Source organism: Zingiber officinale, chromosome 5B (genome assembly GCF_018446385.1).
Source record: "Zingiber officinale cultivar Zhangliang chromosome 5B, Zo_v1.1, whole genome shotgun sequence".
Classification (NCBI taxonomy): Eukaryota; Viridiplantae; Streptophyta; class Magnoliopsida; order Zingiberales; family Zingiberaceae; genus Zingiber; species Zingiber officinale.
The window spans coordinates 96,773,079-96,845,011 of record NC_055995.1 but is presented as its reverse complement, the minus strand read 5'-3'; the positions used below and the strand labels follow the sequence as shown (position 1 = coordinate 96,845,011).

At 40.1% G+C, this 71,933-nt stretch overlaps 3 protein-coding genes and 2 long non-coding RNA genes across 5 annotated transcripts; all 5 read left to right on the top strand.

Moving 5' to 3' along the window:
* Positions 1–13,288: 13,288 nt before the first annotated feature.
* LOC121987660 (sinapine esterase-like) lies at positions 13,289–14,812 on the top strand. Its single transcript, XM_042541395.1, has 4 exons — positions 13,289–13,526; positions 13,597–13,964; positions 14,025–14,316; positions 14,395–14,812. Exons 1-4 carry the CDS (start codon positions 13,289–13,291, stop codon positions 14,673–14,675), a joined length of 1,179 nt encoding a protein of 392 aa, XP_042397329.1. The 3' UTR covers positions 14,676–14,812.
* Positions 14,813–37,154: 22,342 nt separating this feature from the next.
* Positions 37,155–37,817, top strand: LOC121985103 (heat shock protein 83-like). The gene is made up of 3 exons (XM_042538382.1): positions 37,155–37,268; positions 37,352–37,493; positions 37,683–37,817. The coding sequence occupies exons 1-3, from the start codon at positions 37,155–37,157 to the stop codon at positions 37,763–37,765; spliced, it is 339 nt and encodes a 112-aa protein (XP_042394316.1). The 3' UTR covers positions 37,766–37,817.
* Positions 37,818–37,907: 90 nt separating this feature from the next.
* Positions 37,908–38,203, top strand: LOC121985105. Its single transcript, XR_006113064.1, has 2 exons — positions 37,908–37,965; positions 38,071–38,203. It is a non-coding gene; the product is annotated as an uncharacterized LOC121985105 (long non-coding RNA).
* Positions 38,204–48,844: 10,641 nt separating this feature from the next.
* On the top strand, positions 48,845–51,494 carry LOC121985104. The gene is made up of 2 exons (XR_006113063.1): positions 48,845–49,204; positions 51,235–51,494. It is a non-coding gene; the product is annotated as an uncharacterized LOC121985104 (long non-coding RNA).
* Positions 51,495–52,657: 1,163 nt separating this feature from the next.
* On the top strand, positions 52,658–53,624 carry LOC121986854 (serine/threonine-protein kinase Aurora-1-like). The gene is made up of 4 exons (XM_042540789.1): positions 52,658–52,723; positions 52,798–52,911; positions 53,127–53,273; positions 53,366–53,624. Exons 1-4 carry the CDS (start codon positions 52,658–52,660, stop codon positions 53,534–53,536), a joined length of 498 nt encoding a protein of 165 aa, XP_042396723.1. The 3' UTR covers positions 53,537–53,624.
* The last annotated feature ends 18,309 nt before the right edge of the window (positions 53,625–71,933 follow it).

Genomic DNA, 71,933 nt, shown 5'->3' with positions numbered 1-71,933 from the left:
TGTAGTTAAGTGCTTAGTTTTAAAGATTTTTTAGATAAACAGCATAGTTAAGCACTTAGTGAATATAGAAATGCTTTGAAGATACTTATCTTTTTCCAAAAAAAAAAATTAGTTAAGTACTTAGCTTAATAAGGATTTTCATAAAAACTTAGCTTTTAAAAAGATTTCAATAAAAATTTTAGCTTTAAAAATATTTTGATAAGCACTTAGTTTTAAAAATATTTTGATAAAAACTTAGCTTTCAAAAATATTTTGATAAAAATACTTAGCTAAGTAAATGAAAAATACTTAAAAATACTTTATCAAATACTTAGTTTTTTTTTTAAAAAAATATAGTAAATTTTAAAAACTTAAAGTCCAAGCATGAGAGTTTAAAGTAAGAAAAAGCTTTAAAATAAATATCTTTTTTTTTAAATGTCTAACCTTTAGTTACTAGTTGTTTACCATAAGGCAATAGCTTTCACTTCGTTAGTCAAGTTAAGTAAATGTTCCAGTTAGTTTGACTAAAATGGATGACTTAACTTGATCAATTTTAACTTGGTATTTATTGCTCAGACATAAGCATTCTGAAGTCCAGACAGTACCCTATGCATTTCACACCATTCTAAGTATTTTTCATACACAAGTAAGGTAATCCTAGTATGCTTGTGAGATACTCTGGCTGAAACCTATGGGTACATGCTCTCTAAAGGGGAAAATCTTATACTAGTTCCAATCTTTAAAAATTCTAGTAAAATTGGGAGTTTTGAAAATAATTTTCCTAGAATTTTTCAAACAAAACATAATTTTGAAAAGATAATAACAACATTTTGAAGTTAACAATTTCTACTCTACTGTGCACATTCCTAGTTCTCTTCTAAGTGTACTGAACTTAAGTTTAGGTAAGAGTTTTATGAAGATGTCAGCTATGTTTGACTTAGACTCAACATAGTCAAGTACAATGTCACTCTTAGCAATGTGATCCCTTACAAAGTGGTGTTTAACTTATATGTGTTTAGTCCTTGAATGGTGAATTGGATTTTTAGTTAAATTTATTGAACTTATGTTATCAATTGAGATTTTTATATTTTTGTATTCAAGTTGATAATATTTTAGGGTATGCATCATCCATAACAGTTGAGATGCATATTCTCCCATGGCTATATATTCTGCTTCAGTAGTGGATAGAGCAACATAATGTTTCTTTCTATTAGACCAGCTTACTAGGCACTGACCTAGAAATTGACAACTTCCACTTATACTTTTTCTATCTAATTTACATCCAGCATAGTCTGAGACAGAGAACCCAATTAAGCTGAATGTGCTAGTCCTAGGGTACTAGAATCCTACACTTAGGGTTCCCTTAATGTACCTTAGGATTCTTTTAATATTTGTTAAATGTGATTCTTTTGCACAAGATTGGTATCTAGCACACATACCTACTGCAAATAAAATATTAGGTTAACTTGTAGTTAGGTACGTAGACTTCCTATTACACTTCTATAGTATTTAAAGTCTACTGATTTTCCTTCTAAGTCAGAGTCAATTTTAGCATTAGCTACCATTGAGGTATTTATATTTTTAGAATTCTCCATTCTAAATTTTCCAATTAATTTCTTAGTATATTTTATTTGAGAAATATGAAGTTTTTCTTTTATTTGTTTTATTTGTAAACCTAAAAAGAAGTTGAGTTTACCTATTAGACTCATTTCAAATTCATTTTTCATTAATTTAATAAATTCTTTTAAGAATTTAGTATTGGTTTAGCCAAATATTATGTCGTCTATATAGATTTGGTCTATAAAAATGTCATTTTCTAAGGTTTTAACAAATAGGGTTTGGTCTATTTGGCCTTGGTTAAATCCCTTAGTTATTAGGTATGTTGAAAGTCGTTCATACCAAGCCCTAGGTGCTTGTTTTAGTTCATATAAAGCTTTCTTTAATCTAAGGACATGGTTTGGGTGGTCTAGGTCTTCAAATCTTGGGAGTTGATTTACATGAACTTCTTCTTTGATGAACCCATTTAAGAATGCAGATTTTACATCCATTTGGTATAACTTAAATCCCTTATGTGCTACATTGGCTAGCAACATCCTTATTGATTCAAGTCTGGCTACGAGTGCATAGGTTTCATCATAATCTAACCCTTCTACTTGGCTAAACCCCTTTGCTACCAGTCTAGCCTTATTTCTTACTATTTCACCCTTGTCATCTAATTTATTTTTGAATACCCACTTAGTGTCAATTATTGATTTATTTGTGTTGGGACTGTTGGCCAGCTAGAAGGGGGGTTGAATAGCCCTGCATAATTAAAACAAAACCGAACCTTTCTTTAACATAAAAGAACACTTGCAAAAATTAAAATTATAAATAAACCAAAAAGATGAGGTTCACAGATTTACTTGGTTACAACCGGGGAGGTTGTTAATCCAAGGAAGTTAACACACACACTAAAGATCTCTTTCAGGCGGAGAAGCCTCTTTACAGTAATGAAGCACAGAAAATGAGAAGCTAAATGAAAACCAAAGTGTGTACAAGTGTTGTTTGCAAGGATGCTTGTTGATATGAAGCTTCTAGACCAAAGTTGTATATATAGCCTTGGTCGGGGTGCCTGGAAGGGTTCCATGCGCCTGGAGGGGGATAAAATTTTATGCCCTTCATAATGGATCGCGGCCAAATATGATTTGGATAAATCACATTTTGGGCACCCGGAATGGGTCTGGGCGCCCAGACCCTTAAAATCAACACTGTTGACTTTTTTGGTCCAGGCCATCTGCTCCGGTGCTGCTCGCCTCGGTTCGGGTCTTCTATTCTAGCTCCAATTACTTGGGTGATTTCTGCCAACCAAAATAAGGCTCACCCAAACCCAATTTCAGCTTCCTTATCGAGCAGACTTCTGCTCCGACTTCTCATCCCTCGAACGTCGCATACGTTCTTCTCATCCACCTGTGTACTCTTCTGCGACACCTCGTCCCTCAGATGTACCGAGCCGTCGGCTCTCTCCCGTGTCGTCCTTCTTGCTAGTCGCGTCTTCCGCTCGACTTCCTGTGCTCATAAGCTCCTGCACACTTAGACACAGGGATCAAAAACCAACATGACCTAACTTAACTTGTTTGATCACATCAAAACAACCTTAGGGTTCCAACAATCTCCCCTTTTTTGATATGAGCAATCCAAGTTAAGTTAGGATAAACAAATAAAGTTAAAGCAAAAATACTTTTTGCAATAAAGCACAAAAAGTAGAAAATTTAATATTTAGCTACCTCCCTCTAGATTTAATCTTTTTCTTCTCCCCCCTTTGATCACATAAAAAATGGGATACCAAAAAAATCTAAGGGTAATTCTAATTTAAAAAAAAAATGGTATCAAGTTTTGAAAATTTTAAAAATTTCTCAGTAGTTTTAGAAACTTTAAGTGTTGCAGAAAAGTTTCTAAATAAGAAAATTTTAAGAAGAGAAAAAAAAATTTCCTAAGTGAAAAATATTTTCAAGTAAAAAAAAATTCTTAGTAAACTCTAATTTTGGAATTTTTTTAGAACAATTTTGATAGCTCTAAAAATACAAATGCAATTTTTAGAAACATTTTCTAAGTTAAAAAAAATAAAAAATTTTCTCAATTAAATAAATTTTCAAGAATTTTTATAGAAATTTTGGTAACGTAAATCTGATATTAAAAAAAAACTTTAAAAAATTTCTAAAGAAAAATTTACTAAGTTCCTTTTTTTTAAGTTAAGCATATTTGCATAGAAGAATTTTCCAAAAAAAAAATGAATAACTATTCAAACCATTATCTAATTTCAATTTTAATGCTTTATCAGTTAGTCAATTAAATATTTTATTTCAATATTTAGCTTCCAAGCTGTGGCAAGGCATTAGGCCTTCTTGGTTATTGGATCATCAACCACTTCTAGACAAAGTCGCATAAAGAAATTAAACGTTTAATTTTCTCGCTGAAAGCTCTAAGTCTAAATAAATTTCAAGTTAGACAAGACTTGGGAACCCAATATAGGTTCCAACCAACTGGATTGATTAGGTATTTCTTAGAGACATATTTCTTTAAAATATTTTAAATTTGTCCTTTGTGATATCTAAAATACCAATTTAGGTTATTGAACTTTCTAAAACTTGTATTATATGAGCATGTATGATTTTTTAAGTTACTTATTTCTTGTTGCAAAATATCATTTTTTAATTTTATTTTGTCAAACTCTTCTAATGGGAAAGATTTTGCTAAAATTAATTTTAAAGTTTTAATTTATTTTTCAATTTTGCAGCAATCTTTGATTAATAATTTTACAAACTTAAACAACTTGTCAGGTGGGAGAGATCATACCTGACTTACCTTGTCAACTTCGTTATCCGTAGCTCCCCTTGAACTGCTACTTTCTTCCGATGTAGCTCCCTCTTCATCGATGCTCCCAATGCTCATTTTAGACGAGCTTGCTTTGTGTTCTTCTTCTTGATGACTTGCCATTAATGCAAGTCTGGAGAAAGCCTCGACTTCTAATTCGGACGACGTATCGTCCCACGTCGCCTTTAGTGTCTTGTACTTATTCATTTGGACAGACTTCTTTCCTTTGTTTTTATCCTTTTTCCTTAGCTTGGGGCAGTTGTCTTTGACGTGCCCTTCTTTGTTGCAGTGATATCATCTGATCGTCCTTTTCTTTCTACCCTGCGAATGGTTAGTTTTTCTTGATTTATATAACTTTTTAAAACGTCTTACCATCATCACCATTTCCTCATCGTCGAGAGAAGATTCTGACTCATGTTCGTCTCTTGTTACCTAGAGGGCAATGTTGTGCTTCGGCTCTTTCGTACCTGCACATCTCGATTCATGCACTTCAAATGTCGAAAATAATTCTTCTAGGTAATAGATTCTAAGTCCTTAGAGATATAGAAGGCCTCTACTAGTGATGCCGATTTCGTATTCCTAGGGAATATATTAAGAGCGTACCTTAGCGAATCTCGGTTGCTTACCATTTCTCCGAGATTCGAAAGTCCGGTGATGAGCTCCTTAATCCTCGAGTGAAGGTGTGCAATCGTTTCATCTTCTTCAAATCACAGGTTGGTGAGCTAGTTACGAAGTAAGTCCCATCTCGCGAGCTTGGCTTTGGACCTCTCTTCGTGTAACTCAAGGAACTTCTCCCAAAGCTCCTTTGCTGAGTTGTAGGTGCCGATCCGGTTGACTTCTTGTGGTGGAAGGACGCTCAGCAGATGAAACTCTACTTTGCCATTTGCCATGTAGTCGGCCTGCTCCTTTTTCGTCCACTGGTATTCTTCCTTACCTTCGGGTACTACAAAACCAAACTTCATTATTAAAAGTAACTCAAAGTCGATTTTGAAGAATACCTACATTTTCTTTTTTCCATCTAGCGAACTTCCCCTCGAATTTTGGTGGGTAGATGCTTGGTCCGACCATCGTCTTTGCTTCGATTGACGGTTAGTCCTCCTGAAGCGTCCTAGCTCTAATACCACTTGTTGGGACCGTTGGCCGACTAGAAGAGGGGTTGAATAGCCCTGCACAATTAAAACAAAACCGAACCTTTCTCAAACTTAAAAGAACACTTGCAAAAATTAAAATTAGAAATAAACAAAAAAGACGAGGCTCACAGATTTACTTGGTTACAACTGGGGAGGTTGTTAATCCAAGGAAGTTAACGTGCACACTAAAGATCTCCTTTAGGCGGAGAAGCCTCTTTATAGCAATGAAGCACAGAAAATGAGAAGCTAAATGAAAACTAAAGTGTGTACAAGTGTTGTTTCTAAGGATGCTTGTTGATATGAAGCTTCTGGACTAAAGCTGTATATATAGCCTTGGTCGGGGCGCCTGGAAGGGTTCTAGGCGCCTGGAGGAGGATAAAATTTTATCCCCTTTGCAATGGATCATGGTCAAACACAATCTGGATAGAATCATGTTCCGGGCGCCTGGAATCGCTCAGAGCGCCCGGAATCGCTCCGGGTGCCTGGAATCGCTCCGGGCGCCCGGAATCGCTCCGAGTGCCCGGAATCGTTCCAAGCGCCTGGATTGGTCCGAGCGCCCGGAATGGGTCCGGGCTCCTGGACCCTTAAAGTCAACATGGTTGACTTTTTCGATCTGGGCCCTCTGCTCCAGTGTTGCTCGCCTTGGTCTGGGTCTTCTGCTCCAGCTCTGATCGCTTGAGTGATTTCGGCCAACCGAAATAAGGCTCACTCGAACCTAATTTCGGCCTTCTCCTCGAGCAGACTTCCACTCTGGCTTCTCGTCCCTCGAACGTCGCGTACGTTCTTCTCATCCACCGGTGTACTCTTCCATGGCACCTCGTTCCTCAGACGCACCGAGCTCGTCGGCACTCTCCTGTGTCGTCCTTCTCGCTAGTCGCGTCTTCCGCTCGACTTCCTGTGCTCCTAAGCTCCTGCACACTTAGACACAGGGATCAAAAACCAACAAGACCTAACTTAACTTGTTTGATCACATCAAAATAACCTTGGGGTTCCAATAATTTGTGGGTTTAGGTGCAAGTTCCCAGACTTGGTTTCTTTCAAATTGAGCTAATTCTTCTTGCATTGTAATTATCCAGTATGGGTTAGGTAGGGCTTCTTCTATAGTTTGGATTCAATTTTGGAAATAAGGGCTATTTGACTTAGGTTTCTATAAGAAGATCTAGTTCGAACCCCTAGGGTTGGGTCACCCAAAATTTGGTCAGATGGGTGATTAAGGTTTATTCTAGATGATCTTATATTCTTATATTAGGGTTGACAATTGGTTCTTGTGATTCACTTGATTCGAGCCTAATTTCATTATTTTCATCATCTTCAATATTTCTAGTAATTTGGATATTATTTTCATTGATTTCATTAGTGAGTTATTTTCATCAAAAATTACATTGGATGTTTCTTCTACTTTTAGGGTATTATTGTTATAAACTTTATAGGCCCTACTAGTTGTTGAATACCTTAAGAAGATACCCATTGAGGAGTTTGATGTAAATTTTTCTAAGTAATCCTTAGTATTTAATATGTATATACTTTACAGCCAAATACTTTTAGTTAGTTTAGATTGAGTATTTTATTGTAATATATTTCATAAGGAGTTTTATTGTGAAATTTATTAATTAAAATTTTATTTTGAATATAGCATGCTGTGTTTATTGTTTCAGCTCAAAATTAGTTGTTTAGGTTGTATTCATTTAACATGGTTCTAGCAGCTTCTCATAATGTTATATTTTTTTCACATGTTTGTATCCATTAATTTCATAAAATTTAGTAAATTTATGATTTTCAAAACTATTGATTGACCCGCTCGGATGAATTATCTACTTTGGATGCCTTTCTTTTCCTTGTATTTGGAGCGAGCGCCTCGTCCAAGGAAGTTTCTCGATCTCTGTCCGCTCAGTCCCTCTCCTTTGCTGGAATCCATAACGACACTTGGTGTAAGGGGAGCGACGCATGAGGTGCTTCCCTATAGGTGCCGATCGACCTCTTGTTTGGGCCCCGAATGGAAAGTTGTTCCATTCGGTCTCCTCGCTCAACCTAGCGGCTTGCCACAGAAGCTGCAGGCTCATGCACTTGCTGATAGGCCATCGTCTGCTGTTGTTGTTGCTCCAATATCTTCGTCACTCGAGCCTGTATTAGTGCGTCGAGATCCTGTTGCATCAACGTCACTATTGTGGGTCGTCCAGTGTCTTCAATCTTCTTGTTCGGATGCAGGCTATGTTCCCACAGATGGCGCAAAAATGATCTTGTCTAAAGGCATGAAGCTAGAAAGTCGGGGAGGTGACAGTTCCGTTGACTGGATGAAGACCTCACTCCTCTCTGTAAAATAAAACCAAAACCAAGAAAGAGGTCCCTAGTGTTGGCCCTCTGAGGCTCAAGTTAGAAATAGAGGAAGGAAAATGGAAAATGATAGAGATCAAGACCTATTTTTCTTGCCCCTTTCCTCCTACTTGACATGCCCTTTTATACCTTTCTTAGTGACCTTTCATTTTCCCCTATTTAATGATATTAATTATCTTTAGAAGGCATCTTTATCTTGACTTCTGTGCATTTAATGACAGATGGAGTGTTCTCCTTTGCTTTTTCTTCTTCAAGACCCTCAGTCTTCTCTTTTATTATTTTACATGACTGATGTCGGTGCCATATCCGACTGGACGGGTGGTCCGCTCGAACTGATTTCCTGCCGATTGGGTAGCATCATTCTGGTCGGCTGATGTAGTCACTCCTACTCGGATTAGTCTTGCTTGAACCCTGGTATTACTCACTTTGACTTTGACCGTGACTATTGACCTATGCCACGTAAGCTCTTATCTCCACATCACTGTAAATTAGAAAAAGAAGTTAAAAAATTGAAATCAACTCTGACTAAATCTTGTCGATTAGAAGAATTTGATAAAATAAAAAATGAAAATGAAAGCTTGAAAAATGAAATAGAAAATTTAAAAAATCGTGCATACTCAAATATTCAATATATTAGAAAATATAGTGGATTGAATTAATACCTTAAATACCATAAGGGCCAGATTAGGAAAATTTCACAGAAATACATACCTAAGAAACTTTTAATTAACCCAATAGGAAGGAACCTATATTGGGTTCCAAAATCATATTTGGATTGAATGGTTTTAAATTATGGCTTTCAGAGTAAATCAAATATTAAATTTCTTTAAGAGGCTTTGTCTAGAAAGTGGTTGTTGTTCTAATATCTAAGAAGGCCTAGTGTCTCGCCATAGTCTAGAACCTAATTATTGAAATAAGTATTTAATTGACTAACCGTTAAGCATTTAGACGTTATAAAAATACCTTAATTTTCTATTAAAAATTAATTAAATATTTTTTTAATTAATTCTTATCTTTTTAAAATAGTTAGAAAATTTTTTCCACTGGTTTTATTATTTTTACTCTTATACTTTTAAATGAATCTCATTTTTAATGTAATCAAAAGAGGGAGTAGGGAAGAATAAGTCTAGATGGTACTTACAAATTTTTCTTCTTGTAAAACGGTTAAAAATTTTTTACTTGAAAAATTCTTTAGTAATTTTTTTTTTGTAAAATTTTTCTAGCAAATTGTGCTTAGAAAAATTTTCTTACTTACAAATTTTTTTACTTGCAAAAATTAGATTTTTTTTTTACCCTAACTTAACTTGGGTTTGATCACATCAAAAAGGAGGAGATTTTTGTTACCCCATGATAGTTTTGATGTGATCAACCAAATCAGGTTAGGTCCTATTGGTGTTTAACCCTGTGTCTAAGTGTGTAGGAGCTTAGGAGCACAGAAAGTTGAGCGGAAGACGCGGCTAACGAGAAGGACGACATAGGAGAGAACCGACGGGCTCGATGCGTCCGAGGGATGAGGTGCTGTGGAAGAGTACACTGGGAGACAAGAAGGACGCGCGCGGTGGTCCGAGGGATGAGAAGCCAGAGAAGAAGTCTACTCGAGGAGAAGGCCGAAAAAAGGGTTCGGGTGAGCCTTATTCCGGTTGGCCGAAATCGCCCAGGCGATCAGAGCGGCAAAAGAGTATAACGTGACTGTAAACGCTGCTGGAGGTGCCTTTAAAGGAAATTGAAGGCGCCTCCGTGCCTTCTATGGAAGGCGCCTTCCATGGCTGGAATGCGCCTTCTATGAACAGTATGAAGGTGCCTTCCAGCTCTATGGAAGGTGCCTTCAACCAGGCAGATTTTTTCGTTGGCAGTGGATAAACTTTTATCCACTGGCGCCTTGCTGGAAGCGCCTTCCAACCCTATGGAAGGTGTCTTCCAGCTCAGGATAAAATTTTCCAGGGGTTATAAAATGACTCCTGGATCTAGGAAATATAACACAATACTTGTAATTGAATCTTCTTGAGTTATGTTCTATAATTGAGTGTGCAAATTGCTGTAAAGAGGCTTCTCTGATTGAATGAGAGTTTTAGTATGCTTTTAACTTCCTTGGATTAACAACCTCCCTGGTTTAACCAAGTAAATCGATTATGCCTCTTTTTCTTTATTTAATTTCTTAATTCTGTTTATGCAAGTGTTAGATTTAATTATGTTATAAAAGTTCGAGGAAGGTTTGTCTTTTATTGCAGGGTTATTCTCCCCCATCTAGCTGGCCGCTACCAGGACCAATAACTTGTCATTGAAAGGGTTTGAACGAAGATAGTTGCACTTGAAAACTTCAAGAGCGCTTGTCATTCCGAAGATTAGCCTTCAAGAGCGCTTCTTGATCTGATACCAATTGTTGGGGCCTTTGACGCCCGACTAGAGGGGGTGAATAGCTGATCACCCACTTCGATCGTTTCCTACACTTGTTAGCACAGCGGAAATATAAATAAGCAAATAGAAAGCTAACCTAAAGACAATAAAAACAAAAGGAACAAACTAACACGTTCGTTTACATGGTTCGGAGATTAGGGCTCCTAGTCCATGGCTATCCGTAAGGTGGACGATCCTAATCCGTCGGTGGATGATTCCTTGGAAAGCTCCGACTAGCTCAAACTCCTTGTCGGTAGAGAAATCTCACCACAAACACTTGAAGACACAATCTTGATCACTAAGAGAGCTTTGGAGACTCTAATAGGCTTTAACCAAGTCTATTATCGTCACCAAAGCTAGTCACCCCAAGCTCCATTATATAGAGCTTGAGGAAATCAATAAGCTGATTTTATCGTTACCAGTCGACTGGTGCTGGCCAACGACACTCCACATAATTTGTGATTTTGCCAACGGATCTTTACCAGTCGTTTACTACAGTGTACTAGTCAACTACTACAGTATACCAGTTGATTGCTATAGTGTACCAATCGACTGTTACAGTATACTAGTTGACTGACTACAATACTAGTGGACTGGCTATAGTACGAGTCAGCTGGCTACAATGTTAGTCAGCTGGCTACAATACCAATAGACTGATTTTCATAGTCGTTGGGCACAGAAACATTTTGTGTCCTGCCCTAGTCGACTGGTCCAGTTGCCAGTCGACTGGTAAAACCCTAAACTTAGGATTTTACCATGAGTATAATCTCTCATGCATTTATCCTCACCTGCACAACCTCGACCTTGCCTTCTAGCCTCCTCCATCAACCTTGCATCCCTCGGATCCTTTCCCATCCTTCACATTTTGCCTTCAAGAGCTTCTTTCGGCCTTGTCCTTTGTTGTCGAATATTACACTGCCAAGAGCTCCTTGCTCCAGAACTTCAATCTTACGAAACCACACTTGGACTTACATTGCTAAGACTACATACTTAAACTTATACCGCCAAGATTTCCCCTTGGACTTTGCCTTTGCCAAGATGCCACTTGGACTTTCCTTATTGTACCTGCATCCTGCATACTCACAAACACATATCAAATATAACAATAAACTAACTTAAACCTTTGCCTAAATATTAAAACTTAGGGTCACATCGATTACTCCAACAGAAAGGTTCAAAGTCAAAAATGACCATATACTTGAGGAGAGACTCATATCACGAGAATAATATTGATCCTTCATTTGAGAGAAGTATTGTTGAGAATGCAATTAAACTCACACATTGGATATATATGAAAAAGATCATGAGTTTATAAAATGAAAAATATCTATTTGTATAAGATATTTTGGGTATAGCTTAAAAATAAATTTGTGAAAATTTAAATTTAAAGTGGATAATATTATAATATTTAGAAGATATATAAATTTGTTTTTAGTCAAGATTAATGTTCTGTTTATTTTGGAGAGCGGAAAATAAAATTACAGAAAAGTTTCTACAGTGAAAAAGTTTTCATCGTTTATTCATTGAAATTTTAAGATGAAAGAGAAACGCAATCCATCCACGGATGGTTTTGGACCTAAAATCGATCACCTCAAAATCGGACGGAAAGCAGTGGATGGGAAAAAAAATGACGCATGTACCCCTTTTTATTCACAAAATTACACTATATACCAAAAAATAATGACGTATGTACCATTTTTAACTTACAAAATTATATCATGTAAAAAAAAAAGACGTATGTACCCTTTTTTATTTATAAAATTATGTCGCATATATCCATCTTCTTCAATGAAAATAAATAATAATACAAAGAAAGGGATTTCTTTATCCTTTTTCTTCTCTTCCATCCAAAATAATTTTTCATCATAGAGTTCTTTACTTTTTTTTTTTTTTTTTACTGTGCTTGAGAGAGTAAACATAGCATAAGAGAATGCAGGTGTAATTTCTTAATAGTCTATTTACCTCAGAGCGTGGATTAGGAAAAGGGCGGATGGTATAAAATTCGAGATCATTTCTCATATTTACCTATAAAAAAAATATTGACGGACGGATTTCGAATCCGTCAGTTGATTTTTTTTTAGCCCTTTTTTTCGTCCCAAAATCTGACGGAAGCAGAGGCGAGCCAATTTCCCTCGCCTTCTCCTTGTACACTCGCCAAATGGAAGCTGTTGCCTCCTCCGCAATTGTAGCGGCGCCGTCTCCAACATCCCCTCTAGCTTGCTCCACAGTCGTTATCCCCTTCTTCCACTCCTTTCCTTCTGACAACAGGCTTCTTCTTTCCTCTTTCACCGCCATGATCTCTCTCGCCGACTCATCCTCACAAATCTAGCATTCTCTTGGTCGGTCCATGAGTATGTCTGCTTCAACCTCTTCGGAACGATTCAATGCCGGACGCTCCATTGTCGTGCTCGGCCGGTGTCTCCGAGAATTTGACCGACTCTGTACCTCCGGCCATTATAGTAATTTTATTTAAAAATGTTTTAATTAAAGATATTTTAATCAAACTACAATAATATTATGTAACACTAAGTTGAACTAATTTTTGCCCAATTAGAATAATATGAAAATAATTTCGACTATAATTACTAAGGAATTTTGAGAATATTGGAGTAGCTTTTTGACAAAACTACCATAAAGATATTTTTAAAATGTGAGATATTTTTTAATATTATTGTTAAATAGAACTATCTATTAATGATAATAAAAATAAAAGAAGTTTTTTAATTTTTTTATAATCATTAGTCTGCCTGTAACTAAGCAATCTTGCCTCTGAATTTGCTTACAAAAGTTGAACTCCTCTCAGAGAAGTCATCTCTTTTTTTGTATCCATGTTAAAACCAAACCAAATAATCAAGAGGGCTAACATCATTGTGATACGTCACCCAATCAACTACTATGGTGGCCAGGAAAAATGTAGTGGCCAATTAAAACACATGTCATCCGTGTTGTTATTTTAATTTTTTAGAAACACGGCAACTAATCGGAATATAACACATGTCTTTATTTATTTATTTATTATTATTATTATCGTCGTCATACTTTTGGCGCGGTGAAGGATATTTATTGCAGTGCAGCGGCTACTTCATCCATCCCTTCAAATAAACATGGCAGCATCCGCCGCTGCCGCCGCTTTCTTCTTCTTCGCTCTTGGGCTTCATGCTGAGCTCGCCGACGGATGTTACACCTCCATCTTTAGCTTCGGCGCCTCCGTAGTCGACACCGGCAACTCTCTCATCCTCACCGGCAACTCTAGCCTCGCCAGCCGCCTTCCCTACGGCCAGACCTTCTTCCACCGCCCTACCGGCCGCTTTTCCGACGGAAGGCTAATCATCGACTTCATCGGTAAACTCTAGCGTTAGACTTGTAATTGATGCATTGACGAATTGTTGATGATGATTCATTTAAAGTCCAGCTCAAGCAATGGGTTTGCCGTTAGTGAAGCCGTATCTCGGCGGCGGTGGAGCAGAGGACTTCAGGCACGGAGCCAACTTTGCGGTCGCCGGAGCCACTGCGCTCGACGTCGACTATTTCCAATCTAGAGGGATAAATAATCTATTCTCCAACAACTCCCTGAGCGTGCAGCTTCGCTGGTTCGAGCAGCTCCTGCCTTCGCTTTGCTCCTCTGCTTCGGACTGCGACGCTTTTCTGAGCAACGCCCTGTTCTCGGTGGGGCAGATCGGAGCCAACGACTACAACAACCCCTTCTTCCAAAACCGAAGCGCCGGCGAGATCGCAACCTTCGTTCCCGACGTCGTCAGCGCCATCGGCTCCGCCATAGACGTGAGCTCAGTCAACTCTGCTTCTTAATTTCTTCAAACAGATCATAGTAAAGATTTTCAGCCTTCTGTCGTCCAGAAATTGATCGGGCTGGGCGTGAGAACGATGGTGGTGCCGGGAAGCTTTCCGATGGGTTGTTTCGCCGCGTACCTGAACAAGTTCCAGGAAGAAAAGCAAGAGAGCTACGATCCCCGAACAGGGTGTTTAAATTGGCTCAACGACTTCGCCATCCTCCATAACCGCCTATTGCTGGCGGAGTTGCAGCGGCTCCGGCGCCAGCATCCGGAGGTGGCCATCATGTACGCCGACGTCTACCACGCCTCAATGGCCATCTACGCTTCTCCCCGCGACTACGGTGAGCTCACGCAATTACTACTGATAAAATGGAGAATCAATTTGGGATTAACTGGATGCCGCAACGAATCGGATGCAGGATTCAAGGAAACTGTTCTGGCGGCGTGCTGTGGGTTCGATGGCGGCGACTACAAATTCAGTGAAACGGTGCAGTGTGGCGGCGAAGGCAGCAGCGTTTGCAGCGACCCGTCGAGGCAGATATGTTGGGACGGGATACACACGACGGAGGCGGCAAACCGGATCATCGCCGGCGGTCTTCTCGGATCCTACACCGTCCCCCCTATTTCAGACGCTTGTCCCGACTTAAACTGGGACGTCGTCGGATTCCATGACGGCGACGGCCACACGGCACCTGCTTAAACGGTTGGGAACTTATCGGAAATCGAGTGATTGCAGATGATCGACGCCGGGAAGTGATGGAAGATAGACTGTTTTAATGTTTTAGGAGGAAGCTTGATATTTATTTAATAAAAAAAACTCGTTTATATTTTGTTCAATATTAAATATACATTGATCCTGTCCGGACGTTTAATTCATCGGTGAATTACTTCTATTGTCAGTTTAATTACTAATTGACAAGTGACAAGGGAATGAAGAAGTGGTGAAGAATCTAGCTGAAAATAAATACATACGAAAAAGATAGTCAGAATAACCGTTAGAAGGTTTTCCGGCGCAGGCTGACGTTTATGTTAAAGAATGACAAAGATAAGTATTGGATTTTAATGTTCGTAGGTATGTGTATTTTTCCTGGATACTTGAAAAACTATCTTTCGAACATAAACGACAAAGATAAGTATTGGATTTTAATGTTCGTAGGTATGTGTATTTTTCCTGAATACTTGAAAAACTATCTTTCGTAGAGAGATTATCTTTTGCCGAGAGAGTAGATCTTTTCCTTATGTCTTTCTCTTCTACTATCATTATTTAATTGTTGACCCTGAGATAAATTGACGGGGACGGTAAGGGTGAACATATTCACCTTTTACCACCAATTATTTAATTTCTTAAATAATCTTAAATTTATTGATATTAATACATTGTCTTTTAAAATAACTGAGATTAATTGATTTTTTTTTTTCTGTTCCGATCCTTTTGTTGTCATTTTTTAATTTCTTAAATAATATAAGATTTATTCACCCCGCTACATTTTTCTTATAATAATTCAAGATTTGCACAATAATTATTCTTTCTATGAATTGGTCATTTATCTTACATTGTTTAAGAGCTAAGAGCTAAGAGCTAAGGAGACTGAAGACTTTTAAAAGTCGAGAACCCAAGAGGCTGAAGAGCCGGGAGGCCTGAGGAAGCTGTGGAGCTGAGAGGCCTCAGAATTTCCTATTTGAAACTACTTTGGCAGTTTTACCAATTCTCTCTATAAGTACCCCATGCTAGTTTTGATGTGGTCAACCAAATTAAGTTAGGTCCTGTATATTTAATCTTTGTGTCTAAATGTGTAGGAGTTTAGGAATACAAGAAGTCGAGCGGAAGACGTAGCTAGCGAGAAGGATGGCACGGAAAAAAAAGTCAACGGACTTGATGTATTCGAGGTACGAGATGCTGTGGAAGAGTACACCAGTGGTCGATGGACAAGAAGGACAAGATCGGTGTTGGGTTCGGATGAGCTCAACTCTGGATAACCGGAGCATTACCCACAGAAGAAGAGATCAGCTTATGGGAGCCGATCTGCCTTATGGAAGGCACATTCGATGAATAGTACAAAGAAGCCTTCTAGCCCATGGAAGATGCCTTCCCTACCCGTTACCGGAGGATAAAATTGTATCCTCAGGAGATACAATTTATCCAATGGAAGACACCTTGGACCACCTTGAAAGCGCTTTCAAGCTGTGGACAATATTTTCTAGGGACTATAAAAAGACTCCTTGACCTAGAAAATATTCAACAACTCTTGTATTAATTTCCTAACACATTTCTGAGCATTCAATGAGTGCAACACGTTTCTCCGCCTACACGAAGGAGATCTTTTTAGTACTTTATTTTGCCTTGGATTAACAACTACCTAAGTTATAATCTAGTAACTTTCTGTCTCTTGTATTTTGTTAATTGTTCAATTTCTCTTTTATAAGTGTGCTATTAATCTAAGTTGAAAGATCGAGTCACCCCCCTTTTACCGGTCCCGCTGCTTCAACAAATGGTATTAGAGCCCAACCACTTCAGAAAGACTAACCGTCGACTGAAGTACAAAGACAATGGTTGGACCTAGCATCTACCTGCCTATGTTTGAGGGGGAGTTCGTGATATGCAAGAAATGCATGGAGCTATTCTTTAAAATTGATTTTGAGTTATTGTTAATAATCAAATATGATTTTGTAACCCCTAGAGACCAACAAGGAGCTGAAAAGGAGGAATACCAGTAGACCAAGAAAGAACAAGCTGACTTCATTGCGAATGAAAGAACCGAGTTTCACCTGGTGAGCGTACTTCCACTCCAAGAAGTCAGTCGAATCTGAACCTACGAATTAGCAAGAGATCTTTCGGAAAAGTTCTTGGAGCTATATGAAGGAATATTTGAAATAAAGCTTGCAAGATGGAACCTGCTCCGGAACCAAATTAGCAACCTCTGGATGGAAGAAGGAGAATCAGTTGTTCATCTACACGGAAGAATCAAGGGGCTAATTACCAAATTAACAAACCTCAGAGCAATAGTATCTAATTGAGACACATAAATGTATGCTTTAAATGCGTTCCCGAGAACATCGGAATGAATATCAATAGTAGATTCATACTATATCTTCAAAGACCTCGAAGTAAGTACACTAGAAAAAAAAAATTCTTCTTTCGAATTACATGAGTCTCGGTGCGCAGGACAAAGAAAGGGACCAAGTTAAAACCTAGCACTACAAGTCTAGAAGAGTGAACCAGATTCAAACTCATTGATTGGCGAAGATGAAGCAGCCTTCATGGTAAGATTCACTAAGTTTTTTAAATCTAATAAATTTAAAAAATCACGAGGCAAGAAATTTGTTCCAGAAAAATGGAAAGTAAGGTGCTACAATTGTAAAGAAGAAGCGTACATCAAGGATGACTACTCGAAACTAAAGAAGAAGGAGAAGAACAAAGGGCCAAGCAAACTGAAGCACAAAAATCTAAAGGCAATATGAGATGAGTCATTATCGAAGTCCAAACTAGAGGAGTATACCAGACTAGCACTCATGTTGAGCCACCAAGAGGAGAGCATCGATGAAGGGGAGACTACATATGAAGAAAGCAACAATAAAGGAGAAGCATCCAACTTCGAACATGATATGGTAAGTGAGGCATGCCTACTACCTTCGGATCAACTTTATTCAGGATTAACATTAATGACTAAGTCTTTATGTAAACTAAAATTTAGGAATAATAAATTAAAGAAGGAAAATATGGATTTAAAATGAAAATTAGCTAATGCATGTCCACTAGAATTATTTGATAAACTCAAAAATGAAAATAATAAATTAAAAGAACAAATAAAATCCTTGAAAAATGGCTATGCATGTTTAACTCCCGAAATCTATACCAAATTTAAATTTTAGAAAGTACAAATAGCTAAACTAGTATATCAAGAACTATAGGGGTCAAATTAGAAAACCCCCTAAAAATTATGTTCCACCAAAATTTCAAATTAATCTAGTAGAAAATAATTTATATTGGATTCCCAAATTATGCCTAGTATAATTTAAAGTTAAGTTTATGCATGCTTTGAATTTTAATGTGTTTTATCTTATACATTGTGTAAACAAATTATTTAAATGTTGTTCGTATTTCAAGTTAGAATTTTTTTTCTATGTTATCTGATGACTTAATCTATAAATAGAAAATCTTTAAATTTTTTTATCACTAATTATTTTCTATAAAAAAATTTAACAAAAAATAGTATTTTAAAAATTAAAAATATTTTGTAGACATATTTTTCAAAACCGTTATTTTTCTGTGCTAAAACATAATATTTTCTATCATAATAAAAAATTTTGATATTTTTTTGAACCTTATCTAAATTATTATAAATTATTTTCTAAAAAATTAAATTTTAATATTAAAAATTCAAGAAAATAGGAATTCAAGAGATTTGATTTTTCTAATATTTAACAATATGTTTTTTTATATTCGAAACATTTTAAAATTTATCTTCTAAAATTCAGTTATTCTGATAAAATAAATTAATTTTATTATTAAAATCATTCTTTTTTCTGTGAAAAGTTTTCTACTAATATAAATTATTCTGTTTATATTGGACAAAAAGTTACAAAATTTTTCAAAACAGAAAAATAATTTTTTTTGCCAAATAGAAGATAAATTACTAAAAATAGAATATTTTTAAAAATTATTTCTGAAAAATATTAGATTACTAATAATTCTTGTAATATACCCCTAGAAAAATATTTCAACTTCTTCTAATAGCTTATTTTTTTAAATTTTTTTTATGTGATTAAAGGGGGAGAACTAGATACAAGTTAAGGATATTTTTTTCTTTGTATGAATTTTACAATTTTATTAACTAGCTTATTCATTGCATTGCAATATTTTATTCTAATTGCAACTTCTTTACTTCTTTATATAATCATGTTATTACTTTTTGTTTAACTTTAATTTTAACTTAGGTTGATGCACATCAAAAAGGAAGAGATTGTAAGTACCCCATGGTAGTTTTGATATGGTCAACCAAGTTAAATTAGATTTTGAATATTTAATCTTTGTGTCTAAGTGTATAGGAGTTTAGAAACACAAGAAGTCGAGCCGAAAACGTAACTAGTAAGAAGAATGACACGGAAAAAGGAGTCGGCGGGCTTGGTGTATTCAAGGGACGAGATGCTACGGAAGAGTACACCAGTGGATGAGAAGGATGTGCCCAGCGTCTGAGGGATGAGAAGCCGGGGAGGAAGTCTGCTCGAGGAGAAGATCGGAGTTGGGTTCGGGTGAGCTCAACTCTGGGTAGCCGGAGCATCACCCACACAAGAAGAGATCAGCTTATGGAAGCAGATCTGCCTTCTGCCTTATGAAAGGTGCCTTTGTAGAAGGCGTCTTCCCTAGCCGTTATCCGAGGATAAAATTTTATCCTCGGGAGATAGAATTTATCCGATGGAAGGCGCCTTGGACCACCTTGAAGGTGCCTTCAAGCTACAGATAACATTTTTTAGGAGCTATAAAAAGAACCCTGTACCTAGAAAATATTCAATAACTCTTGTATTCATTTCCTAACACATTTCTGAGCATTCAATAAGTGTAATAGGCTTCTCCACCTACATGAAGGAGATCTTGTTAGTACTTTATTTTATCTTGGATTAACAACCACCTAGGTTGTAACCAAGTAACTTTCCGTCTCTTTTATTTTATTAATTGTTCAATTTCCTTTTTATGAGTATGCTATGAATCTGAGTTGAAAGATAGAGAAGGATTTAGCTTTGTTTTGTACATGCAATTAACCCCTTTCTTGCTGGCCTCGCTGCTCTAACACTCTCTTATCCACATAGCGCCTACTGATCACTCCTGGATCAACACATATGCCAGTAATTATTGATAAATTATAGTAGGAAAAGACTATATCCATCTCAAAAAGCTTTCTCTAGGGAGTCCCTATAGCATTTGTTCTTCGGATGTCGTGTAACAACCCAAAATTCCTCATTATGAGTCCTAATAGTGCTTAAAAATATTTAGAAATGCTTTAGAAATATTTTAGAGATGTTTAGAAATTTTTATGCAATTTTTGGAGTTCGTTTGGTATTTTTACCAAACGAAACAAGTTGCAAAAAATAAAGAAATTAAGCCAAGGTTCGAACCGGAAACCTCCGGTTAAGCAAAACCTTTAGTTGTCTTGGCTGACCAGGACCCAGCAGGGCCATGCTTATTAAAGAAGGAGTGGAAATATTTTAAGTAGTAGTAGTAAATAAAAAATAATTAGGAATAAAAAGGTTTCGGTTGAGATTCGAACCCGCAACCTCCGACCCGACCTGAATCTTAAGCGGAGCGCGATAGCCAAGTGCCCAAGCGGGCGGTGCTGTTTAGAAAAGATAGCGGAAATATTTTAAGTAGTAGTAGTTAAATAGAAAATATTAAGTATAAAAGAGTTGCGGCCGAGATTCGAACCCGCAACCTCCGACTCGGTCCACGCCTTAAGCAAAGCGCAATAACCAAGCGCCCAAGCGGGCGGTGCTGAGCAAATATCGAGCGGAAATAGTTTAAAGGATAGTTAGTTAACAAAAATACTAAGTTATAAAGAGGGATAAGTTGATGTTCTGTTTTTCCCGTGACCTAAACCATCCTCTCCTCTCCTCTCGCTCGTGACGGCGGTGCTCGGGCGGGAAACAAAGCCGGAGCTAGGGCATCGTTTCCGGCGGCCGGCCAAGGACCAAATCCGAGGGCTTCCTCCACCACTACAAGAAAAACCCTCATAGACATCGGTGGAACAACAACAGTTTTAAGCAAAAACCGATGTCTTTGAGTATTTTACACCGATTTTTCCAAAAACCGATGTCTATGAGCGCAGATTTTCGCTCATATACGTCGGTTTTTTAGCCGATGTCTATGAGCGCCTTTTTTTTTGTTAATAGACACCAGTTTTAACAACGGTTTTTAAAACCGGGTGTTAATGAACCAAAAAAAATAATTTAATTTTTCCACTAGCCAAAATTTACAACACTTCACAAAGTTCCCTCCAAACCTAAACCAATATCGCGCCCCTTCTCTCAGCCTAAACCTAAACCTAAACCTCCGACCATCTCTCTCAGCCTCATCTCCCTCTTCCCCTTCCTGGATCTCTTCCCCTTCCTGGATCGACGCCCCTTCCTCTCTCGATTAGGATCAAAACCACCTGCTTCGGTCCTAAGCAAAATCGTAGCATAAATCGTTCCATTCTGCCTCCTCGTCCGATCCTCTCTTCCTCCTCTCCCGTTCGCGAAACCAGTTTCTTTCGATCGAGGTGATGGCGGACGTGCAGATGGGGGAGATGAATGTTGGGATCTCTTCGTACGGCTAGAGAGGGGGGTGTGAATAGCCGACCCCAAATCTTTGCTCGTTTCTTTCTACAAATTAGGTTAGCAGCGGAAATAACAAAAGGAAACGAAAACAAAACAAACCAAACCTCAACTCGTCGATGTAACGAGGTTCGGAGATGAAACTCCTACTCCTCGGCGTGTCCGTAAGGTGGACGAAGCCTATCAATCCGTCGGTGGATGAGTCCCCGGAAAACCGGCTAATACAATATACTCCTTGTGGGTGGAGAAACCTCGCCACAAACGTTTGCAACAGCAAACAAAGAGTACAAGTACAAAGAATAAGCAAGAAATACAATAAGAATACACAAGCACTCTACCAATCTTGCTTTCTCGTCGACTGGAGTCCGGATGAAGCAGCAGCTTCAAAAACTCTAACCAGTCGGGGAAGCTCACGCGAAGCTTTCGGAAGGAACTCAGCAGAGCTCTTATCGCAGCCCACAAATCTTCAAGAGAAGAGAAGAAGGAAGAAGTATCCAGAAGCTCTCGACCCCTTTATACCTGCGAAGAAGAAACAATGAAGAAACTAGCCGTTGCGTCACTAGAAGCTAGTCTGATCGGTCCAGGAGGAGTCTGATCGGTCCATGGACCGATCGGACCAACCTCTGATCGATCGATCAGAACCTCTGATCGGTCTACGGACCGATCAGCCTCGGCGTATGAACCCTCGTTCGCACCTGATCGGTCCCCAGACCGATCAGATACTGATCGATCACTGATCGGTCACCAGACCGATCAGATGAGCCATGTATCATTGGATCGGTCTGCAGCCCGATCCAAACTTTTCAGCCCTAAACCTAAGGCTTCCACACCAACATCCGGTCAACCTTGACCTGTTGGTACATCATGCCTAGTATCCGGTCACTCCCTTGACCTGCTAGCACTCCCCGCTAAGTGTCCGGTCAATCCCTTTGACCCACTTAGACTTTTCAACACCAGAAGTCCGATCATCCCTGATCCATCTGGATTTTCCCTTGCCTGGTTTCACTCACCAGGACTTTCCAACTGCCTAACATCCCAGTTAGGACTTTCCCACTGCCTAACATCCCAGTTAGGACTTTCCCACTGCCTGGTTTCACTCACCAGGACTTTCCACACTGCCTAACATCCCAGTTAGGACTTTCTCACTGCCTAACATCCCAGTTAGGACTTTTCAACTGCCTGGTTTCACTCACCAGGACTTTTCCCGTGCCAAGTCTCCATACTTGGACTTTTCGCGTGCCAAGCTCCCTGCTTGGATTTTTCCAATGCCAAGTCTCCATACTTGGACTTTTCCAATGCCAAGCTCCCTGCTTGGACTTTTCGCGTGCCAAGCTCCCTGCTTGGACTTTTCCCGAATCAGGTCAACCAGGTCAACCTTGACCTAAGGTTGCACCTACAATCTCCCGAACACCTATTCTTGTCAAACATCAAGAATACAACTCTCTTTTCGTCAAACATCGTCAAACATCAAAACACAACTCGAGTCAGGTCAACTCGAGTCAGGTCAACCAAGTCAACCTTGACCTAAGGTTGCACCAACAATCTCCCCCTTTTTGATGTTTGACAAAACCATAATCAAGTTAGGTTAACCCGATAACCTAACTTAGGTTTTCAATCATCTTCCAATGTCCAATGTTCTTTCCTTGAACATTCTCTGGACATTCTCCCCTTAGGTTAACCCGATAACCTAACTTGGGTTCTCCAATAATTCTCCCCCTTTTTGACATACATCAAAAAGAATTTCAATGTTCTTCCTCGAACATTCCTTGACATTCTTTCCCTAGCTTAGGTTAACCCGATAACCTAACTTGGGTTCTCCAATAATTCTCCAATGAACACTCTCCCCTTTTTGACACACATCAAAAAGAAAAAGGAGAGTATCAAGGTCAAGAGTTTCTTCCTAATGAAAATCTCATACCTTTCATTGAAACTCTTAATTTCCCCCTTGATACTAAACTCAACAATCAACTTAGTGATAATCCCATATCACTAATCCTCAAAAGTCTTAAGGAGTACAAACTCCCCCTAAAAGTCAACTCCTCTTGACAATTAGGTAAAACTCCCCCTAAAGGTCAACTCCCCCTTGACCATTGCACCAACAATGTCTTTGAGAGTTCTAAACCTTTAGAAATCCACAAAACCCAACTTCCAGCTGAAATTTCAGACCAACAGCTAAAATCGAAACTGGCACCCGATCAGATCATCCCTGGATCGGTCCCGGACCGATCCACGCCACTGAATCAGCACGCCCGATCGGTCACCGGACCGATCAAACTTCCTGGATCGGTCCGGTGACCGATCCACACTCTGAAATCAGATTTCGATTTTCCTTCCGAAATTCAGAAACTCCTAATAAATTCCAGAAAATTCCAAAATCGTAAAATTTTGAGGATACACTCCTCATACCATATACTATCACGGAAAAATAATTTTCTATGAAAATAGTTTCCATTTTCAATCTTGATACAAAGTTCAAAAACTTTGAAATAGTTCAAGTTTAACTCAACTTTGTATCACAATGTTCAATGATGAATGCTATCACTAGGAAAGCTTCATCAAGGTTTTTCAAATCAATTTTAAAATGCTTTTAAAACCATTTGAATTTAGGACCATAATCTTAGGGCTAAATGTACATGACTTGTACACAAGCTTTCCCTATGATCCTCCATTTCTTGAATTAGGCTCATCTAGGTACAAGAACTATGCACCTTGATCCTAACTCATGATCCTAATATCTCACACACATCTAAGGTGTATCAAACCACATCCATGTCAATTTTGATGTGAGATATGGGTTTAGGTATCTTAGACTAAGGTCTCATGCATTTTCTAAACACAACTTTGATCTCAATATCAAAATGTGTTTTTCATCCTTAAATCAATTCAATTGATTATTAATGCAAGAGATGATGACATGGCATAAAATGGTATCATAAATGGAAACATGTGCCAATGTCATGATGTCATGGCATAAAGTTTGAAACTTAAATAAACATGACATAAAAACTAGCCTAAGCATTATCATGACATTTCAAATGATGATAAAACTAAACATGATGTCATGACATGTCATATGGCAAACAACCATGGTAAGTTAACACAAATAAAATACCTAGATTACCTATCTAAGTATCCTTAATCACTTAGTTAACTTAAATTCTAATCCTAGATTGCCCAAAGTGCTCCAAGAAAATGTCAAAACCCAAATTGACATTTCTTGATCTCTTGTTTGATTTATACCATTTTAAAAAGTTTACAAGAGTAGCACTTCTAAATTAAGGCCCGGATTGCCTTGATTACCTAAGAGAATATCAAAAATCCCAATTTGATATTTCTCTAGGTTTTTCCACATTGTGTCAATTTAAAGTAAGATTAATATATTCTCACTTTGGCACACTTCACTCTTCCAAGGAGTGAATGATAAAGATTATTCCATTTCATTTTCAAAGGTTCCCAAAAACCTTGAAAATGCTCCTTGAGTGTCAATTTCCTCAAAGTTGGGTTAACTACCCTTCTTATTGGAGTTGACACTCTCTAACCCATCTATGGGGTAGAGAAAATACTCCTAGGAACCCAATACCTATTAGAGCTCATTGGGTTCACTAAATATTCACTAGGGATAACTTCCCTAGCAACCCTCCTAATGACCCTCTTAGGCTTTGAAGCCTTGGTCATTTGGGTCTCATCAAGGTCAACTATAGGGGTGACTCCCCTTGTAACCTTGGTAATGGTCTTCCTAGCCCTAGATTTTATTCCATAATCGAATGGAACATTGTGGTAAGTGGGCTTGACCACTTGGGACTTAGGTTTGTGACCCAAACCTTTCTTGTCCTTGGGCTTTGGTTTTTGACCCTTAAACCCTAGAGATGACTTCTCCAAGTTCTTAAGAGCCTTTTCCAAAGTATCAAGTCTTGACCTCAAGACTTGATTCTCCTTCTCTAATACCTCAATTTTTGATTTGTCATTTTTCTTTGAGGTATTCCTAGGCATGTGTCTAGTTGTTTTGGGGTTTCTACCTAGGTTCTCCTTAGCCTTAGATGAGTTAATTCTAGGGTTAGCATTTCTAGAATTGTTCTTATCTAGGCTAACATGCTTGGCTCCTAAGCACATGTATTGATTCCTAAGGTTATCATGCTTGTTATTATCGACAAGTGCAATAAAATTCCTAGCATGCATTTTATTAGAGTTGCAAAAATGAACCTTAGAGGTTACCTTAGGGTTTGCCTTAGCTCCCCCTATCGATGTGCTCGGTCTTTTGCCCTTGTGAGGTTGCCTCCCCCTCGGACAATGACTCCGATAATGTCCCCTTCGCTTGCATTGGAAGCACACCACGTGCTCCTTGCCCTTGCGTGTCGGGACTCCGGCTACCTTGACCTTTGGCGCCGGTGGAGTCTTCCTAACTCTCTTTGGACATTTGCTCTTGTAATGTCCATGTTCCCTACACTCAAAGCACATAATGTGTAATTTAATTGAACTTAAATTGCTTGAGTTACCTAGGGTTGAGGGTGGATGCGAGCTCTCTTCTTCATCCCTTTCGGAGGTAGAAGCTTCTTCTTCTTGCTCCGAACTTGAAGAAGAACTCTCCTCCTCTTTGTCCTTAGATGTTGAGTAATCCTCAACTTCTAATTCGCTCCCTCCATGATGTGAGCTACTTGGCTCACTAGGCTCCTCTTCATGGCTTGAAGTGGAGCTCTCCTCATGGTACTTGGCCAAGTTATCCCACAACTCCTTGGCATTGTTGTATTTACCTATCTTACACAAAATATTAGTAGGTAATGAAAATTCAATTGTTTTAGTTACCTCATTGTTGATCGTGGATTGGTGGACTTGTTCCTTCGTCCACTTGTTCTTCTCTAGAGGCTCTCCTTCTTTATCCATTGGAGGAGTAAACCCTTCTTGTACACAAAACCAGTTCATTATGTTAGTCATAAGAAAGTACTTCATCCTTACCTTCCAATACGCGAAGTCGCCGCATTCGTAGAAGGGTGGAATGGTGATGTCTTCTCCATAGAGATCCATCTCTAGCCCGTGCTCCCCCTGTAACGACCCAACTCCTGGGTACTAGGCTGTGAGCCGGATCGCTACATTAACTACTGAAACTACTGTGCCGTACTGTGCGGAAAACTAGGTAAAATAAAATTTTCACTAACTGACTCTATTAATCTGATAACTGATGCACCCATGCTGTTATAAGGAAGGATTCAAGACCCTTTCCGATTGGTGTACATGTGCTAAGGAGAAGGCTTGACCTCCCATCTGAGCTAGGAACTCAAACTAACTTCCCCGCTAGCTGCTGATCGATCCACGGATCGATGAATCTTACTGCGATTCTATGCCTGTTTGGATCGATCTACGAACGATCCGGCAGAGGTGAATCGATCGGCGAACCGATCGGTGTGTCTGGATCGGTCTGCGGACCGATCCGGGCACCTGGAGACGCTGAGATGCTCTAAGGCTTTGGATCGGTCGGTGACCGATCCATGCACTGAAATTTCTCGAGGCTCTTGTATCCTGGATCGGTCGGTGGACCGATCCGGAGATCTGATAACATCTTATATCTCATTGGATCGGTCGGTGGCCGATCGATTGACTTCGAGACCACTCGATCGGTGCACCGATCGATGTCGATTTCACTCGAGTTCGATTTCAGCACTTTGGCGTGCCAAAACATCACACAATAGTTCTAAAACAATGAAGATACATTCTAGCATATAAGTACTAATGTTCTAAACATGATAAGCTAACAAAACATAGTTACTAAGCTAGAACAATTAGTAACAAGACTAAGTATCAAACTAGACATGATAAGTGCTAAACTGAAATAAAAACGTATAGATCCCAAGGATCTTTATTCCAGACCCCTTGCACACACACATCATCGTAGCATCGCCCTCCAGCCTCCGCTAATCCACTTTTCTCTTACCGGTATCTGCAGTATAAGAAAAGTAGTATCTGTAAGCCAAAAAGCTTAGTAAGAAACCATCTACCTCACAAAAACATGCAACGATGCGATTATGTTTTTAAACATGCGTTTGAAACTAAACTGAGCATGCAAGCATGGCATGGCATGGTATCACACAAAGCATGGCATAACATATAAATGAACATGGTATACTTATAAACCGAGCATGAAACCGAACTAGTCATGCATATATCTAAATCAGTACAGAACTCAAATCATGAATGAACCTGAACTGAACTGAACGCTAAATTTGTGTTCTCATCACTTTGGTTTCAAATTTGAAAACTATACATATAATAGATGAAAATACTAAACATCTTGTTTGGGCCCAACTGTGCGCGCATCCCTACGAGACCCGGATTGCAAGTTTCAGCGGGGTTACTAGGTTATCTGAACCTAGGGACGACTGTGAGTCCCACCCATGGATATCTGATCCAAGTTGCCAACTGAATAAAAGTAAAATCTTGAATCTTGTTTTATTTTACTTTCTATTTCTAGGTTATCGAACCTAGAGCTAGGTTATCTGAACCTAGAGCTCTTGTGGGAGCCTACCCAATGGATATCTGATCCATATAGCTGTGATAACTGATAACCAACTGAATAAAAATGTTTCTAATATATTTTACATGCTGTTAGGACGCCTATTGGTGCATCCTTTTGAACTGGGCATTCTACCGAATGCTTGGTGTGCGCTAAAAACACACCCTAAAACTGAGAACTGTAAAATTACTGAACTAACGCCAAAACTAACAAGCGAGAGCAATTATACTGCAGGTGAGGGGTTTCTTACCTCAATCGCAAGGTTTTCTTACGATTCTATTCGCTAGGTGTTTCCGGAAAACTGTCCGTTCGACGAACCACTTCCGTCCTCGCGTTCCTCTCGCGGAGAAGGACCCTTTTTGTGTTGGAGTCGTCGCCGGGAGATGTTCCCTTGGCCCTTGGGGCTTGGTGTACCGTGCGTGAGGGAGAGGAGAAGGAGGAGTCGGCGGGAGGGCTAGGGTGAGGAATAGGTCACGGTAAAACCAATATAAAATAACCCAAATCCCAACTTAAGTTTATATTTATATTAAGTGGTTTAATGAACCCAACTCTAATATAAATATATTTGGTTCTCCTTCCTTTCAGCACGGCCCTGCTGGGTTCACCGGTTACTAAACTTATCCGTAAACCATAGGTCTCGGGTTCGATTCCCGCCTAAGCTATTTTACGGTTCCAATTATTTTTGCTGCTTCCGCTACTCGGAAAATTCCGGAAAAATATCTAAAAATTTCAGAAAAATCATACTATATTTCTAAAACAAATTCTGGAATTTTTCGGGCTTTACAATCCCCCATACCTTATAAAAAGTTCGTCCCCGAACTTAAAACAATTCTGGGTACTTCTGTCTCATGCTGGCCTCTGTCTCCCAAGTCGCCTCTGCTGCTGTGTGATTTTGCCAGCTGACTTTAACTAATGGTACTTCCTTGTTCCGTAATTTCTTTACTGCTCGGTCTATTATCTGAATAGGCCGACTGTCATAGCTGAGATCATCACGGACCTGTACCAACTGGGGCTCAATCACCTGGGTGGCGTCTGGAATATGCTTCTTCAGCATGGAAATATGAAATACGTTGTGGACTGCTGACATCTCCTGAGGTAGCTCTAGCTCATATGCTACCTTGCCCACTCTCTTCGTGATAAGGTATGGTCCCACATATCTGGGAGCTAGCTTGCCCTTTTTCCCAAAACGCATGACTCCCTTCATGGGAGCTACTCTGAGGAAAACTGTATCCCCAACTGAAAACTCTAGGGGTCTGCGTCGTGTATCCGCATAGCTCTTCTGACGGCTCTGTGTTGTCTCTATCCTCTGGCTAATCTGCTGTATGGCTGCTGTGGTATCTGCTACTAGATCTGTCTGAAGCTCTAGTTCCTTCTGTTCACCACTCTCATACCAGCATATTGGTGATCTGCACCTCCGCCCATAGAGTGCCTCATAAGGTGTCATGCCGATAGTGGCACGATAGCTGTTGTTGTATGCAAATTCGCTAGACTCGGATATTTGCACCAACTTCCTTGAAATCTAGGGCACAAGCTCGGAGCATATCTTGAGTACAGATTCACTCGCTCGTCGACCATCATGAGGATGGAAGGCATCTTGAATTTTAGGTGCCCATGGTTGCACACACTTCGGAAGTGTGATGTAAATCTCTTGTCTCATGCGATATAATGGTTCGTGGGACTCCATGCGACTGACTATCTCCTTGAGATACAACTCGAGCTAGTTGCTCCATGGAATAGGATATTCGATAGCTAAGAAGTGGGCTGATTTAGTCAACTGTCGACTATTACCCAAATGGCATCAAAACCATTCGTGGTTCTGGTAACCCCACTATGAAGTCCATAGAGATATCCTCCACTTCCATTACGGAATCTGGATCTGCAGAACTCCTCCTGGTCGATGTTCCGCCTTAACCCTTTGACAGGTTAGACAGATGCTGACGTGTCTGGCGATATCTCGCTTCATCCGAGCCACCAAAATCGTTTCTTTAGATCCTGATACATTTTGGTGGAACCGGGATGCATCGCATAGAGTCTGTGAGCCTCGTCTAGAATCTGCTTCGTAGTTCCTCCGATCGGAACACAAAGTCACCACGAGACACTACCCCACCTGGCGGACACTCGAACTCTCCACTTTCGATTACGCTAACCCTTGCTTGATTTTACGGATTTCGGGATCCTGCTCTGCGGTCCGGATATCATCAAGCAAGGTAGATGCTAAGGACATTGTGGAAAGCTGCCCGACTATAATTTCGAGACTAAAAGTTGTAATCTCCTTCCTTAGGGGTGGTGACATAGTGCTAAAGATAATAAGGTAGCACTAGACTTCCTCTGAGTGCGTCTGCTACCTTATTAGCTTTCCTGGATGGTAGAGGATATCTATGTCATAATCCTTGACCGGTTCTAACCATCTGTACGCATATTCAGATCCTACGAGTAAAGAAATACTTGAGACTTTGATGATCAGTATACACTCTGAGCTCCGTGCGGATAATGTCTCCAAATCTTGAGAGCGAACACCCATGCAAGCTCAAGGTCGTGAGTAGGATAGTTCCTCTCATAATCCTTGAGTTGTCGGAGGCATAGGCGATCACCTTGCCTTCTTGCATCAGTATTGCTCCTAATCCCAATTTAGAGGCGTCGCTGTAGATGTCGAAGCTGTTTTCTGGTATAGCTAAAATAGGAGCCTGGTCAATCTCCGTTTTAGTTAGTTGAAGCTGTTCTCGCAGTCCACTGAAATTTCTTGTTCTTCTGGTGAGGTCAGTGGGGAGGCTATCTGGAGAAGTCCTCTACAAATTTCTGGTAGTAGCCTGCTAATCCCGAAAGCTTCGATTTCACTGGCGTTCGGTCTCTTCCAGTTACTTACCGCTTCTATCTTGTTGGGATCTACCATAACACCATCCTTGGAGATGATGTGACCTAGAAAGGCTACATGGTCTAGCCGAATTCACATTTCGTGAATTTGGCGTCAGCTGGTTCTTGAAGGATCTGCAAAACTGTCTTCAGATGCTCTGCATGGTCCTCCTGAGTACTGAATAGATAAGAATGTCATCGATGAACACGATGACAAACTTGTCTAAGTATTCTCTGAATACTTGTTCATGAGGTCCATGAATGTAGCTGGGGCATTTGTCACGCCGAAAGGCATGACTACGAACTCATAATGTCCGTATCTAGTCCCGAAGGCTGTTTTAGGTATATCACCTTCCTTGACTTTAACCTGGTGATATCCCGATCCGAGGTCGATTTTAGAGAACACTGTGGCTCCCTTTAGCTGGTCAAACGGTCATCTATCCTGGGAAGAGGGTACCTATTTTTAATTGTGACTTGGTCAAAGCACGGTAGTCTATGCATAGCGCATGCTTCCATCCTTCTTCTTCACGAACAACACGGGTGCTCCCCATGGTGAGTGACTAGGCGTATGAAACCCTTGTCAAGAAGCTCCTGTAATTGCTCCAAGTTCCTTCATTCTGCTGGAGCCATGCGATGCGGTGCCTTGGAAATTGGATTTGTCTGGGAATGAGCTCTATCTCAAATTCAATCTCACAGGTGTCCACGTTTTTGTTCTGCCGCTTTGTTGACTATAAACGACTGAACCTAGATGTTGGTTCTTGTCCTGGCCGATGTTGACTACATTTGCTAAAATCCCATGCATCCCGAATCCAATAACTGTTGTGCTTTCAATGCTGAGAGAAACTTCCGGCTTTCCTCTTTGGCTTTCCCCGTACTCAAACTGTACTTCTGCTTGAGGTTGGAATATGACTTTTCATTTACGGCACTCTATAGAGCCGTATCTGATCGAAAATCCATTCAAAGATGACATCGTAGTCGGTCATTTCTAGCACTATCGGATCCCCAAAAGCTCCCTGCGCTATAACGATGCTTGCTCGAGCGGTGCGTGAGACGCCATAATGTCTCCGAGGGTAGCGTTGTAAACCCGACTATTGAGTATACGGAGGTGTTGCTAGTTTCTCGGCAAATGCCACGGATACATAAGAGTGGGTTGCCCGATATCGAATAAGACAGTTGCATTATCTGAAAAATACTGATCGACCTGTGACAGCTGTCGAGGCATTTGCTACGTCCTCTCGGTCGGTGAGAAAATCACGGCATTCGTGGTAGCGTGGGGCTTCTAATGCCTCGACGATCATGGACCATCTAAGACATACATCCGTGTAACTGGGTGGTTGAGCTCCATCTTGTATCGGTCGAGGAAAGATTCTTGTTCTTGCTTAGCCATGTGCCCTTCATCCACATTGAAACAACCTCGCGTACCCTTGCGGCAAACTCACGGATGATGTTTCCCACAAGTAGCACACTTGGGATGTCTGGAATGTTTTCCAGTGGTCCTCCTTTTGGGTCATTGCTTGCCTTGCGTTTCCCCTTCCGTTGGAGCTATGCCCTTGTTGTTTCTGCTGAGTACCGAGCCACTTGTCCCTTGGTTCGTGGAAACATTTGGGTGATCTTTGTCTTGATAGTGCTCGGTGATCGAGCACTACTCACCGACTCCTCCGTGGTTTGTGGCCTATGAACACCACCACCACATTCATTGCGATCTCAGGTCGAGCATCTTGACATCAAGCGTACTCGTTCCTTCTCTGAGACAGTTCTGGACACAGACGAGCCAACTGTTGAATTTCTTCACGGCCTCCTGAACGATAGGTTGCCCTGACGAAACTCTGTAAACTCGTCATAGTGTCGGTTCGTGACTTGCATGTGAAAGAATTCCTCGAAGAATTCTTTCTCAAGTTGGCCCATGTCATGGTTTCTTGGCCACCGGTTTAATCCGCTCCCACCACATGCGTGCGTCTCAAACAGAAGGAGGCACACTTCGCCTTTTCGTGCTCGGCCAATCTAGAAGCTCCATCGTGCTTTCCGGTGTTTTAAACCATGCCTGCATGGTTCGCTGGTGCCCGAGAAGTTCTCGGGCTTAATTCTCTGCCACCGGATAAGGTAAGCTTCTCTCTTAGCCCCTTCTACTGAGGCTACTGGGACTGGTACTGCAGGCTGAGGTGGTACTACCTCTGTGATTACTGGAGTCGTGAGGTTCGATCTGGAGTGACTGGGGGAGTAGTCTGTGGTTAGCCTTTAAGGAGGCTATCTCCTGCACTAATTCTTTGTTGTGTGAGCCACTAATCTTTGTAGGTCCGGGAGGCAGCACGCCTCGTCTTTGGGGCTCACCGCTTTCTTAGTTGGGCGTCCTCGTACCATTTTCTAAATAGCGAGAACATATATATATAACTAGGCTATCATGTTATAGTTAACTACGGTAACATGTTAAATACTATCACTGTAAACATGAATTAATTAACTACCAACATGCGAGCAAACATGAAAGCACATATAACTGATATGAAAGCTGAAAACAAAACTGAGTGAGAGATGTTCTTACTTGGAAGCTGCAGGTACAATGCTGATGTGTGTGTAGGAAGTATGGAACACTGCTCTGATACCACTCTGTAACGACCCAACTCCTGGGTACTAGGCTGTGAGCCGGATCGCTACATTAACTACTGAAACTACTGTGCCGTACTGTGCGGAAAACTAGATAAAATAAAATTTTCACTAACTGACTCTATTAATATGATAACTGATACACCCATGCTGTTATAAGGAAGGATTCAAGACCCCTTTCCGATTGGTGTACATGTGCTAAGGAGAATGCTTGACCTCCCATCTGAGCTAGGAACTCAAACTAACTTCCCAGCTAGCTGCTGATCGATCCACGGATCGATCAATCTTACTGCGATTCTATGCCCTGCTGGATCGATCTGAACGATCCGGAGGTCGGATGCGGACCGATCCAGGTGTGTCTGGATCGGTCTGCAGACCGATCCGAACTTTGGGATGCTCTACGGCTTTGGATCGGTCGGTGACCGATCCATGCACTGAAATTTCCTCGAGGCTCTTGTATCGAGTGGATCGGTCGGTGGCCGATCCGAGGAGATCTGATAGCATCTTATATCTCATTTGGATCGGTCGGTGGCCGATCCGGCTGACTTCGAGACCACGATCGGTGCAGGCACCGATCGATGTCGATTTCACTCGAGTTCGATTTGACACTTTGGCGTGCCAAAACATCACACAATAGTTCTAAAACAATGAAGATACATTCTAGCATATAAGTACTAATGTTCTAAACATGATAAGCTAACAAAACATAGTTACTAAGCTAGAACAATTAGTAACAAGACTAAGTATCAAACTAGACATGATAAGTGCTAAGCTGAAATAAAAGCGTATAGATCCCAAGGATCTTTATTCCGGACCCCTTGCACACACATCATCGTAGCATCGCCCTCCGACCTCCGCTAATCCACTTTTCTCTTACCGTGTCTGCAGTATAAGAAAAGTAGTATCATAAGCCAAAAAGCTTAGTAAGAAACCATCTACCTCACAAAAACATGCAACGATGCGATTATGTTTTTAAAACATGCGATTTGAAACTAAACTGAGCATGCAAGCATGGCATGGCATGGTATCACACAAAGCATGGCATAACATATAAACTGAACATGGTATACTTATAAACTGAGCATGCTGAACTAATCATGCATACTTGTAAACTAAGTCATGAAACTGAACTAGAAGCTAAATTTGTGTTCTCATCTCTGGTTTCAAATTTGAAAACTATACATATAATAGATGAAAATACTAAACATCTTGTTTGGGCCCAGCAACTGTACTTGCTGTGCGCATCCCTACGAGAACCGGGATTGCAAGTTCCGAATCCAGTAGGTTACTAGGTTATCTGAACCTAGGACTGTGGGAGTCCAACCCATGGATATCTGATCCAAGTACAGTGCCAAGTGAATAAAAGTAAAATACTGAATCTTGTTTTATTTTACTTTCTATTTCTAGGTTATCGAACCTAGAGCTAGGTTATCTGAACCTAGAGGCTCCTGTGGGAGCCTACCCAATGGATATCTGATCCATATAGCTGTGATAACTGATAACCAACTGAATAAAATGTTTCTAATATATTTTACATGCTTTTAGGACGCCTATTGGTGCATCCTTTTGAGCTGGGCATTCTACAATGCTTGGTGTGCTAAAACACACCCTAAAACCGAGAAGCTGTAAAATTACTGAACTAACGCCAAAACTAACAAGCGAGAGCAATTATACTGCAGTGAGGGTTTCTTACCTCAATCGCAAGGTTTTCTTACGATTCTATTCGCTAGGTGTTTCCGGAAAACTGTCCGTTCGACGAACCGCTTCCGTCCTCGCGTTCCTCTCGCGGAGAAGGACCCTTTTTGTGTTGGAGTCGTCGCCGGGAGATGTTCCCTTGGCCCTTGGGGCTTGGTGTACCGTGCGTGAGGGAGAGGAGAAGGAGGAGTCGGCGGGAGGGCTAGGGTGAGGAATAGGTCACGGTAAAACCAATATAAAATAACCCAAATCCCAACTTAAGTTTATATTTATATTAAGTGGTTTAATGAACCCAACTCTAATATAAATATATTTGGTTCTCCTTCCTTTCAGCACGGCCCTGCTGGGTTCACCGGTTAAACCATAGGTCTCGGGTTCGATTCCCGCCTAAGCTATTTTACGGTTCCAATTATTTTTGCTGCTTCCGCTACTCGGAAAATTCCGGAAAAATATCTAAAAATTCCAGAAAAATCATACTATATTTCTAAAACAAATTCTGGAATTTTTCGGGCTTTACACCCCCGGGTGTTGATCCGTCGAAGAGCGGCCTCGCTCTGATACCACTTGTTGGGATCTCTTCGTACGGCTAGAGAGGGGGTGTGAATAGCCGACCCCAAATCTTTGCTCGTTTCTTTCTACAAATTAGGTTAGCAGCGGAAATAACAAAAGGAAACGAAAACAAAACAAACCAAACCTCAACTCGTCGATGTAACGAGGTTCGGAGATGAAACTCCTACTCCTCGGCGTGTCCGTAAGGTGGACGAAGCCTATCAATCCGTCGGTGGATGAGTCCCCGGAAAACCGGCTAATACAATATACTCCTTGTGGGTGGAGAAACCTCGCCACAAACGTTTGCAACAGCAAACAAAGAGTACAAGTACAAAGAATAAGCAAGAAATACAATAAGAATACACAAGCACTCTACCAATCTTGCTTTCTCGTCGACTGGAGTCCGGATGAAGCAGCTTCAAAAACTCTAACACTGTTTCAGTCGAGGAAGCTCACGCGAAGCTTTCGGAAGGAACTCACGAGCTCTTATCGCCCCACAAATCTTAAGAGAAGAAGGAAGGCGGTATCACAGAAGCTCTCCCTTTATACTGCAAGAAGAAAAGCGGTGAAGAAACTGGCCGTTGCGTCGCAACGGCTAGAACTCTGATCGGGACCGATCAGGAACATCTGATCGGTCTGCGGACCAATCGGAAAAGCCTATGTCCTTCCGTCCCCGATCGGTCCATGGACCGATCAGAAACCTCTGATCGGTCACGCAGATCGACCTCTGATCGGTCTACGGACCGATCAGCCTCGGCGTCTGACCCTCTGTTCGACACCGATCGGTCCCCATCGATAGCATCTTGATCGATCAGCGATCGGTCACGGGCCGATCGGATGAGCCATGTATCATTGGATCGGTCCGCGCCCGATCCAAACTTTCGACCCTAAACCTAAGGCTTCCACACCAACATCCGGTCAACCTTGACTGTTGGTACATCATGCCTAGCATCCGGTCACTCCCTTGACTTGCTAGCACTCCCCGCTAAGTGTCCGGTCAATCCCTTTGACCCACTTAGACTTTTCAACACCAGAAGTCCGATCATCCCTGATCCATCTGGATTTTCCCTTGCCTGGTTTCACTCACCAGGACTTTCCAACTGCCTAACATCCCAGTTAGGACTTTCCCACTGCCTAACATCCCAGTTAGGACTTTCCCACTGCCTGGTTTCACTCACCAGGACTTTCCACACTGCCTAACATCCCAGTTAGGACTTTCTCATTGCCTAACATCCCAGTTAGGACTTTTCAACTGCCTGGTTTCACTCACCAGGACTTTTCCCGTGCCAAGTCTCCATACTTGGACTTTTCGCGTGCCAAGCTCCCTGCTTGGATTTTTCCAATGCCAAGTCTCCATACTTGGACTTTTCGCGTGCCAAGCTCCCTGCTTGGATTTTTCCAATGCCAAGTCTCCATACTTGGACTTTTCCAATGCCAAGCTCCCTGCTTGGACTTTTCGCGTGCCAAGCTCCCTGCTTGGACTTTTCCCGAATCAGGTCAACCAGGTCAACCTTGACCTAAGGTTGCACCTACAATCTCCCGAACACCTATTCTTGTCAAACATCAAGAATACAACTCTCTTTTCGTCAAACATCGTCAAACATCAAAACACAACTCGAGTCAGGTCAACTCGAGTCAGGTCAACCAAGTCAACCTTGACCTAAGGTTGCACCAACAATGAAGACCTTCGCGTTCCAGGCGGAGATCAACCAGTTGTTGAGTCTCATCATCAACACCTTCTACTCCAACAAGGAGATCTTCCTGCGCGAGCTGATTAGCAACGCCTTGGATGTGAGACATCGCTGCTTTCCATGTTGTTGCTCCCGTTTTTTTCCCCTGTGTTGTCGTTGCTGAAGCAAATCGTGTGACTGCAGGCACTCGATAAGATCCGGTTCGAGGGTCTCACTGACAAGAGCAAGCAGGACGCCCAGCCGGAGCTCTTCATCCGCCTCGTGCTTGACAAGGTGAACAAGACGCTTTCCATCATCGACAGCGTCATCGGCATGACCAAAGCTGGTAATTTCTCTTCTCCGCACCTTGTCGGGATGCTCGTTCGAATGTTTGCGTTCACTGCAAGTAGTTCATCGTAATCCAACTTTTTGAGGGTACACCATTTTTGGTAAATGATGCCCTCCAAGTGATGGATCGGCGAAACCTGAAAACATGAAATAGCTAGAACATTGGTAATTGTTTTTGTCTTTGTAGATCTGGTGAACAATTTGGGCACTATCGCACGGTCTGGCACCAAGGGGAGTTCATGGAGGCACTCCAAGCCGCCGCGGATGTGAGCATGATTGGTCAATTTGGTGTCGGTTTCTACTCCGCCTACCTGGTCGTCGAGAAGGTTATTGTGACAACCAGGCACAATGATGACGAGTAGTATATCTAGGAATCACAAGTCGGTGGTTCATTTATTGTCACAAGAGACACAACCGGCGAGCAGCTCGGCCGGGGAACCAAAATCACCCTCTACCTCAAAGAGGACCAGGTACTTGTTTATCTCTAAATAGTCTAGATTTTTAGCTGCTACCATAGTTTTCTCAATTTCTCCCACCAGTTAGTAATTAAAGATACAAATTGCCCCGTCTTGTAGTTGAAATACTTGGAAGAGAGGAGAATTAAGGATCTGGTGAAGAAGCACTCGGAGTTCATCAGCTATCCGATCTATTTATGGACAGAGAAGACCACCGAGAAAGAAATTAGTGACGATGAGGACGATGAGGAATAGAAGAAGGAAGAGGACGGTGATATTGAAGAAGTCGAAGAAGACAAGGACAAAAAGTCCCAGAAGAAGAAGGTGAAAGAAGTGTCCCACGAATGGCAACAGATCAACAAGCAGAAACCGATCTGGCTGCGAAAGCCAGAAGAGATGTAAAATACCGAAAATAGGCGAATATTTAATAGGGAATTTTCCAGAATTTTTAGAAATTTTTTGAGAATTTTCGGAGCTCGTATGGACGAGTTAACGGGGATAAAATTTGGGTTTCGGAAAAGCATGTTTAGGCTACCTTGTTTTAATGAGGAAAAGTTTTATTTCTTTATCCTTTTCTTTTTCTTCCCTCGACGCCGAATCCATGCCATTTCCCCTTTTCCCCGCGCGTGCCGATGCCGAAACCATAACCGGCACCGACGGTTCCTCCCCCACCCGAGTACAAAACCCCTCGGCAAGGGTTTTGCTTCTCTTCCTCCTCTCCTCTGCCTCCCGATTCCTTTCTCTCCTTCTCGACAACAGCGACGCCGACTCCACAGCCCTAGCGCCGACCACCGCGTGCCCTAGCCAGCCCCGATCGCCACGGCCGACGCCGGCAGACGAGGGTAACGCCGAGCCCTAGCCTCGCTGATCTCCTCACGTGAGCCACCACCGCCGCTCCTCCCCGCTGCACACCGTGAGCCCGACTCCTCTGTGCCCTTCTTCCTCTCTGTCACGTCTCGGCACAGCGCCGACGCCGACCATCTCGCCGGTGTGTCTTTGCTCAGGTTTGGGTTCGGACAGGAGTAAACAGAGCCGACCATCGCTGGAGATTGCTTGCTTCCGTGCCCTAGCCTTGGTCCACTGCTACCTCTGCACAGGTTAGTTTCGGACAGGAACAACAGTGTCGAGTCCTGTTTGTGCTCTACTCGACAGTGCCGAAGACGACACAGAGCTATGCCCTAGTCGGATCTTGGAGGTAAACTTCGGTTGTTGATTAGAATTTGTTGCTTGATTTGTTGTCGATCTTGATTTCATCTAATCTGAACAGTGAAGAATTCCAGCAACTCTTGGATTTCAGTACAAACCAGTGGCTGTGAATTAAGGTAAAGAACATAATTATGATACATGTTGATGTAGGTAGGAATTGGAATATACATAATTGTTTATGTGTTTGAATTAGGTTTAGGTGTTGATTTGGGATTTGCCCTAATTTAGGGTTAAAGAATTTATTTAGCTATTTATAGAAATTTAGCTAAATAATCGTATATCTATTGGATACAGGACTTTGACGCGAGACGAGCATCTCGATATCGGATTTGGACATTCCTATTGGAGGCGGGTATTTTTGACTTTATGTCTTTGATATGCATAGTAGTGAATTTAACAAGTAGCAATAATTATGTTCTCGTATTTGTTTCGGTTAATCACTACCCGATACCCGTTACATGATTGATTGATTGCTTGTTTTGCATCTCATGTATTCCTTACCTGCTTATACATGCTTATAGGGGTAGTGATATACCATGCTTCACCATGTTCAGGACCTAGGTTTTATACCTTCTGTGTACCTTTGATTTGATTCGTTGACCTATGGTGCACTTTTATATATATATGGATTAGTTCAGGATATTTTGTGGTTAGTGTCATGCACCATTTGCATGATTGCATGCTGTGCGATAGTCCGCTTCATTATTGTTGAGCACATCGCCAGTTACATGGATCTGCACACACCACCACTCATGGGTTAGTGGTCGATTCAGGCAGAGTGTGTTGCAGCAGGGACTTTGTTTGGCTCCGTTGGTCCGCTCATGGGTAGTGTGACACAACGTGGTAGCCGGCAAGGATTTCTCCCCGTCATCGTGTACCAGGAGTTGAGAGCATTGCGCTCCCCTATTTATGACTTGGGGTAGGAGGATAGGTGTACTCCGACAGCATCCCTCCCACTCGGTCACTCATCAGGAGCAGTGACGACAGAGTGCACGGTTGTCACAGCCCTACCCACTCGGCCTCACTATTGTGTGTGAGATGATCGACTGGCGTCAGGGGTGACCAGGACGGATCATTGGCATCATATGCATGATGCATTTATTGCTTGTGTTTGTGCTTGCTGCATTTATATGGATGCATATGTTTGACATGCATACAAGATTTATGCCACTCTGACTATTTGTCCTTATACCCGTGTCCTGGTTAGTACAGTTTTCTCCTGCTTACTTCAGTTGCATTTATCCTTCTTATATCAGGAGACTGTACGCATGATTAGTGCTAGATGTTATTTTCTTTACTTTGCATATCAGTTGTTACTTGCTGAGTGTTGGACTCACACCCGCCTCCATTGTTGTTATTTTTCAGGTTGATGCTGTCAGGAGAGAGTTCCATTCTTTGGTCCCCTGCAGACCACGAGGATTTATTGACCTTTTTATTTTTCTTCTTATTTGACTATGTTTAGGATTGGTTTGTTTTGATACTTGGATAATGTATGGATTGTATTTGTCGATGGATTTTTATTCGATATGTTTTACTACATACCTGTCTGGACGGCAGAAGAGGTGAGTTTGTCGGATTTGTGTTTTATGAGTGTAGTGGAGTAGAAAAAAATCGGATTTGAGCTTTATGGGTGTAGTGGAGTAGGGTTGTTTTTGAGTCATCTTATTACTGCTCTGTTTGTCTACTATTAAACTGCGTGGGTGATTGTTTATTTACTGATATTATTCCAGCCGCATGTGGCTGAGGTATATGGATATGTAGAAAGTTTCAGATTGTCCGCCGTACAGGGGAGATGTTGCCGAAATTTCTTCGGACAGGGACTCCTCCGGGGCGTGACAATTTATTTGGTATTAGAGCTCAAGTTTTACGATCTTTGCATTCGTATTTTGGATATTTGGAATAACCTTATACTAATTTATTTGGTATCAGAGCGCCAAGTTGGTGATACTTGTTTGATTTCCGTGTGTTGGATTTTCAAGATTTATCTGATACCAATTTATTTGTATCAGAGCGGGTTATGATACCTGCTTTTGGTGTTCTGGATATTTGGATATCTATTTCGGTTTATTCGGATTTTCGTTATGGTTATGTTCGGACTTCCGTTTCGGATTTATATGGATTTCCGGCGATTTTCTCGTTCGAAATTTTGAGGTCAATTTGGGGACTGGACAACGACGGAACATATCCAGACAGCAAATAGGTATGATGTTTATTTTATGATTGTTATATTGGTAGTAATATCTGTAATATAACTTAACAGATATGAGGAGATCTACGCGTATTGCGGCGAGACGTGGTGCTGGACGACCACGTACGAGGACCACGGGATCTCTGGATATGCCAGAGATGCCTACTGTTGATGAGCCTGTCAATCAAGGACAGACTCAGCATATTGCGGGCGCGTCGGGCTCTCAGACCCTGATGGCTCCTATAGAGGTACCTACCTCGGCTGTGCCGAGTGTACCTATCCCTATTGTATTCCCGGTACCACCAGGGGTACCATTGGCATACCCGACACCGGCTCCAGCCCAGCCTACGGCGTACTCGGCACCACCGCCACACGTACCTAGAGTATACCCGACACCAGCGGCACCTGTGCCCCTAGTACCTACTGTATACCCAGCAGCGCCTGCACCAGTGATGCCGGTTTCTCCGCATCCGGTACCATCATCTACCATACCTTCAGCTGCAGCCACTTATGCTGATCCTACAGTGCCACCAGCGGCATCTGTCCCAGTCTATGGAGCAGCACCCGGGATGCCTCCCCCGGCCTATTCAGCGGTACCACCTGTAGCACCAGCTCCAGTAGTTCCGCCAGTTCCTGCAGCCGTCCCGACACACCTCACTTACATTACCGCGGCACGAGCTAGGATTCCAGTATTAGCAGAGTCGATGAAGACTCGATTCACACTCTTCCGAGGAGACCTTGATCCGAGTATGGCCCTGTCATGGATAGAGACTATGGAGCAGACCTTCTTCTATATGGCTTGCTCCGAGTGGGAGAAAGCAGAGCTGGCTGCTTTCCATTTACGGGATGAGGCTAACGTCTGGTGGATTACACAGCGTTCTATCATCGGCGAGCGGAATGTTACTTGGGCCAGGTTCAAAGAGGCTTTTGAGAGTTGTTTCTTTCCACTAGCATATTAGATGGCTCGCCGGCAGGATTTCATGAGTCTGCGGCAGAACAATCGCTCGGTGACAGAGTATAATACCGAATTCAACCGGTTGGCTAGGTTTTGTCTAGAGTTAGTTGCGGAGGACAGATCTCGCATGATGTAGTTTATACAGGGACTTGATGGTTATCTGCAAGTAAGGCTTGCATGTTTAGGGATTGTATCTTACTCAGATGCACTGGATCGAGCTTTGATGATAGAGTTAGCTCAACAGAGAGAATTTCCGGACAGGAAGAGGAAGCATATGGGTCAGGCATCCGGACAGATCCAGCAGACACCGGCGATAGGACAGCAGCAGAGTAGTCGCAGTCGGTTAGGTCAGGGTACTTCTGGGGTCTTGCGTAGGCCTCAGAAGTCAGGGCGGTCATCTTCAGGACGTTCCCGGTCTTCTCAGCAGAACCGGCAACCACCTTCCAGCGATACTCACTGTTTCCGATGTGGGTCCAGAGATCACCTTACCCCAGCTTGCTCTCTGGGACAACCAGTTTGCTTTTATTACAAACTGCCTGGGCACCAGAGCCGAGATTGTCAGCTGAAGGCTCAGCACACGACTTCCGGAGGGTCAGGTCAGAGGGGACAGTCTAGTTAGACAGGGGCATATCGAGGAGGGCTGAAAGCCCACATCGTCGTGAGGATAGCTTCACTGCAGCAGCATTTGGCATGCTTGGACAGAGTACTCCAGTGCTTCCATAGCACCTCATTTGTTCCAGACCTTATTATCCGACGCAGGCGATGTCGGTCGACCTCGGCCTCAAGGCGATGCAGACTCCCCGATCGACACGATCACCATCCTCTCGGTCTTTCTCGGCACATTATCCAAGGCCGCCTCGATGGCGAGCTTACGCTTCGGTGGCGATACCACCTCCTCCTCGGCAGAGACGGGACGTGTTCATGCGATTACCAGAGAGGATGCGCAGCGAGCCGACGGATCCGTTTTCCACGGTACGATTTCCATTTATGCATTTTCCGCTGATATATTAATTGATACTGGTAGCTCACACTCTTTTATATCCCGTACCTTTATGCGGGAGATTGGTAGATTACCTACTTTTAGACTGCAGCGATTGACCGTCTCCCTACCGTCCGGTGATACTTTAGACGTCACCCAGGAGGTCAGAGGTTGCCCATTAGACTTTGGCAACATGATACTTACGGTAGATCTTCTAGTCTTGGAGATGGTCGAGTTTGATATCATTCTTGGCATGAATTGGCTGTCAGTATATCATGCTACCGTTGATTGCCAGACGAGGGTGGTCACCTTCCGGCCTCCGAACCAACCTTCGTGGAGTTTCACTGGCATCAGAGACGACGGTATCTCGATTATTTCGGCGATCCAGGCGCAGAAGCTGCTGTCTCACGGCTGTCACGGTTTCCTATTATCTCTGATTAGTACTGAAGACAGCAGTAGTTCGCAGCTCTCCGACGTTCCTGTGGTCCGTGAGTACCCGGATGTGTTTCCAAAGGAGCTACCTGGTTTTCCTCCCAGAAGGCCAGTGGAGTTCGTTATTGAGCTGATTCCGGGAACCGCGCTGACATCGAAAGCTCCGTATCGTATGGCACCAAAAGAGTTGAACGAGCTGAAGGTTCAACTCCAGGAGCTTTTAGACAGAGGATTCATTCGCCCTAGTGTTTCTCCATGGGGTTCACCGGTATTATTTGTCAAGAAAAAGGACGGCACTATGAGGTTATGTATTGACTACAGACAGTTGAATGCAGTGACCGTCAGAAATAAATATCCTTTACCCCGGATCAAGGATTTGTTTGATCAGCTCAGAAGTACATCAGTGTATTCTAAGATTGATCTACGATCCGGATATCATCAGTTGAGGATCAGAGACTCAGATATTCAGAAGACAGCTTTTCGTACGAGATTCGGTCATTATGAGTTTTTGGTAATGCCATTTGGGCTTACCAATGCTCCAGCGGTGTTTATGGACTTGATGAACCACATTTTTCTTGAGTATCTGGATCAGTTTGTTATCGTTTTCATTGATGACATATTGGTCTACTCGCATTCCGAGGAGGAGCATGCACATCATCTTTGCATAGTCTTGGAGACTCTTAGACGACATCAGCTGTACGCGAAGTTCAGCAAGTGTGCATTCTGGCTATCTTCAGTCGGTTTTCTGGGACATATGGTCTCGAGCAGAGGTATTTCAGTAGACCCTCAGAAGATCGAGGCTGTCACCAGTTGGGAGCAGCCAAAATCAGTTCAAGAGATCCACAGTTTTCTGGGACTAGCAGGATATTACAGACGGTTCATCGAGGGTTTCTCGCGTATTGCTATGCCGCTGACACGCCTTACCAGGAAGGGCGTGAAGTTCATGTGGTCCGAGGATTGTGAGACCAGCTTTCAGGAGCTGAAGCGGAGATTAGTGTCGGCTCCAGTTTTGGTTTTACCTTCTGGAGAGGACGGATTTGTACTCTACACAGCTGTCTCGTTCTGGGCGCTATTTTGGTGCAGCACGACACGGTAGTCTCCTATGCTTCTCAGCAGTTGAAGGAGCATGAGAAGAACTACCATTCATGATCCGGGTTAGCCGCCATCATCTTTGCTCTCAAGCTTTGGCATCATTTATTCTGTATTACATTTGAGATTCTCACCGATCATAAGAGTCTCAAATATATTTTCACTCGAAGGAGCTTAATCTCCAACAGAGGAGATGGATGGAGTTCTGAAGGATTACGATTGTACCATTAGCTACCACGGGAAAGCTAATGTGGTTGCCGATGCACTCAGCAGAAGTCCAGAGGGACTTTGGCTTGCCAGAGTTTCGATTCTGAGACTTGGTTGTGGTTTCTCGAGTTAGACCTTGAGGCGAGGCGATGATAGGCGGTATTCTGGTTACCATGGTTGCTTAGTCGTCGATCAGGACGAGGATCCGAGAGGCCCAGGCTGGTGATCAACATTTGCAGTTCATTAGCATTCAGATAGCTTCCGGGCAGCAGATCGAGTTTACACGCGACGAGGAGGGTATTATATACATCCGAGGCAGGTTACGCGTACCTCAGTCTCATCCGGTCATACAGGAGATACTCCAGGAGGCACACCGCTCTCGATTTATGATCCATCCAGGCGGGACCCGTATGTATCGAGACTTGAGGCGTTCCTATTGGTGGAACGGCATGAAGAAAGACATCGCGGATTTCGTAGCTAGATGTCTTGTTTGTCAGCAGGTGAAGACTGAGCACCAGAGACCTGCAGGATTACTTCAGCGGATTCCTATTCCTGAGTGGAAGTGGGATCACATTACCATGGACTTTGTGGTAGGGTTGCCGAGGACACGACGAGGTCATGACGCGATTTGGGTAATCGTTGATCGATTAACTAAATCTGTGCACTTTTTAGTGATTCGGAGGACTGATCCCCTGGATCGATTGGCAGATCTGTATTGTCGGGAGATTATCAGACTACATGGTGTTCCGTTGAGTATCATTTCGGATAGAGATCCACGGTTCACCTCTCGTTTCTGGCAGAGTCTGCAGCAGGCCTTGGGCACACAACTCCGTTTTAGTACAGCTTTCCATCCACAGACAGATGGACAGTCAGAGCGAACCATTCAGACTTTAGAGGATCTGTTGAGGTCATGTATTATGGATTTCGGAGGCAGTTGGGAGGACCATCTGCCGTTGGTAGAGTTTGCCTACAACAACAGCTTTCATTCGGCTATCCAGATGGCACCGTTTGAGGCGTTGTATGGTAGACCTTGTCGTACATCCGTCCTCTGGGATGAGGTTGGAGAGGCCCAGATGTTGGGACCTTAGAGAGCTCAGCAGGATGCAGAGTTAGTCTGTACTATCAGACGGAGGATGTCAGAGGCGCAGGACCGTCAGAAGAGTTATGCTGATCGGAGACGCAGACCACTAGAGTTCTCTGTTGGCGACCATATATTCCTGCGAGTTTCACCCACGAAAGGGGTGAAGAGATTCGGCCTCAGAGGTAAGCTAGCTCTGCGGTACATTGGTCCTTTCGAGATCTTGGAGAGGATCGGAGCAGTAGCTTACCGACTGGCACTACCACCGTCCCTGTCAGGCGTCCACGATGTATTCCACATATCTATGCTGAGGAGATACGTACTCGACCCGACACATGTGCTGGCAGATATCCCAGTTCCAGTTCAGCCTGATATTACTTATGAGGAGATTCCGGTACGGATTCTCGACCGGAAAAAGCGTTAGTTGCGGAACAAGACTATCCGGCTGGTTAAAGTCAGATGACAGCATCATTCGGACGAGTAGGCTACTTGGGAGCTCGAGGATACTATCTGAACTCGATATCCCGATCTTCTCATTTGAGGTATGTGATTTAATATACCGTTCAACATTCATACTTTCTATTTGTTGTTAGTACTTGCTGATGATAGATACCGAAATTTGGGGACCAAATTTTTATTGGTGGGGGAGAATGTAAAATACCGAAAATAGGTGAATATTTAATAGGGAATTTTCCGGAATTTTTGGAAATTTTTCGGAGCTCGTATGGACGAGTTAACGGGGATAAAATTTGGGTTCCGGAAAAGCCTGTTTAGGCTACCCTGTTTTAATGAGGAAAAGTTTTATTTCTTTATCCTTTTCTTTTTCTTCCCTCGACGCCGAACTCGTGTCGTTTCCCCTTTTCCCCGCGTGTGCCGATGCCGAAACCATAACCAGCGCCGACGGTTCCTCCCCCACCCGAGTACAAAACCCCTGGGCAAGGGTTTTGCTTCTCTTCCTCCTCTCCTCTGCCTCCCGATTCCTTTCTCTCCTTCTCCACAACAGCGACGCCGACTCCACAGCCCTAGCGCCGGCCACCGCGTGCCCTAGCTAGCCCCGATCACCACGGCCGACGCCGGCAGACGAGGGTAACCCCGAGCCCTAGCCTCGCCGATCTCCTCACGTGAACCACCATCGCCGCTCCTCCCCGCTGCACACCGCGAGCCCGACTCCTATGTGCCCTTCTTCCTCTCTGTCACGTCTCGGCACAGCGCCGACGCCGACCATCTCGCCGGTGTTACTTTGCTCAGGTTTGGGTTCGGACAGGAGTAAACAGAGCCGACCATCGCTGGAGATTGCTTGCTTCCGTGCCCTAGCCTTGGTCCACTGCTACCTCTGCACAGGTTAGTTTCGGATAGGAGCAACAGTGTCGAGTCCTGTTTGTGCTCTGCTCGACAGTGCCGAAGACGACACAGAGCTGTGCCCTAGTCGGATCTTGGAGGTAAACTTCGGTTGTTGATTAGAATTTGTTGCTTAATTTGTTGTTGATCTTGATTTCATCTAATCCGAACAGTGAAGAATTCCAGCAACTCTTGGATTTCAGTACAAACCAGTGGCTGTGAATTAAGGTAAAGAACATAATTATGATACATGTTGATGTAGGTAGGAATTGGAATATACATAATTGTTTGTGTTTGAATTAGGTTTAAGTGTTGATTTGGGATTTGCCCTAATTTAGGGTTAAAGAATTTATTTAGCTATTTATAGGAATTTAGCTAAATAATCGTATATCTATTGGATACAGGACTTTGACGCGAGATGAGCATCTCGATGTCGGATTTGGACATTCCTATTGGAGGCGGGTACTTTTGACTTTATGTCTTTGATATGCATAGTAGTGAATTTAACAAGTAGCAATAATTATGTTCTCGTATTTGTTTCGGTTAATCATTACCCGATACCCGTTACATGATTAATTGATTGCTTGTTTTGCATCTCATGTATTCCTTACCTGCTTATACATGCTTATAGGGGTAGTGATATACCATGCTTCACCATGTTCAGGACCTAGGTTTTATACCTTATGTGTACCTTTGATTTGATTCGTTGACCTATGGTGCACTTTTATATATATATGGATTAGTTCAGGATATTTTGTGGTTAGTGTCATGCACCATTTGCATGATTGCATGCTGTGCGATAGTCCGCTCCATTATTGTTGAGCACATCGCCAGTTACATGGATCTGCACACACCACCACTCATGGGTTAGTGGTTGATTCAGGCAGAGTGTGTTGCAGCAGGGATTTTGTTTGGCTCCGTTGGTCCGCTCATGGGTAGTGTGACACAACGTGGTAGCCGGCAGGGATTCCTCCCCGTCATCGTGTACCGGGAGTTGAGAGCATTGTACTCACCCATTTATGATTTGGGGTAGGAGGATAGGTGTACTCCGACAGCATCCCGTCTAGTCGGTCACTCATCAGGAGCAGTGACGACAGAGTGCATGGTTGTCACAGCCCTACCCACTCGGCCTCACTATTGTGTGTGAGATGATCGACTGGCATCAAGGGTGACCATGTAACAACCCAATTTTCCCTATTTCGAGTTCCAAAGGTCCATAAAAATATTTGGAAATGCTTTTAAAATATTCTAGAGATTTATAGAAATTTTTAGAGTATTTTTATGCAATTTTTGGAGGTCGTTTAGTATATTTACAAAAAGAAAGAAATTTTGACAAAAACTGTTAAAGACGAGGTTCGAACCCACGACCTCTTGTCGGACTGACCCAAACAAAACCAACCCAACCGGCTGAGATACACGATTTTGTTAATCCAATATGGAGAGAATTAGATTTAAAGCATGGTTATAATTATAACCCGAGTATAAGAAAGGGAATTAGGTTTTGAGTTTCCAAAAACCAAAACATTTTCTCCCGAAATTTTTCTTCTCCTTCTCCCTCGCGACGGCGCCTTCTCTCTCGGCGGAAACCAAAAGGAAGCTAGGTTTTGGGTCTCCGGCGCCGGCGAAGCCTTATTCCAGTCATCCTTCACCGTGGGTGGTCATCCCGACGGAGAAGAACTTGTGGGCACAAGAGGAAGCCGAAGATCTTGCAAGACCCGAGCCCTCCGAAAACCCTAAGGCCTTTCCCTTCCTTCTTCTCGGTTGTAAGTGCAAGAACAAGGGGTAAGTACTACTCACCTGTGGTAGGAGTTGCTCCAATCTTTCGGTTTCGTTTCCTTGTTTCCTGAATTTCTTGAATCCGAAGCATGCTATGAGATTGGGGTTTTTTGTTGTGCTGCCGTGTATTTCAAAGAAGAGAAATAGGGTTAGTTTTCTTGTTTAGCATGTGGTTGGTTGCTTAGAATCTGCTGGAATTTATAGATTTCGTTTCCTTGTTTTGCCGTGTACTTCCAATAAGGGAAATAAATGGTATGGGTAAGCATGTGGTTTAGATCTCGTTAGCTTCAAACAGAGCAAAGGATTCTCTGTTTTGAATTAGCAACCATAAATCACAAAGGAAGAAAGTAGTAATCCAATTTTTATTAGTTGCTGCCATCCCGAATTTAAGGTGTTGTTTTCTGGTTTACATGGTTTTGTTGCCGTGAGATTTATAAGAAGATGGGAATGGTTTTTTTAATGAATTTGGCACATAGTCTAGACTTCCCAATTCTGATAATGAGCATCTCATAGTTGGATTTTTGTTTCCCCTTGCATAGCTGCTGTGGTGTGCCATAATCTGATAACCTTGTTATCAATAGAAATATTGTCAACATTTTATCATGCATAAACAGATTTTATGCTCTAGATATCACATGTCATCTATGAATGTAGTTTGTAAAAGAACCAGGTAGTAGATTTGATATTCTATTCCACTTGTTGGTTGTAGATTCTGAAGTATAGGTTGTATTTATTTGCTGTTAGTTGTGCGGCTTTCGGTTTCTATTAGTTGAGCTGTTTTAGTTTTTCATTTGCTATAAGTTGAGCATGTGTAGCAAATTCAGTTTATATAGATATACATGAGAAGATCTTTTAGTTTTCAAAGTTGCTTTCTTTTGCTCTATTTTGTAGCATGATTAGCAAGATCAAATTAGTTTTCTATTGCTCCATTTTGTAGCATGATTAGTAAGATTAGATTAGTTTTCTTTGCTCTTATCACAGCATGTTTAGAAAGTCCAAATTAACTCTCTTTTGCTCTATTTTATAGCATGATTAGCAAGTTGGAATTAGCTTTCTTTTGCTCTATTTTACAGCATGATTAGTAAGATTAGATTAGCTTTCTTTGCTCTTATCACAACATGTTTTAAAAGTCCAAACTAGCTCTCTTTTGCTCTATTTTAGAGCATGATTAGTAAGTTCAGATGTGCTTTCTTTTCCTTTGTTTTACAGCATGCTTAGAAAGTTCAGATTTGCTTTTCTGTTGCTTTGTTTTATAACATGCTTAGAGAGAGTTTAGAATTGTTTCCCTTGTTTTGTTTTTATATAGCATGCTTAGTTAATTGTAATCCTACACTTGTTAGGTATATCTAAAGGATTCCAATAAACTCTAATAAAGGATTATGAGAAAATTGAGTAAAAAGAAAAAGACCAAGGTCTAGTTAAAAAGAGATAACAAGTAAACTAAAGTAAGAGGCTAGTACCCGACTTCCAAGGTTGTCGTTAAACAAATCCAGGTGACTAATTCCAAGGTCTTGGCCCTGGTAAGACCAAGGTCTTTACCTCATAGGACTAGAGGCTCGCTACCTCAGTCACTATTAGAGAGCGCGCAAAACAAAGATGGTACTAAGCCTGGGCCCAAAGAAGAAAAGAAAAGAAAAGAAGAACAAGAAGAAGAAAGTGAAAGAGAAATTAAAAGATTAATTTCTAGTATAAGAAAAGTAAGAAGAACAAGAAGAAGAAAGAAAAATAGAAATTAAAAGATTAATTTCTAGAATAAGGATATAAGAAAATGAAGTAGGTTTTATGCTTAGAATCAATAAAAGTTTAGTTTCTTTAATTCTAAGCTTACAGTGTTAATTTCCTTATTATCCTGTCAGTTAGTGAGCATGTTTAGTATTCAGTTTTATTTCTGTATACCATGAGTACATGAGGCTTTGTTTTAGCATTTCAGTTTCAGTATTTTTGCATTACTTTTATGCACTTTGAGTTTTGTGAGATAGATTAGTACTTACTAAGCGTTTTCGCTTATAGTTTTGTTTTCTTTCCTCCTACTGCAGATAAAGGAAAAGCTAAAATATAAAAGGGAGGCGACAGGGTGGTGGTGATGATGAAGGTGTGTGGTGACTGGACTGTGGAGAGATCCAGAGTTAATTGACAATATTGTCAAAAACCTTCTGTTTAATTCTTTAGTTTTCCTTAAGTGCTATTATGAGTTGAGACTGTAGTTGAGTTTATTCTCCACTTGTAATTGGTTTACTTGTGTTATTTGTGGAGTACCGTAGTTGGTTATTTATGCTAGAGTAGTTCTTTCTTTTCATTGTTATTTTATAACTGCGTGGTTGTGAAAAATATGATCCAGCCGCCTGTGGCTGCGTATATATCTTATGTATCATGGATTTGGTCACCGGTACAGGGGAGATTCTGCCGAAATTTTTCGGTAGGAATTCCTCTGAACCGTGATAAATCTAACTGATTCTAATAATAGCGTCAGTGACACTAATAAGTAGAGTAGTAGTTAGGTAATAATCGCCCTTAGAGAGTAGTAGTAAGAAGGGTGGGTTGTTACAGACCAGGACGCATCATTGGCATCATATGCATGATGCATTTATTGCTTGTGTTTGTGTTTGCTGCATTTATATGCTGTATATTGTTTGGACGCCTATGTTTGACATGCATACAGGATTTCTATGCCACTCGGACTGTTTGTCTTTATACCCAGGTCCTGGTTAGTACAGTTTTTCTCCTGTTTACTTCAGTTGCATTTCATCCTTTTATATCAAGAGACTGTACGCATGATTAGTGCTAGATGTTATTTCCCTACTTTACATATCAGTTGTACCTGCTGAGTGTTGGACTCACCCCGCCTCTATTGTTGTTATTTTTCAGGTTGATGCTGTCAGGAGAGAGTTCCAGTTGCTGGTCCCCTGCAGACCACGAGGATTTATTGACCTTTTTGTTTTTCTTCTTATTTGACTATGTTTAGGATTGGTTTGTTTTGATACTTGGATAATGTATGGATTGTATTTGTCGATGGATTTTTATTCGATATGTTTTACTACATACCTGTCTGGACGGCAGAAGAGGTGAGTTTGTCGGATTTGTGTTTTATGAGTGTAGTGGAGTAGAAAAAAATCGGATTTGAGCTTTATGGGTGTAGTGGAGTAGGGTTGTTTTTGAGTCATCTTATTACTGCTCTGTTTGTCTACTATTAAACTGCGTGGGTGATTGTTTATTTACTGATATTATTCCAGCCGCATGTGGCTGAGGTATATGGATATGTAGAAAGTTTCAGATTGTCCGCCGTACAGGGGAGATGTTGTCGAAATTTCTTCGGACAGGGACTCCTCCGGGGCGTGACAAGATATCACGAAGGATGAGTATGCTTCGTTCTACAAGAGCCTGACCAATGACTGGGAGGAACACTTGGCCGTGAAACATTTCTTCGTAGAAGGGCAGCTTGAGTTCAAAGCCATCCTTTTCATGCCGAAGCGTGCTCCGTTCGACCTATTCGACACCAGAAAGAAGATGAACAACATCAAGCTTTACGTGTCGAACGCTGAATGATGGACGCTGAATGACCAGAAATGCCTTAAGGTACTTCTATAGATTCTTCCCAATAGTCTCCTTTGAAAGCTTCAGAAGTGGAGAAACGATGGACGCTGAATGATTTTGATATCGGGAAGCCCCTTGGAAGAGGAAAGTTCGGCCATGTCTACCTGGCCAGGGAAAAGAAGGTATGAAAGTCAACTCTGACAGATTTATCTAACGCTTTTCTTAAACTAATAATATTGTCAAATTAAGAATGGTGAAAGCTTGAATTTCCAGTGTCGGACCTCTTTAATTTTGTTAGCTTCGAGTGACTGCTCAAATGCATAGCATACTAGAGTTCGTTTTCCTAGTACGTTCATTATGTTATAACTGATTTCTTTGTGTCATTTTGGCAAGGCAGAGTAACCATATCGTGGCATTGAAAGTGCTTTTCAAGAGCCAGCTCAAACAATCTCAAGTTGAGCATCAACTGCGACGTGAAGTTGAGATACAAAGCCACCTCCGGCATCTAAACATATTACGCCTATATGGTTACTTCTATGATCAGGTTCGACTCTATCTTGACTTATAAAGATTGTAGGCATATTGAACCTGAATTTTGTTTATGCCACCTCAGTTGACCTAGATTTTGTATCACAGACTCGAGTTTACATGATACTGGAATATGCAGCTAACGGTGAACTCTACAAGGAACTACAGAAGTCCAAATGCTTCAGTGAGAGGCGAACTGCTACAGTGAGTTCTTTGCAAACACACACTAACGGTTATCAGTGTATGAGCTTTTATCTATTATTGCCAATGAAGGACTAACACTCTAATAATGTACCCATAGAATTTGCAGTTCCTTTCTCACTGTATGTACAAGTGTTGTGCATTTGCAAATTTATTGAGGCTAGTGTGTCTGCAAACTTGAACAAACGTTCTGATAATTTATAAGCTTTATGTGTTTTTTTAGAAATGCCTTAAGGTACTTCTTAATGAATTTTCCCATGTTGTCCAGGTACTTCTATAGATTCTTCCTCATGATATTTTTGTTTATCATGGCAACGTCCAGAAGTCTATGGCAGCCGCTTCTGCTGAGGGTGGCCTCGATCCCATACTTGCCTACACTGTCGGAGCAGAGATCGAGTAGCTGCAGTGGTCTTCCTCCCAGCCCGACTGGGTTGCCATTGCCTACTCCACTAAGCTTCAGATTCTGAGAGTTTAATGGAAAGCATATGGATATTAGAGCAATAAAGATATTGCCTTTGACTCAGCGCTTTTCATTGTACTACATCAAGATGATACATTGGATTTATTTGGATTAAATTAGGAGGAAATGTAGCACAATTACTCACTATTTGATTCTATTTACTGAACTGGTACCTGGTAGCACCCCACTCAATTGATTTCATAATTAGTGCATAGCTTCATTTCATGTCCTATCATTTCTCTATTGCACTAGGCTTTTGATTATTTTTAGGGTATAGTTTCCTTATTACTTGCAGGATCAGAATACTAGTTCGATGAATTGTTTGGATCCTCTACTGGCATGTTCTTCAATTTGCCTTCTTTTTTTTAATTTATTGATAACCTTCTTGGGCATTAAAATTATATTTTCTTTTCTATTAGAAACTTACATCTTTGCAGATGTTTGCCTTCTTCTGTGTATCTTCCTGCTTAACTTTATTTAGTTGCTTTTGATCTTTGTATAGCACTAGTTATACATTTTTTTTAAGAGAGATGATTTAGGCGTGTTTAAGATCTTGGTGGATGATTCATTGGATTCGTGGTGTTGGATATTGTCAGGTAGCTCTTGTAATTCCCTGTGGTTGAACATTTTGAAGTGGAACTGGAGGTATATTTGGAAGTCAGTGTTTAGGGTTGCTGTAGAATGATGCTTTGAATTGTTGTTATCTGGAGCTTTGATCTTTTGCTTCACTAAACTTATGCAGGAATGCAAAACATTAAGGATCCTGAGATATAATTTTCCCATGTTATCTGGAGCTTTGATCTTTTGCCATGAATTTTCCCATGTTATCAATGTAAGTAACATGATACTTTCTTATGTGATGCGTTTTTTTTTTCTTTTCTTTTCTTTATTTATTTATATATATGGTTGCATCTATATATGGTTGAAATTCATGTTGACTAGTTAGCATTTTAGCTATTTTCCCCTTGAAATAAAAATTTGTTTTGATGTTATTGTATCATATCATATAAATGAATTGATGTTACTCATCTTTATTACTGCTGAGGAATTTATTTACTTTTCATGTACTCTTAGTGATAAACAATTATGTCATTTGGGTTGACTACTAATGAATTGAATTTCCATGTACTCTTAGTGATAAACAATTCCCAGGAATGATAGATCTATCACTATATGATGTGGTTGAGATAATTGATGAAGGTTTCTCTTTTTAAGCATTCCAATTAGTCATCTTGTTACCTGGTGCTCTTACTGCTTTTTCAACTATGATTTTTAGTCTTGGTTTACTAATATATTATTTATGTGTTTTTACAGTTTACAAATCTCAAGTACTACATAGTTGAAATTGATGAAGTACGGTTCGAGTGGGCTGAATGCATGCTAGATTACATTTGAAGTGCGGTTCTACCTTGATGTGTTGTTAAAAGAATGTTCTACCTTGATTCTGATATCTATTAGCTTTTGATGTAAAAAGAATGTTTGTGTATTTTATGGATATTGTTGTAAGAAGAATATTTATATAATTTGTGAATATTTGTGTATTTTATGGATATTGTTGAATGAAGAATATTTGTGTAATTTGTGAATATTTGTGTATTTTTTTTGTTACTGTTTCGGAAATCAAATTTGTACTGTTAAAAATTATTGATATTACATCGGTTTTCCACCGCTGCAAAACCGGTGTTATTAACTAATATTACATCGGTCGTATACCGCTGCCAAAACTGGTGTTATTAACATATAATATTACATCAGTTTTACACCGTTGATGAAACAGTGTCGTTAAGTGATACTACACCGGTTAATAACCGATTCGAACACCGGTGTCGTTAAGTGATACTACACCGGTTTTAAACCGATGTCTAAAATGACAAACTTTTTACATCGCCTTCATAGATATCGGTCGAAAATGTAATAGACACCGGTGGAAAACCGATATCTATGAGGGTTTTTGTTGTAGTGCACCATCGTGATCACCTTGGCAAGGAGAACAAGTAGATGCGAAGAAGTTGCCGAGAGCTTGAGTTTTGCCGAAGCCCTAGGAGCCTTCTTCTTTGGTAGTGAGTCCAAGAATGCCAAGGTAAGTGCTCTCACCTGCAGTAAGAGTAGTTCCTTCGATTGGTTTTCGATTGGTTTGGTTTCCGGATAGAAATGGGTAAGCAAGTTCTGAGTTCTTGTTGTGATGGTTCATAAGCTAGGGATAGATTCAAGTTTCCATTGAAGCAGGGACATATTTCTATATTTCTGTTTGATGTGTGAATTCCAGGTGATGTTCTGTTTTGTTTGTGAATGTTTATGGTATTCTGTGAATATATTATGGATCAGTTACAAGGTTATAACTATTTCTTGATGACATTTTTGAAGTTTAGATGAACTTGTTAAATTGTTTTCAGTATTTTGTTTCCAGTTGTCCATATGGAATAGAGTTTGTAAAGGAGTTTTATTAACTTTTGGAAACCGTTTTGGAGTTTGTTCTTGAGATGTTAGGAGCTTAAAGTACTATTGATTTCTAGCGTTGGTAGGTTTACACAGCTCTGGAGTTCATGTTAGTGGATAAATGGATCATGTTGATGATGAAACAGAAAGTTTAGAAAGCAGTTGTTGATACTAGATGAGTGGGGAAATTGAAATAGTTGAAATCAATTTGGAAGTTTTAATGTAGTTTAGATCTCCTTGTAGTGCAGAATTTTAGTGCAGTTTAGATCTCCTTATAGTGCAGATTTTAATTAAGTTTATAGTGCAGATTTTTATGTAAGCTTATAGTGTAGATTTTAATTAAGCTTATAGTGCAGATTTTAATTAAGCTTATAGTGCAGATTTTTAATTAAGCTTACAGTGCAGATTCTGTTAAGTGTAATAGTGCAGATCTTGTTAAGTATTACAGTATTTTGAGTTTAAGAAAAGTATAAGAAAGATAAAGAAAAAAAAGAAAAAGGCCAAGGCCTTAAGTAGATCCCAAAGTCAAGACTTTAGGGATTTTGACACACAATGTGCTTGTTAAAATGGCAAGGCATTTAAAGAAGAAGTAATTAAGATATTTTACTTTGAAAGGCTAGTACCCGACTTCCGAGGTTGTCGTTAAACAAATCCAGGTGACCAATTCTGAGGTCTTGGCCCTAGTAAGGCCGATGTCTTTACCCTCCTAGGACTGGTGGCTCGCTACCTCAGTCTCTATTAGGGTGCGCGCTTTGATACTACACCTGGGCCCAAGAAGAGATTGATTATTATTTTGAAGTATTAAAGTATAAGTTTAAAAAAAAAAGAAGAAATAAGCTTCACATAAGTTTAAAATTCAACAAGTTTAGTTTTCTTGTATGCTGACATGTTGTTTAGATTTGCTTACATGTTTAGTATTTTAGTATGCTATGTTTCTTTTGCTGTTAGACGAGCATGAGTAGTATCTTCTTTTGAGCATTCAGTTCCTAGACTTCTTCCAGTCAAATACATATTCGAGTTTTGTGAGTTAGATAGCGCTTACTAAGCAATTTTACTTATAGTTTCATTTCCTCTTACTGCAGATAAAGGAAAGGAAAAGCTATAGCAAAGGAAGGCGACAAGGAGGTGCGGATGGATGTGTGATGCTTGTACTATAGAAGCCTTGGGAATTATGCGTAGATTAGTTATTTATGTTTTCCGCTGCCACTAAATGCATGTTTAGAGAGTATCATGTATTGATATTTATATGTGAACAACTCTAATTAAGTAAAGTTAGTAGTCCAGTAGCGATCCACCCTCATGGACTAGTAGTGAGAAGGGTGGGGTGTTACATGTCGATCGGTTGGAGAGTTATGGTGCAGAAACTGATGGTGGTGGGATATGCACTAGGAGATATCCACATATTGGTCGATGCTCAGGTTCTTCAAGCAACCCTACCGAGGAATTAGCAACTTGGCATGCCTCCTTACCATAGTTTGTGAAGGTCATGTGTGAGTTGTTCTGTTTCAATTTATGCCATTTTGTCGATAATTTTCTAGATTTTAGGTCATAGGTTGTATGTCATTACAACAAAATTGACTTTCCGCAGCACATCATTAACGTCACGCAGTTAAAGTACGCCGTTAATAATAGTTTTTATGGCGCGCCCAATTATATGTGCTGCGGATAGTCTAATATTTATACAAATGACGGTGAGCAAAAAAAGTATACTAACAATAAACTTTTCTTCGATGTGTAAAGTGCGCTGTTAAAACTTAATTTGCGCGCTATTAATAATTATTATACATATATAAATGACGGCATGCAAAAATGCATGCTGCCAATAAATATTATAAAATTTTAATAGCATGGAATATGTGCCATTAATAGCAATCTACTGTTAGGGTTTTAATATTCACCATCATTTTTTGATTTAGGGATCTATCTCGATTTAATCCTTCAACCTCTCTTTGCAAGTAAAGGCTTTTGTCACCATTAGAAATATGACCTATTACGATACTTTCTTAATGACATTTAATTTAAAATGTTATTATAAATAATTTTTAACAACATTTATGGAAAAAGATTATTTTAAAAATTAAAATATCATATTTTACCATTTATTGTGTCAAACTTTATCAATGTCACTATATTATACCACCCCAACAACCTAATTACCTTCAATCCTATTTTTTTCTACGTACCGTGTCGTTTCTTTTTCTCCTCAATCCCCAACCCGTGCTCGTTGCCGCCGTTCCTCTCACCCATGCTCACGCATCCATGTCACCGTCCCTTACAGGTTGTACCCTGTAGTTCCGCCATTATAGAGAAGGTCTCGATAGAGATTGCTAGTCTGGTGGTGTTAGGGAATGCCTTATCTCCAAGTGAATCTCACCTCCTCAAATTTCCTTTCCTCTTCGCAACTCTTCCCTCTCCATAGAAAGCAAGAGGAGCTCAACAAGCTCTTCTTCCTGTTGGTCCCTTATGGCTGGCTAGAAGAGGGTGAATAGCCTGAAATAAAAAAAAAATGAACACCTTTCTCGACTTATAGCTTTACAACATTGACACTTGTACAAAAAGAAATAGCAAGAAAATTAACAAGAGAAAGAGGTATAGAAATATTACTTGGTTTGCAATCAGAAAATTCCTAATCCAAAATGTTGAAAGTCCACTAAAGTCTCATTCAGATGGAGAAGCCTCTTACATAAGTTAAAGTATTGAATTACAAAGCTAAACTGAACGTAGAATGTTTACAAGTGTTGTGTTTAGCTACTAGGATCAAAGATGTATTATTTATAGCCCTGATCGGGACTCCTGGAAGGGTTCCAGGTGCCTAGACGTAGATAGAACTTTATCTGCATTGCACTAGATCACAACATGTGGTGTCTCGATAAACTTTCTGGTCTGGGTGCCTGGACCTACTTCGAGTGCCTGGACCTGCTCCGAGAGCCTGGAATCACTCTAGGCGCTGGGACCACAATCAACAACAAGTTTGTTGGAACCCCAAGGTTGTTTTGGTATGATCAACAAGTTAAGTTAGGTCCTGTGTTGTTCTAACCTTGTGTCTAAGTGTGCAGGAGCTTAGGAACACAGGTAGTCGAGCGGAAGACGCAACTAGCGAGAAGGACGGTAGTCCGAGTGACGAGGTGCTGCGGAAGAGTACACCGACGGACAAGAAGGAAGCGTGCGGTGGTTCCGAGGGACGAAAGACGGAGCAGAAGATTGCTCGGGGAGCAAGAGACGCAGCTAGCGAGAAGGACGACACATGGTGCGTCCGAGGGACAAAGACTGCGGATGAGTACGCTAGCGGACGAGAAGGAAACACGCGGCGATTCCGAGGGACGAGAAGCCGGAGGGAAGCCCGCTCGAGAAGACCAGAAGTTGGGTTCGGGTGAGCCCTTTTTCGGATGGCAGAGATCACCCAAGCGAGCGGATCCGGACGAGAAGAACCGGACTGAGGCGGGACTGAACCGGAGAAGAGGTCCCGGATGAAAAAGTCAACATCTGTTGACTTTGGGCTCCGGGGCGCCCGGAGCCCTCCGGACGCCCCGACCAAGGTTATAAATATAGCCTTAGTCCAGAAGCTTTTTTCATCAATTCAGAACTCAAGAATTTCTTTCAAACACTTGTACGCTCTCTGTAGTTAGCTTCGGTTTCCTGAGCTTCAACGTTGTAAGAGGCTTCTCCGTCTGAAGGAGATTGATAGTGTGATCATCTTTCTTGAATTAACAACCACCCCGGTTGTAACCAAGTCAAATCCGGTGCCTCTTCCTTTTCTTGCTTTTTCTTGTTTAAGTTAATTTTATGCAAGTGTTAGTTTAAGAGTTCGAGAAGGGTTGTTTTGTTTTGTTTTTTTTTTGGCTATTCAACCCCCTCTTCTAGCCGGCCCAACGGTCCTATAAAGTTGACTTTTAGTCTTGCTTATGCTCCGGCTCTGCTCGCTTGGGTGATTTCGGCCATCCGGAATAGGGCTCACCCGAACCCATTTTTCGGCCTTCTCAAGCAACTTTCCTCTCTAGCTTCTCGTCCCTCGGAATCGCCGTGCACTTCCTTCTTATCTACTAGCACACTCTTCCATAGCGCCTCCTCCCTTAGACGCACCAAGCCCGTCGAGTCTCTCCTGTATCGTCCTTCTCACTAGTTGCATCTTTTGCTCGACCTCGTGTGCTCCTAAGTTCCTGCACACTTAGACACAGGGCATGAAAACATAATAGGACTTAAATTAACTTGGTTGATCACATCAAAACTGCCACGAGATACTTACAATCTCTCCCTTTTTGATGTGAGCAACCCCATTTTAAGTTAGAATAAATCAAAACCAATTACTAGAAAAATAGCAAGTACATAAATTGCAATTTGAATTTTTTTTTGTAAAAATCAAAATGTACCCCCTAGATTTAATCTCTAATTCTCTCCCTTTGATAGAGACTTAATCTCTAACCTTTTTGAGTATGCATTATAGCAAGTAGCTTTGCAGAAATTTTTTTTTTCAAAAAATAACTTTTTAAGAATTTTTAATATAAAAAATTTATATTTAGATAAATAATTCATAAAAAATTCACCAATGGTCAAAAACAAATTTAAAATATTTTAATAAATGGAGAACATGATATATAAAGTTTCATAAAAATAAATTTTAGAAGAATAACCCTACAAAATAATTTTAAATTGAAAAATATAAATTTTGAAAAAAAATCAGAGAAAAATAATACAACGGTAAATTTTTTTTTAAATATTTTCTATAGATGAGTAGTGAAATCTTTTTTCTTGGAAAAATTTGGATCAAATTAACTTCTAATAGAAATTATACAAAACAATTTATTTGATAATTCTAAACAAGTAACAAAAATTAAATCAATTAAAAATACGACATGCATAAAAATTTAATTTAGGCATAATTTTGGAACCCAATATAGGTTCCTTCCAATTAGATTAATTAAAAATTTTCTAGGGATATATTTTGATGATAATTTTTTAATTTAGCCCTTGTAGTATATAAAATATCAATTTAGTCCTTGATAATTTTTGAAATTTGAAATACCAATGTTCGAATATGTAAAATTCTTTAAATTCTCTATTTCTACTTTTAATTTTTCATTTAAATTTTTAGTTTGTTGAAATCTTCTAATCGACAGGATGTTACTAAGATTAGTTTTAGTTCCTCATTTTTCTCAAGTTTTCTATTTTTAATTTCTAATTTACAGAATTTTTTTGGTAATATTTTTATAAATTTAAATAACTGGTCAGGAGGTAGAGACTATACCTGACTTACTTTATCGATTTCTGATGTACCCCTTGTAGAGCTGCTTTCCTTTGATATTGTTCCCCCCTTCATCGATGCTTTCGATGCTCATTTCGGAAGAGCTCGCTTAGTCTTCTTCTCCTTGATGACTTGCTATCAGTGCAAGTTCGGCGTGTGCTTTGATCTATAACTCTAATGACATTTCATCCCATGTCACCTTTAGATTTCTATGCTTTGTCTGAATCGACTCTTTGTTCTTCAATTATGGATAGTTATCTTTGACGTTCCCTTCTTCATTGTAGTGGTAGCATCTTACCTTTGTTTTCCTTCTTTTACCCTACACTTGATTAAACTTATTAGTTTTAATAAACTTTTTGAACTTTCTTACCATAAAAACTGTTTCATCATCATCGAGAGATATTTCGGATTCTGATTGATCTATTTTTTCCCTTAAGGCAATGTTTTGCTTGGGCTCCTTCTTCAGATCTGCACATCTAGTTTCATGCACTTCAAGTTTAGAAAATAATCCTATAATGTACTTACTGTTGGTGCGGTTAGCACTAACGGTCTAACTTAGGTTTTGATGAATGACAAATTAGGTTAAGTTAGGTTTGTCGTTGTCTAACACTCTAATCGAGTGTGTAGGCGAAGTCCAGACAGGTCGACGGGCTGACCGGATGTCTGGCACGAAGCCCAGCTAGGTCAACGGGTCAACCAAATAGCTGGCACGAAGTCCAAACGGGTCGACGGGCTGACCGGACGTTTGGCAGGAAGTCCAGCTAGGTCGACGGGCTGACCGGATAGCTGACACGAAGTCCAGATGGGTCGAAGTGATGACCAGACGTCTGGCAGGTAAGTAAAGATAAGTCACTGGAGGGGAGTGACTGTGAGGATGCGTTCCCGGGAAGGGAACTTAGGCGCCGATCCGACTTAGAGTCATTTCGAGACTCTAAGTCGAGATCTTGACTAGATTCTGGTCTCGGAGAGACGGAATCTAATTAATACTCTTTTTGCCAAATTATAAACTGTGCTAACACTTTGTTTTGCAGGATATACATTGCCTCAGACTAGCCTTGTCTTGCAGGAGAAGGAGTTTCTGGAGAAAGGTGGTCCGGACACCCGGAGGGGATTCAGGCGCCCGGAGGTAAGTTTTATCCCCATTGCGGCGTCGACACGTGGAGCTCGCTGGTTGAGTCGGCTACGTCACACCAGGGCGCCTCGAAGGGCTGCGGGCGCCCCGAAGGACTGCGGGCGCCCCGAAGGGCTGCGGGCGCCCCGAGCATCCTATAAAAAAAGGGTCAAGGGTGGAGCTTCAAGAAACAACTCAGAACTCTCAAACTGCTCTCTTGTGCTCTTGCGACGCCGCGAAGCTACTCCGACTACGCACTGTTTTCTTTTCCTTTTGTCGGTATTATTATTTCTATTAGCATTCGTGTACTCAATTTGTATTCAATATTCGAATTGCTAGTGAATTGCCCAATGGAAGTACTCAACGAGTACGAGCCTTGGAGTAGGAGTTGACACAGGCTCCGAACCAAGTAAAAACGAATCTGTGTTAGCCTTGTCTCTTTTCGCTTATAATTTCCGCTGCGCTTAACTCTTTTCGACGTTTTTTTAAATCGATATTCACCCCCCTCTATCGAACGATCACGATCCAACAAGTGGTATCAGAGCAGGTACCGTTCTAATTTGGTGCAACCACCAATCAGGCAAAGGGGGTGTTTTTTAAAGAAAAATTAGATATCGTTCGACTTTAAAATAAAACCTTATGGCTTTCGTTTTTATTCCTCCAAAACTATTTTTGAAAAATACATCGTCATCCTTTCACCATTCTTTAGTATTGACAAAATATTATATTTTCAAAATTTTGAAATAATATTTTTTATTAATATTTTATTATTTTTTTCGAAAATAGTGAAATACTATTTTTTCCAGCACTGCTAATCCAAGACCAAGTCTTGGGATTTTTTGTCTGTTTCTCTGTGTGCAAGAATAATGTCTCTTCAAGAAGGATGGAACCCCCACGAACCACTACCATACGATCAAGAAGATTTCAACTACTGGAGGAGAAGAATAGAATGTTTCTTAGGAAGCTTAGATTTTGACAATGTGCTAATTTTGAGAAAACCTTCTCATGAATCAGAATTGAACGAAAATGTAAGTAAACTTATTTGTAGTGTTTTACCTAACAATATTTTATGCAGACTAGGAAAGTACAAGAATGCATATGAGCTTTGAACCCACTTAATCAAAATTCACGAGTCGTTGGAGTTAGAGGATCAAGTTGAAATCGAATCCAAACTTGAGTCAGATCTAATAGAAAAGCCTACTGAATTAGGGGTTGCGCTCAAGATTAGTAATATTTACCAAAATATCCCTGCTAATAGTAGTTTAAATTATCAGCATGATAATCTAGATATAAATGATTTAAATTCAAAATCACAAAACAATCTAGACTCTGATCAACTCAATCAAGACTCTGATCAATTTGGCATCAACCTTGACTTGGTCAAACAGAACAATGACCAAATCAATTCAAATAATTTAATTAATTCAGAAAATTTAAAATTAAGTGAGCATTTAGACATAAATAAGTCAAACATTAAAATAAATTCAAATTTAGAAGTTAAAAATGAGAAAATGGATAAAATCAATAATTACCTTAATAAAGTATTAATAATATAATCAAGATAAAATTAGTCTAGAAAATGCTATCCAAAACCAAGATAATATAATTAACAAAAAATTAACTTTTAAAGATAAAACTAATATAATAAATTCAATTGATCATTTCAATTTAAAAGGCAAAGAAAATATAAGGATAAAATCAAACACTTTAACAAACTTAAAATTGAATATTAAAGATAACATATTAAACAAAGATAATCTAGAAAATTTAAAATTAATAATTAATAAAAGGCTAAAAGATAAAACTTTAAAGAAATATAATTCAAACAATTTAATTAATTCAAATTTAAAAATTAATAAAAAATTAAACTTTAAAAATAAGCTATTAAAGAAAGATAGTTCAATTAACCTAATAAAATTGAAATTGAAAGAAAATTTAAATATTAAATATACTCTTTTAAAGAAAGATAATTTAATCAACTTAATTAATTCAAAATTAAATAATTAAATTTAAATTACAAATTAAACATTAAAACTTAACTAAAACCAACTCAAATTATACAAAAATCTTAAAATAAAAAGCCAATAATTCAAGGGAAGGCTCCAGAATAGCTAGCACCTCCGAAACTAACCTACCCGAAAGGGTAACCCAAACAAATCTACCCAACAGGGTAATTAGGACTAGTTAAAAAGGGACAAAGTTTAACTTGACCTATGGTACTGGTGAAGTTTTGGATGATAGTACGTTAGGGAAGCTCAGTCTATGCATATCTAGGAAGATATTGTAGGGGATCGGTGGTTGGCTAGAAGGGGGGTTGAATAGCTAGGTCACCCCCAACTTCTTTTCTTCTCTACAAAAGATTAGTGCACACGCGGAAATACAACTAACTAATGAAAACAATAAAGAAAGAATAGCAAATCGCTAACAAGCTCGATGTAACGTGGTTCAGAGATTGCTTGCTCCTACTCCACGGCGTGTCCTTGAGGTGGACGAGACCTTGATCCTTCGGTGGATCAATCCCCGACAATCTCCGGCTAGAGCTTTCTCCTTCTCGGTGGAGCAAACCTCTCACAAAGGATCTCTTTCTCTTTACAATGATGAACTTAGGTTTTGGAGGAAGAGAGTAGACTTGGAAGTTTTGGGTAATGGCAAGGAGTTATTCAACAAGCATGAGTAACCTCCTTCAAGCCCCAAAGCTTCCCTTAAATAAGAGGAGAGAGTTGATCATCATATCAACTCATCTCGGCACCAGTCGATTGGCAAAACCATCAGTCGACTGGTGTTACCGTTAGAGGTAGCCAACGGCTACTTTCCAGCACTAACGGTCATTTACCAGTCGACTACTAAAACTAGCAGTCGACTGGTAGCTGTTTGCTGAGCGAACAGAATGCTTCTGTTCGCTGCCAGTTGACTGCTAAAACATGCAGTCGACTGGTGCAGTCAACTGCTAAAACATGCAGTCGGCTGGTGCAGTCGACTGCTAAAAGTTGCAACCGACTGGACTGCACCTTGTTACACACTCACACTCATCCTCTCCGGAGTTGCCCTTGAAGTCTTCTTCCTCGGCCTTCGTCCCTCAGATGCACTCGAGCCCGCGGCTCCTCTCCGTGCCATCCTTCACGTTGCCTTGAAGTCTACTTCCCTCGGCTCCACTCCGTTGCTCCTCGTCCGGCGGTCCCTCGGATGCCTTCCACACCATCCTTCACCGACTCAAGGATCCGAGCCCTAGGATGAGCTTCCCAAGCTTAGTTGCACCAAGCTCCTCATGTGTGTTTCACCAAGTCCTGCAAGACTCAAACACACATATCAAACACATATGAAAGCCTAACTTAAACTCTTTGACACACACATCAAACCATGATCGTACCGATCAAACTTAGGTCGATTGCACCAACAATCTCCCTCTTTTTGATGTGTGGCAATATGTTTAAGTTAGGCATTAATAACAATATGAAAATTAAAAGCAATATGTAAACATGAAGCATAATTCCCAAGCTCCCCCTTACCATATGCTCTTCAACCTTAATTTTCAAGATTTGCACACAATTAGGTTTCTAACTTAAACCTTTCCCATTTCTCCCCCTTTGACACCATCAAAAATTGTACCAAACATGTACACATACCTAGGTTTCAATGGGGACATAAAATTTCCCAAAATCAGCCCTTGACAGTGCTGGAAAACAGGTACCAGTCGACTGCTAACTGTCTCAGTCGACTGGCACATTACTAAGCTGAATTTCAGTATTCCGAAGTCAACTTCAGAAATGCATAAAAAATTCTAGAAAATTCAAAAAATCATGAAATTTTGAACACAAATTTCTTTTAATGTCCTTTAATAAGGAAAAATATGTTTTCATGAAAATTCATCATATTTTTGAAATTTTTATAAAAACTCAAACCCTTGAAAAACACTCAAGTTTGTATCAAATTAAACCCTAGTTTTGAATTCATATGTTTTAAAATAACTATCCACTGTAAATAAAACATAGAATTATTTTCAGAACATTTGAAATGTCCAACTATGATCTATGGGCAAGAAGTTCATTAATTAAACATTTGCTTTCCCCATAGTTGGCCTTTGATCACTAAAAATTGATACATCACATAACTCATCAAAATGCCATAAGCATAAGTGAATTATTTGTATCATCCTAATATCTCACATTTATGGTTAGAAAATAATGCAAGTCATTGTGAGATAAAGGTAACCTCTACTTAGCCCTTTTGATCATGAATTTCTATCAAGGCTAAATGCTCCCCCTTAAGGTCTCAAGTCAACCATTTTCAAGGATTTGAATTATGATTTCCACGGTTGACTTGACCTAAAATCCTCTAACCCTTGAGGATTAATTTTGGCACCCAATAGAAATTCTTTCTAATTGGATTAATCAAATATTCCTTGGGAATCCATTTTCTATCTATGGTCTTGGTTTTTGATTGGCCCCTAGCAAGTAGACAATGGTAGGTCTTTTCATTGTTGGGTTCATTGTTTCCTAACCCATTTTTCTTAAAACTTGCCCTTTGGCTCCCAATTATCATGTTTAGGATTTTAGAGCCAATTTCAAATTTTATAAGGGCATTGGTAAGATATTTTACCTTTTCCCTTAATTTCCTATTTTCGTCTTCTAAACATGAATCATATGAACTTGTAGAAGAAGCATGCATATCATCATCCCTAATAGACATGGATTCTAATTTTTCTTTAAGCATGCAAATGTCATTTTTCAAGGTTTTATTTTTCCTTTTTGCCTTGAACAAATCATCATTTGTACTTTTAATGATCTTAATTAAAACATGAGGAGGAAGATTGTATACCTCACTTACCGAGACGTCCGAATTCGATGTTTGACCTCCCCCTTCACTTGAGCTCCCTTATTCATCTCCACTTGAGCTCTTTCCCTCTTCATTTTCGGATGAGGTGGAGGCTACATCATCAATTCCCATTAGAGCAAAATTGACTACATGGTGCTCATCTTCCTCCGATGATGATGATGGATCATCCCATGTTGCTTTTAGGTTTTGAGCATTCTTCCCTTTTTCTTTTGTCTTCTTCTCCTCCTTCTTCTTCCCTTCCTTCTTCTTCAAGAGAGGACAATCATCTCTTATGTGTCCTTCTCCTTGACAATTATAGCAAATGATCTTCCTTGTCCTACTTTTGCTTCTAGAACTTTTCCTAGCACGAGATTTGTTAGAAGAAAAAGATTTAAATGCCTTTCTCATCTTCCTTACCATATATGCCTCTTGATCGCTATCCATTGAGGCACTTGATTCATCGGAGTCGGAAGATGGTGGTGATGAAGATTTCTTCTTCTTTCCCTTTCCCTTGTTTGCCACAAGGGCTACTCCTCTTGATCTATGAGCTTCTCCATCTAATCCTTCAACTCTTGTTTCATGAAGCTCCATTGTTGAGAAGAGTTCATCTAGAGAGGATTTCTCTAGATCCTTTGATATGTAGTATGAATCTACAATGGAGCTCCAAGTTGTGGTTCTTGGGAAAGCATTTAGGGCTTTCATCATCATGTCTCGATTTGAAAGTGTCTCACCTACACTTGTTAGCCCATTAATAATTTCCTTAATTCTAGAATGTAAAATTGATACATTTTCTCCTTTCTCAAACTTGATATTGTTGAGTTGAGTTCGAAGGAGGTCTCTTTTGCCAATTTTGCTTCCGATGTCCCTTCATGAAGCTCCACTAGCTTTTCCCACAAGTCTTTGGCACTTGTATAGTTTCCAATTCTTATTACTTCTTGTTGTGGAAGAACATGTAGTAAGTGATGCATTGCCTTGGAATTTGCTAGATGCTCTTCTTTTTGCCTTTTGGTCCATCTTGTTATGTCGATTGTCTCATTGCGTTCATCCTTGGGTTCTTCAAAACCACTTCTCATGATTAGCATAATGTCAAAATCGGTATTGAAAAATACCTCCATTTTCTTCTTCCACCATGAGAAGTCCCCTTCGAATTTGGGTGGATGAATATTTGAGCCGGCCATTTTGATGAAATGCTCTTCTCGGCGATTAGTCCGTTGAAGGGCGTCCTCGCTCTGATACCACTTGTAGGGGATCGGTGGCCGGCTAGAAGGGGTGTTGAATAGCTAGGTCACCCCCAACTTCTTTTCTTCTCTACAAAAGATTAGTGCACACGCAGAAATACAACTAACTAATGAAAACAATAAAGAAAGAATAGCAAATCGCTAACAAGCTCGATGTAACGTGGTTCAGAGATTGCTTGCTCCTACTCCACGGCGTGTTCTTGAGGTGGACGAGCCCTTGATCCTTCGGTGGATCAATCCCCGACAATCTCCGGCTAGAGCTTTCTCCTTCTCGGTGGAGCAAACCTCTCACAAAGGATCTCTTCCTCTTTACAATGATGAACTTAGGTTTTGGAGGAAGAGAGTAGACTTGGAAGTTTTGGGTAACGACAAGGAGTTATTCAACAAGCATGAGTAACCTCCTTCAAGCCCCAAAGCTTCCCTTAAATAAGAGGAGAGAGTTGATCATCATATCAACTCATCTCGGCACCAGTCGATTGGCAAAATCATCAGTCGACTGTTGTTACCGTTAGAGGTAGCCAACGGCTACTTTCCAGCACCAATGGTCATTTACCAGTCGACTGCTAAAACTAGCAGTCGACTGGTAGCTGTTTGCTGAGCGAACAGAATGCTTCTATTCGCTGCCAATCGACTGCTAAAACATGCAGTCGACTGGTGCAGTCAACTGCTAAAACATGCAGTCGGCTGGTGCAGTCGACTGCTAAAAGTTGCAACCGACTGGACTGTACCTTGTTACACACTCACACTCATCCTCTCCGGAGTCGCCCTTGAAGTCTTCTTCCTCGGCCTTCGTCCCTCAGATGCACCCGAGCCCGCGGCTCCTCTCCGTGCCATCCTTCACGTTGCCTTGAAGTCTACTTCCCTCGGCTCCACTCCGTTGCTCCTCGTCCGGCGGTCCCTCGGATGCCTTCCACACCATCCTTCACCGACTCAAGGATCCGAGCCCTAGGATGAGCTTCCCAAGCTTAGTTGCACCAAGCTCCTCATGTGTGTTTCACCAAGTCCTGCAAGACTCAAACACACATATCAAACACATATGAAAGCCTAACTTAAACTCTTTGACACACACATCAAAACCATGATCGTACCGATCAAACTTAGGTCGATTGCACCAACAGATATGACTTCGACCTGGTGCATTTGGCTAAGTGGAACTAGCCGAAGCTACCCCTTACGAATCCTAACCAGTTAAACCAAGGTTTTGTATTAAGTTCAGTGGATAGGACTATTTGGAAAACCTAGAAGGCATGGTTACTCTAATGATTTCTAGGTGACTCACCATAGCCCAGAAGTTTATCCAGAGAATGTCTGTTTGTTGCACCCAAAACTAAACCTGAATTTAACACAAAGTTAAACTAAACCCTAAAATTAAACCTAATTCATCTCACAAAATTATAGGATTCTCTGATTGAAAATTTAGATCGGGTGAGATGACTAAGGATTAATTTTAAAATTAAATTTAAATTTAAAATTAAAATTAAAATTTAATTTTTAATTAAAATTAAAATTAAAATTAAATTAAAGTAAAATTAAAATTAAAATTCATTATAATTAAAATTAACTTTAAAATTAAAAATTATTTTTTAAATTAACTTTAAACTTAAAAATTATTTTTAACTTTAAACTTAAAATTAATTATAATTAAAACTAACTTTAAACTTAAAAAATATCTTAAAAATTATTTTAACATAAAAATTATTTTAAAAACTATTCTAACTTAAAAAATTCTTTTAAAAGTTATTTTAACTTAAAAATTATTTTAAAAATTATTTTAACTTTAAAATCATTTTAAAAATTACTTTAAAAATATTTTAAAAACTTTTAAAAATTATTTTAACTTAAAAATCATTTTAAAAATTCTTTTAAAAACATTAAAAAACATTTAAAAATTCTTTTAAAAAATTATTTTAGCTTAAAAATCATTTTAAAAATTCTTTTGAAAATTCTTTTAACTTAAAAATCATTTTTAAAATAATTTTAAAAACTTTTAAAAATCATTTTAAAAATTCTTTAAAAAATCATTTAAAAAAATTATTTTAAAAATTATTTTAAAAACCTTTAGAAATCATTTAAAAAAAAATCTTTTAAAAATTATTTTAAAAACCTTTAAAAATCATTTTAAAAATTCTTTTAAAAACTTTAAAAATCATTCTAAAAACTCTTTTAAAAATTATTTTAAAAGATTTTAAAAATTATTTTAAAAATTTGTTTTAAAAAATTATTTCAAACTTAAATCTGAAACTCCACCTAAAATAAATTAAACTAATTAAAATTTTAACAAATAATTAAAGTTTGATTAAATAATTCATAAGTAAATAATTAAAGTAAAAATTTTGTATAATAACTATACTTTAATGTACTTAATTAGCCTTGTATTAATCCCACTTAAAAGGAAGGAAATAAAAAAGTTAAGTTATAACTAATACTTTCATTATTCAATTCAATTAATTAATACAAAAGTTAAATTATTTTAAATAAGTATTAAATTATTGAATCAAGTAAAAGTTAACCAATTAGTGATAACGATTAATTGTTATTGAATTAATAAAATCTTATCTTATTTAACCTTAAACTAAAGCTTAAACGTCTGAATCTAAAATTAATTATTAATCAAACTCAAATAAACAATTATACCAAGGGTACAAAGATAATTATGTAAATAATATAAATGTTACTAAATTAGAAAAATGTATTAGGGCTTTGAAATTTTACACACTCAAACCTTAGCATTATATTAAGGGGGAGTAATAAAATAAGGAAGATTAATAAATTAAGGGAGAGTAATAAATTAAAGAAGTATCAAATTCAGAGGGGGTTTATTTTTTTTGAAAAAAAAATTATCTCCTTAAGTGTTTTTCAAATTTGTCTTTAAAATCTCTTTAGAAAATTCTAACTCAATTTATTTTAAAAAAATTACTTCAAAAATCTTATTTTTAGAAAATATTTTCAAAAGCTTTATTTTAAATAATTTTTGAATTCAAGGGGAGGGCTTAATTATTTATTTTAAAATCAGTATTTGAAAAACGTTCTCTTATTCTAAGTCTGTTACTTTTAAAAACTAAGTTGTTTTTAAATTTTAAATGTTTTTACTTAGTTTCTTTCAAAATTAAAATTGAAAATTAAATTTTACAAACTAAGTTATGTAAACTAGATTTTACAAACTTAATTTTGTAAATTGA

Coding starts and splice junctions, on each gene's coding strand:
- LOC121987660 (XM_042541395.1), top strand. CDS start 13,289: ATGGCAGCATCCGCCGCTGCCGCCGCTTTCTTCTTCTTCGCTCTTGGG. Junction 13,527..13,596: donor GCTAATCATCGACTTCATCG/GTAAACTCTAGC, acceptor TTTAAAGTCCAG/CTCAAGCAATGGGTTTGCCG. Junction 14,317..14,394: donor CGCTTCTCCCCGCGACTACG/GTGAGCTCACGC, acceptor AATCGGATGCAG/GATTCAAGGAAACTGTTCTG.
- LOC121985103 (XM_042538382.1), top strand. CDS start 37,155: ATGAAGACCTTCGCGTTCCAGGCGGAGATCAACCAGTTGTTGAGTCTC. Junction 37,269..37,351: donor TGATTAGCAACGCCTTGGAT/GTGAGACATCGC, acceptor GTGTGACTGCAG/GCACTCGATAAGATCCGGTT. Junction 37,494..37,682: donor CATCGGCATGACCAAAGCTG/GTAATTTCTCTT, acceptor TTGTCTTTGTAG/ATCTGGTGAACAATTTGGGC.
- LOC121986854 (XM_042540789.1), top strand. CDS start 52,658: ATGCCGAAGCGTGCTCCGTTCGACCTATTCGACACCAGAAAGAAGATG. Junction 52,724..52,797: donor TGAACAACATCAAGCTTTAC/GTGTCGAACGCT, acceptor TCTTCCCAATAG/TCTCCTTTGAAAGCTTCAGA. Junction 52,912..53,126: donor ACCTGGCCAGGGAAAAGAAG/GTATGAAAGTCA, acceptor TTGGCAAGGCAG/AGTAACCATATCGTGGCATT.